The sequence below is a fragment of the Grampus griseus genome (genome assembly GCF_964374135.1).
Source record: "Grampus griseus genome assembly, chromosome: 2".
Lineage (NCBI taxonomy): Eukaryota > Metazoa > Chordata > Mammalia > Artiodactyla > Delphinidae > Grampus > Grampus griseus.
The window spans coordinates 102,984,262-103,043,942 of NC_139018.1; the positions used below are offsets into that span (position 1 = coordinate 102,984,262).

Sequence of the window (59,681 nt, forward strand, 5' to 3'; positions counted from 1 at the left end):
TTCAATGGGAAAATGTAAAGAAATTTCTGGCTCAAAGAAAGTTCTCATTAAATATTGCATATGCATAGCTTTGTGTGTCTCTGTGTGGATATATTTTAAATTTGGATAGACTGAGAGTTATCTGTATGATTACAATGTATTTTTGGAATTACATCCAATTTTTTGTACTTGTTTAAGAACATTTTCTTTAAAGCGTGGCTAGATGCCACAGCTAACCAATGAATTATATGTGGTGAAAGCATCCTAAAATATGAACTGCCAAATAAGAGCAAGAACTGTACTTTATCTTTTTTTTTTTTTTTTTTGTGGTACGCGGGCCTCTCACTGTTGTGGCCTCTCCCGTTGCGGAGCACAGGCTCCGGACGCGCAGGCTCAGCGGCCATGGCTCACGGGCCCAGCCGCTCCGCGGCATGTGGGATCTTCCCGGACCAGGGCACGAACCCGTGTCCCCTGCATCGGCAGGCGGACTCTCAACCACTGCGCCACCAGGGAAGCCCTACTTTATCTTTTAAAAGGACATTTCTAGAACTGAAGCTGAGAGTTTGAATTTCATGGATTTTCTCTCTAGACCGATCAGAAATTCTATCCCCCAGTTAAGAGCTATGTTAGAAACAGGGTGGTAAGGTTTGGGGGGAAGAAGGAAAAAGGGTGGGGAGTTCCTCTCATTAATTACAGCTCTACAGCAACAGGTACTTAGCTCTCTGCTTCCCTTACTCTCTCCTGAGGTGGAGGTGGACCCAGATCCTGATTCCAGTGCCAGCATGATCAGCTGGTTTGTAGTGTCAGGCTACAGACCTCCATCAGTGAGCTGGGTGCATGAAGTTCCTAGGCAGGACTTGACTGAGGGTATTTGTCTAGAGAAGAAACCTGTTTTTGCCATCACTTTGGAGTTGAACTTGATGTTCCTTGAGCATGTTCCAGGTTAGTTTGTAACTGAAGGCATTTTGTTCTGTCCAAGGATTTCATCCTCCTCCTTCCCTGTGCCCAAACTCTACCGATCTCCCATTCCATGAAGATGATTGGGTGGAAGAAGAAACTCTGCAGGGGGCATCACCTGTGGGCCCTGGGCTGCTATATGCTGCTGGCCGTTGTTGCTCTGAGACTTTCTCTCAGGTTAAAATGTGACATAGATTCCCTGGATCTGGAATCCAGGGACTTTCGAAGCCAGCGCTGTAGGGACATCTTGTACAAGTCCCTGAAGCTGCCAGCAAAGAGATCCATCAACTGTTCTGGGGTCACCCGAGGGGACCAGGAAGCAGTGGTCAAGGCTCTCCTGGACAATCTGGAGGTCAAGAAGAAGCGGGAGCCTTTCACAGACACCGATTACCTCAACATGACCAGAGATTGTGAGCAGTTTAAGTCCCAAAGGAAGTTCATACAGTTCCCACTGAGCAAAGAAGAGTTAGACTTCCCCATCGCATACTCTGTGGTGGTCCATGAGAAGATTGAAAACTTTGAACGGCTGCTGCGAGCTGTGTATGCCCCTCAGAACATATACTGCGTCCATGTGGATGAGAAGTCCCCAGAAACTTTCAAAGAGGCAGTCAGGGCCATTATTTCCTGCTTCCCAAATGTCTTCATGGCCAGTAAGTTGGTCCGAGTGGTTTACGCCTCCTGGTCCAGGGTGCAGGCTGACCTGAACTGTATGGAAGACTTGCTCCAGAGCTCGGTGCCTTGGAAATACTTACTGAATACATGTGGGACAGATTTTCCTATAAAGACCAATGCTGAGACGGTCCTGGCCCTCAAGATGTTGAATGGGAAGAACAGTATGGAGTCCGAGATACCTACTGAGTACAAAAAGTCTCGCTGGAAATACCACTATGAGGTGACAGACACGTTGCACCTAACCAGCAAGATGAAGGACCCTCCCCCTGATAACTTACCCGTGTTCACAGGGAATGCCTATTTTGTGGCTTCTCGAGCCTTTGTCCAACATGTCTTAGAGAACCCCAAATCCCAACGACTGATCGAATGGGCAAAAGACACCTATAGCCCCGATGAACACCTCTGGGCCACCCTTCAGCGTGCACCGTGGATGCCTGGCTCTGTCCCCTACCACCCGAAGTTTCACATCTCAGACATGACCGCCATTGCCAGGCTGGTCAAATGGCAGTTCCACGAGGGAGACATCAGTATGGGGGCACCTTATGCACCTTGCTCTGGAATCCACCAGCGGGCTATCTGCATTTATGGGGTTGGGGACCTGCACTGGATTCTTCAGAGTCATCACCTCTTGGCGAACAAGTTTGACCCAAAGGTGGATGATAATGTTCTGCAGTGTTTAGAAGAGTATTTACGTTATAAGGCCATCTATGGGACTGAACTCTGAGATACACCGTGAGAGGATTGCTACCCAGGGGGCAGGAACATGTACAAACGTGCCCAGAACATGCTGGGACAGTGTGGGGTGGGAGAGCAGGGCTCTGGAATCCGTGGCATCTCCCTGGGTCAGGGGGCTGCTCTTGGAGTGTGATGAGTAGATTTGTTGCCTCGCAAATTGCTGCCCTGGGTGAACACTGTTGTGTCCTCACCTCACTTCCAATAGCTTCTCCACTGACTTTCCCACCGAGTTGGGAATAAGAACCAGCTCTTTGGATGAATAAGGGAGGGAAGTGTGGCAGGAGACCCTGGATTTTAGTTCAATTCTTGGTATTGGCTTTTTCACTCTTTGGAGATGCCACTCCAATTCCACTCTTTGGAGATGCTTGGTAGTAGGGAGGGGACTTTGAGGGAAAAAAGGCCTTGTATTTTGTACTATTAGCTTCAAAATAAAGAGCTTCTGATTCAAATCCCTGACTCTACTCTTTGTCTAGTAAGCCAGAGATAAGATAAAACTCTGAGACGTTTTCTCATAACTATTGGTGACATTTAAAATCCCTGGTGGCTAGCAAGAGAATCCCCATTGTTCCGGAATGATCATGGCAAGCTGTATAAATGGCAGATGCAAAAGAATATAGAGGAACACAGCTGACTCTTTCATTATTGAAAGCCCTCCTCACTTTGTTAACATCGCCAGATTCATGACTTTTCTGTAAGGGAAAAGGCAGGGTGATTTAACCAATATGACCCTCCATACCCTTATGGGAAAATTACAGCACTAATTTTGCAAGCTTCACAACCAAAGCTTAACGTTCCATGAGAAAGATGGTAGTTGCCATTAAGTAAGGTCACCGTATAATTTATTGTCAAAACTGGAACACATTTTATTTGGGGGTGGGTGAGTGCTGTAATATTAATAATTATGTTAGATAACAAGAATAAACTAGGTCTGGTTATTCTATCTTTATGCGTCTTGAGTCAAAACTCTTATTTAAGTATGTGAATGGAATGGTCACTGTTCATAGTTCTGTGGCTTATACATTTCCGTGTGGGGAGACAGTTGTGTGTGTGTGTGTGTGTGTGTGTGTGTGTGTGTGTGTGTGTGTACATGTGTTCTCTGCCCCACACTTCCATCCGCCTGCCTAACAAATGTTACCTGGCGAAATAGTTTCCTTTCTAAAGCTAGAGATAATTGTCAGGTAATTGGAAGGCAATTAGCTGTTATATTCTTCTGTGATGGGAAAAGGATACCTCATAAACAGATAAGCATATCTTGTATATGGTAGAGCTGGTCTTCTGCATACAATCTGCTCTGCAAAAGTGATCTATATTCCAGTTAATTTGTGACATTTGAATGATGTTCCCATTAATATGTCGTGATGTCATTAGTGTGTTTCTTTCCTGATCTTGATTCAGTTAATCAAGTGTTCTCTCACAACCAACTTTCCCTGCAACCCATGTACTCTGACATAGCTCTCACTGTGTCTGGTACAGTGACTTTTCTAAGTTAGTGATTGCTTTTTGTAAGGTTGTACTCCTTTGGTAATGGGCATTGCCACCACCAACTTACCTGCACTGTCACATTGAGTCCTCTTCACTTTGCTCTCAGCCCCATCATGGGGATGACTAATGAACAGCTGGTGCTCCACAGATGAGCCCTGTAAGGTCTGTCCCTAGCAGTGGTGGTTGTGAACCTCTCCACCTGCTAGCCTTTGTGACTGTCCTTGGTCCTCCTCTGAGAGGGCTGCAAGGGGGCAGAAAAGTTTCCAAGTGCATGTGTTCTGAGAAAAGAACGTGGGTTTTTGGCTTCATAGTCAACTTCCTCTTTAAATTTTCACGTGAAATAAGGTTTTATATAAATACGTTAAAAAGATTAAAATGTGAACTTGTCATTTTGGGGGAACAGGTTCTCCAAGCATTGAAATTTCCTCTAGAAATACATTCAAAGGTGAATAGGAAGTGCTCTTTATTTAATAAAAAAAACTAAGGTCTTCTTATCAGAAGGGTCAATTTTCTCCCTCATTTGGTGAGTGTATTTTAGAAACAGTACAATTAAACCAACACATCTGTTGATTTTTCCTTCCCTCTGAGTCATATCTGTTTCTGTACCCTTTCTCTGGAAAGGAAAAATCTCATTAAAGAACTGAGCAACAGGGGGCTTCCCTGGTGGCGCAGTGGTTGAGAGTCTGCCTGCCGATGAAGGGGACATGGGTTCGTGCCCCGGTCCGGGAAGATCCCACATGCTGCGGAGCAGCTGGGCCCGTGAGCCATGGCCGCTGAGCCTGTGCATCCGGAGCCTGTGTTCCGCAACGGGAGAGGCCACAACAGTGACAGGCCCACGTACCGCAAAAAAAAAAAAAAAAAAAAAAAAGAAAAGAACTGAGCAACTATGTTTATATTCTCAAGGTTTGAGTTTCCTCTTTATTTTTGATTTGTGGCCTGTTGGTAAATGATTTTTTTTTATTTTTAATTTCGACTGTGTTGGGTCTTAGTTGCGGCACACAGGATCATTCATTGTGGTGTGCAGGCTCTTTGTTGAGGTGTGCGGGCTTTTTTCTAGTTGTGGCGTGCGGGTTTTCTCTTCTCTAGTTGTGGCACACAGGCTCCAGGGCGCATGGGCTCTGTAGTTGTGGCGTGCGGGTTCCAGAGTGCGTGGGCTCTGTAGTTTGCTGCACGCAGGCTCTCCAGTTGAGGTGCGCGAGCTCAGTAGCTGTGGCACGCCGGCCTAGCTGCCTCACGGCATGTGGGATCCTAGTTCCCGGACCAGGGATTGAACCCGCATCCCCTGCATTGCAAGGTGGATTCTTTACCACTGGACCACCAGGGAAGTCCCGATAAGTGTTGTTTTAATAACTATAGTTTTTGTTGCACACTCTGCCTATTGTAATCTTTGCTCTTTTCTTGACTGAGCGAAAAGTTAAGAAAGGAAGAACAGTTAACCCTGTCTGGCAACAGAAGATATAATTTATTTGAGGAGAAAAAGTATTTCAGTTAAAAAATGGAAAGAATAATTAAATCCATTGCCTGTCTTAAGTCCTTCAATTGAACTGAATACCTATTCTTACTTCTTCCCCTTAGTCGGTCCGTCATCACAAAGATTGTTCCCACCTCTGTGACGCTTGAGTGTATGATGAGCGATGAAATAACTTTCATTCACTCCACAGATATTAAGTAAGCTCTAACTATTTACTAGGTATTGCTTTTGACACTGGGGATAGTGCAGTCAACAAAACAGGAATCCCCATGCTCATGTTGGTATGTGCATACCAGTGGGAAAACAACTACAAACGGATAAGTAATGTATATGTACATTAGGAGGAGACGAGTGCTGGAGAGAAATTGAAGGAAGTGAATGAGACCTTAGGAGAGTGGAGTGGGGAGGAAAATCTTAAATAGTGTGGTCAGGGAGGCCCTTAATGAAAAGGTGACATTTGAGTCAACATTTGAAGGAGATGAAGGAATGATCCGTGAGGATAAATGCGGGAAGAGCATTCTAGGCCAAGAGGAAAGACTTGCTCAGCACTGAAGCACGACCACACCTGCCACGTTTGAGGAACAGCAAGGAAGCTGGTGTAAACGGAGCAGAGTAAAGGACGGGGAAAAGACCTAAGAATACAGGGGAGGAGGATATATTGTAAAGACCTTTGTGCCCCATTACATGGACTTTGTCTTCTCTGAGAGATATTATAGGCCCCTGGCAGGTTTTGAGCAGCGGGCTGACGTGATCTGACTAACATTTTAATGCTGCGTTGAGGACAGACTTGTTGGGAGGTAGGGGTGGGAGCAGGGAGGCTCGTTAGGAGGCTATGGTACTAATCTCAGCACGAGCAGTAGAAATGGTGAAAGTGGTCAGATTCTGGAAATGTTTTGAAGGTTCAGTCTGAGAGTTTGCTGACAGATTGAATTTGTTTATGAGAGCAATGGAGGAGTCAAGAATGACTCCAGGGCTTTTGTTCTGATGATAAGTTAGAAGGACAGAGTTACGGTTAACCAAGAGAGGAACACTGTGAAAGAGTGGTTTCTTAGGGGAAGATCAGGGGGTTGATTTTGAACATGTTAAATTGGAGATGCCTATTAGACATCTGAGTAGAGATGTTGAGGAGACGAATGTGACAGGAATCTGGGTTCAGGAGAGAGGTCTAGACTGGAGACACTTATATGGTATTCATCAGCTTATATGTAAACCCATGAAACTGGATGAGAGTCCCAAAGGAGTGGCAGAAATAGAAAAAAAAAGAGCCTCCCAAATGAGTTCTGAGGGCTCTCCAAAATGCAGAGGATGGTGGAGTCAAGATGGCGGACTAGGAGGATGCAGAATTCGCCTCTCTGTACAACTAGGGCACCTGCCAGGCACCAGTGGGGGACCACGGACACCTAAGGGGTCAGGAGGAATCCACAGTGACCAGGTAAGACAGGGGGCGTGGAGGGGAGTGAGGGGGGAGGAGAAGTGGAGGCGGTACGGGACTGGCGCCCCTGAGGGGCGGCTGGGGGACACGAAGGGATCCCATGCCCGAAGGGGGAAATTGGGGGACCACTGGGAGGGCAGAGGATCAAAAGGGAGTGTGGACAGGTTTCCCCTGCCCACTTGGGCCCCCAGGAGCCTGCTGAGATCCCGGGCCTGATCCTCTGCCCACCGAGGTCCCCTCCAGCCGTGGGTCCTGAGGGAGTGGGAGGGAGGGAAGGGGGAGCAAAAGTAAAAGCCGGACCTCCCGGACCGGCATCCCTGAGGGGCGGCTGGGGGAGGGGAGGAGTTCCTACACCCAGCGAGACCCACCCACGGTTAGGGGTCTAGCGGTGGCAATGGGGGAGACCCTTGGCTGGGGTGGTGGGGGGAGCAGAGAAATGGAAGGGAACGCAGCCAGCTCTTTCCCTGTCCACTTAGGCACCAGGGAGCCTACTGGGCTCCTGGGCCTAATCCTGCCCTCGGAGCCTCCCTCCTGACACACAGACCCCAAGCCCCGCCCCTACACCCCCACCCAGGGCCCCACCTCTACGCTCGGAGACCCCCTCCCTCCAGCGTGCTGGGCCTAAACTCCACCCACAAACCCTCACTCAAGGGCCCTACCGCCAAACCCTGGAAGTCCACACTCCAGAGGCCCCCCCTTTGGGCATACTGCCTCTCCCCTTCTGCGCAGGACCTAAGCAGAGGCCCCACCCCATGCTTGAACGTCGCCCCACCTAAGCACTGTCCCCAAGGCCTTTTCCAGCTGCACCGGCCCTGAGCCTAGGCCCTGCCACATGCTCAAACATCACCCTGCTGCCTGCCTAGGTCCTGCCCCACCCTAAACCCCGCCCCTAAGTTCCACCCCCGCCTAAACTCCACCCCTGTAGCCAAGGCCTTTTTTTTCTTCTTTTAGGTTGGGGTTTCTATTTGACCTTGTTGTTGTTGATTCATTTATATATATATTTTTCTAATCTTTTATTTTTCTAATTTTATTTTATTTTTTATACTTTGTTATTCTCCTTTTGGCTTGTCTTCCCCTTTTTTTTTCATTTTTTTGTTGTGGTTTTGTTTTACCTTGTTGCCATTGTTTCAATTATATTTATATTTTTCCTAATATATTTTTTATCTTTCTAATTTTATTTTATTTTTTATTCTTTGTTATTGTACTGCCCTTATTTTCCTTTGTTTTTTTGGGGTTTTTTTTGCTGTGCCATGCGGCTTGCAGGATCTTTGTTCCCAGGCTGGAGGTTGGGCCCGAGCTCCTGTTTTGGGAGCACTGAGTCCAAACTTATGGACTAACAGAGACCTCAAACCCCAAGGAATATTAATTGGAGTGAGGCCTCCCAGAGGTCTTCATCTTGGCACCAAGACCCAGCTCTACCCAACTGCCTGCAAACTCCAGTGCTGGATGCCTCAGGCCAAACAACCAGTAAGCCAGGAATACAGCCCCTCCTATCAAAAGAAAAGAAAAAAAAAGGCGCAGATGAAGAAGCAAGGTAAAAACCTACAAGACCAAATAAATGAAGATGAAATAGGCAACCTACCTGAAAAAGAATTCACAGTAATGATAGTAAAGATGATCCAAAATCTCAGAAACAGAATGGAGAAAATACAAGAAACGCTTAACAAGGGTCTAGAAGAATGAAAGAGAAAAGTGATGAACAACACAGTAACTGAAATTAAAAATACTCTAGAAGGAATCAATAGCAGAATAACTGAAGCAGAAGAACGGATAAGTGAGCTGGAAGATAAAATGGTGGAAATAACTGCCGGGGAGCAGAATAAAGAAAAAAGAATGAAAAGAATTGAGGACAGTCTCAGAGACCTCTGGGACAACATTAAACGCACCAACATTCGAATTATAGGGGTCCCAGAAGAAGAACAGAAAGAGAAAGGGTCTGAGAAAATATTTGAAGAGATTATAGTAGAAAACTTCCATAACATGGGAAAGGAAATAATCAAGGCCAGGAAGTGCAGAGAGTCCCATACAGGATAAACCCAAAGAGAAACACACCAAGACATATATTAATCAAATTATCAAAAATTAAATACAAAGAAAATATATTAAAAGCAGCAAAGGAAAAGCAACAAATAACATACAAGGGAATCCCCATAAGGTTAACAGCTGATCTTTCAGCAGAAACTCTGCAAGCCAGAAGTAAGTGGCAGGACATACTTAAAATGATGAAAGGGAAAAAGCTACCCAGCAAGGATCTCATTCAGGCTTGACGGAGAAATCAAAAGCTTTACAGACAAGCAAAGGCTACAAGAATTCAGCACCACCAAACCAGCTTTACAAGAAATGCTAAAGGAACTTCTCTAAGCGGGAAACACAAGAAGAAAAAGATGCACAAGAACAAACCCAAATCAATTAAGAACATGGTAATAGGAACATACATTCAAGATAGTCACCTTGAATGTAAATGGATTAAATGCTCCAGCCAAAAGACACAGACTGGCTGAATGGATACAAAAAGAAGACCCTTATATATGCTGTCTATAAGAAACCCACTTCAGACCTAGTGACACATACAGACTGGAAGTGAAGGGATGGAAGAAGATATTCCATCAAATGGAAATCAAAAGAAAGCTGGAGTAGCAATACTCGTATCAGATGAAATAGACTTTAAAATAATGAGTGTTACAAGAGATAAGGAAGGACACTACATAATGATTAAGGGATCAGTCCAAGAAGAAAATAACAATTATAAATATTTATGCACCCAACATAGGAGCACCTCAATACGTAAGGCAAATGCTAACAGCCATAAAAGGAGAAATCAACAGTAACACAATAGTAGTGGGGGACTTTAACACCCCACTTACACCAATAGACAGATCATCTAGACAGAAAATAAATAAGGAAACACAAGCTTTAAATGACACAATAGAGCAGATAGAGTTAATTGATATTTTTAGGATATTCTGCTGGAAAGAGGAAGAATACACTTTCTTCTCAAGTGCACATGGAACCTTCTCCAGAATAGATCACATCTTGGGTCACAAATCAAGCCTTGGAAAATTTAAGAAAACTGAAATCATATCAAGAATCTTTTCCAACCACAAATGCTATGAGATTTGAAATTAATTACAGGAAAAACCCCACAAATACATGGAGGCTAAACAGTGCGCTGATAAATAACCAAGAGATCACTGAAGAAATCAAAGAAGAAATTCAAAAAAACCTAGAAACAAATGACAACAAAAACACCATGATCTTGCTGATCCAAAACCTATGGGACACAGCAAAAGCAGTTCTAAGAGGGAAGTTCATAGCAATTGAAACTCACCTCAATTTTCTCACCTTTTATTTGAGAAAAATCTCAAATAAACAACCTAACCTTACATTTAGAGCAACAAGAAAAAGAAGAACAAAGAAAACCCAAAGTTAATAGAAGGAAAGAAAGCATAAGGATCAGAGGAGAGATAATGAAATAGAAACGAAGAAAACAGTAGCAAAGATCAATAAAACTAAAAGTTGGTTCTTTGAGAAGATAAACAAAATTGATAAACCTTTAGCCAGACTCATCAAGAAAAAAAGGGAGAGGGCTCAAATCAATAAAATTAGAAATGAAAAATGAGAAGTTACAATGGATACCACAGAAATATACAAAGGATCATAAGAGACTACTACAAGCCACTATATGCCAATAAAATGGACAACCTGTAAGAAATGGACAAATTCTTGGAAAAGTACAACCTTCCAAGATTGAACCAGGAAGAATTAGAAAATATAAGCAGACAAATCACAGGTAATGAAAATGAAACTGTAGTTAAAAATCTTCCAACAAACAAAAGTCCAGGACCAGATGGCTTCACAGGTTAATTCTATCAAACATTTAGAGAAGAGTTAACACCTATCCTCAAACTCTTCCAAAAAATTGCAGAGGGAGGAACACCCCCAAACTCATTCTACAAGGCCACCATTACCCTGGTAGCAAAACCAGAGAAAGGTAACACAAAAAGGAAAATTATAGTTCAATATCACTGATGAACATAAACACAAAAATCCTCAACAAAATACTAGCAAACAGAATCCAACAACACATTAAAAGGATCATACACCATGATCAAGTGGGATTTATCCCAGGGGTGCAAGGATTCTTCAATATATGCAAAACAATCAATGTGATACACCACATCGACAAACTGAATAAAAACCATATGATCATCTCAATAGATGCAGAAAAAGCTTTTGATAAAATTCAACACCCATTTATGATAAAAACTCTCCAGAAAGTGGGCATAGAAGGAACCTACCTCAACATAACAAAAGCCATATATGACAAATCCACAGCCAACATCATTCTCAATGGTGAAAAACTGAAAGCATTTCCTCTAAGATCAGGAACATGACAAGGATGTCCACTCTCACTACTATTATTCAACATATTATTGGAAGTCCTAGCCACAGCAATCAGGGAAGAAAAAGAAATAAAAGGAATACAAATTGGAAAAGAAGAAGTAAAACTGTCACTGTTTGCTGGTGACATGATACTATGCATAGAAAATCGTAAAGATGCCACCAGAAAACTACTAGAACTAATCAATGAATTTGGTAGTGTTGCAGAATACAAAATTAATGTACAGAAATCTTTTGCATTCCTATACACTAACAATGAAAGATCAGAAAGAGAAATTAAGGAAACACTTCCATTTACCATTGCAACAAAAAAAATAAAATACGTAGAATAAACCTAAGGAGGCAAAAGACCTGTACTCAGAAAACTATAAAACACTGGTAAAAGAAATCAAAGATAACATAAACAGATGGAGAGATATACCATACTCCTGGATTGGAAGAATCAATATTGTGAAAATGACTCTACTACCCAAAGCAATCTACAGGTTCAGTGCAATCCCTATCAAATTACCAGTGGCGTTTTTCACAGAATTAGAACAAGAAATTTTACAATTTGCATAGAAACAGAAAAGACCCCGAATAGCCAAAGCAATCTTAAGAAAGATAAATAGAGCTGGAGGAATCAGGCTCCCTGACTTCAGACTATACTACAAAGCTACAGTCATCAAGACAGTATGGTACTGGCACAAAAACAGAAATATAGATCAATGGAACAGGATAGAAAGCCCAGGGATAAACCCATGCACATACGATCACCTTATCTTTGACAAAGGAGGCAAAAACATACAATGGAGAAGATAGCCTCTTCAACAAGTCGTGCTGGAAAAAATGGATAGATACATGTAAAAGAATGAAATTAGAACACACCCTAATACCATACACAAAAATAAACTCAAAATGGATTAAAGGCCTAAATGTGAGGCCAGCCACTATAAAACACTTAGAGGAAAACATAGGCAGAACACTCTATGACATAAATCACCACAAGATCCTTTCTGACCCACCTCCTAGAGGAAGGGAAATAAAAGTAAACAAATGGGACCTAATTAAAGTTAAAAGCTTTTTCACAGCAAAGGAATCTATAAACAAGACAAAAAGACAATCCTCAGAATGGGAGAAAATGTTTTCAAGTGAAACAACAGACAAAGGATTAATCTGCAAAATATACAAGCAGCTCATGCAGCTCAATATCACACACAAAAAACAACCCAATCCAAAAATGGGCAGAAGACCTAAACAGACATTTCCCCAAAGAAGACATCCAGTTGGGCAACAAATACATGAAAAGATGCTCAACATTGCTAATCATCCGAGAAATGCAAGTCAAAACCACAATGAGGTATCACCTCACACCGATCAGAATGGCCATCATCAAAAAATCTAGAAACAATAAATGCTGGAGAGGGTGTGGAGAAAAGGGAACCCTCTTGCACTGTTGGTGGGAATGTAAATTGATACAGCCACTATGGAGAACAGTAAGGAGGTTCCTTAAAAAACTAAAAACAGAACTACCATGTGACCCAGCAACCCCATTACTGGGCATATACCCTGAGAAAACCATAATTCAAAAAGATACATGTGGGACTTCCCTGGTGTCACAGTGGTTAAGAATCCACCTGCCAATGCAGGGGACATGGGTTCGATCCCTGTCCGGGAAGATCGCACATGCTGCGGAGCAACTAAGCCCATATGCCACAACTACTGAGCTGGTGTGCTAGGTGAAGCCCATGCACCTAGAGCCCATGCTCTGCAACAAGAGAAGCCACCGCAATGAGAAGCCCACCCACCACAATGAAGAGTAGCCCCTGCTCGCCACAACTAGAGAAAACCCACGCACAGCAACGAAGACCCAATGCAGCCAAAAATTAATTAATTAATTAAAAATAAAAAGATACATGTACCACAATGTTCATTGTAACACTATTTACAATAGCCAGGACATGGAAGCAACTTAAATGTCCATTAATAGATGAATGGATAAAGAAGATGTGGCACATATATACAATGGAATATTACTCAGCCATAAAAAGGAACAAAATTGAGTTATTTGTAGTGAGATGGATGGACCTAGGATCTGTCATACATAGTGAAGTAAGTCAGAAAGAGAAAAATATTGTATGCTAATGCATATATATGGAATTTTAAAAAGTGGTACTGATGAACCTAGTGGCAAGGCAGGAATAAAGACGCAGACGTATAGAATGGATTTGAGGGCACGGCGGGAAGGGGGATGCTGGGGTGAAGTGAGAGAGTAGCACTGACATGTATACACTACCAAATGTAAAATGGATGGCTAGTGGGAAGCTGCTGCATAGCACAAGGAGATCAACTTGATGCTTTGTGATGACCTAAGAGGGGTGGGATAGGGAGAGTGGGAGGGAGGCTCAAGAGGGAGGGGTATGGGGGTATATGTATACATATGGCTGATTCACTTTGTGGTACAGCAGAAACTAACAGATTGTAAAGCACTTATGCTCCAATAAAGATGTGAAAAAAAAATGCAGAGGTTACAGAGGTAAAGAGGAACCAACAAGAGAGAGTTGGAAAGGAGCAGCTAGTGTAGTAAATAGAAGGAAAACCGGAATAATATTCTGGAAGCGTAAAGGGGAAGGTGATTCAGGAAAGAGGAAGTTGATGACTATGCCCAAAACTGGTTAATCAGGTAAGGTGAGAATGAAGAAGTGACTGTTGGATTTAACAATGTGGAGGTGACCTTGATAAGATCAGTTTTTGTGGAGTGTGGAGGTGAGAACATGATTGGAGGTGGTTCAAGGAGAATGTCAGAACAAATCTGGATTCAGCAAGCATAGATGAATTGTTTGAGTCTTGCTTTAAGGCAAGAGAAGGAGAATAAAAGTGATGGAAGGTTAAGAGCAGTTTGTCCTAAAAATTAGGAAAGTGATAGCATGTTTGTAGGTTGACGGGAAAGATCTAGTCAAGAAGATGTAGGAATGAGATGGGATACCTGCCAGGGTGACATCCTTGTGAAGAAGAGGGTAGTTATGTGGTGCACAGAAGAAAGGGCCTGTCTCTGATGGAAGCATGAACAACAGTTCACCCACAGTAACAGGAGTGCAGGCGGGGTGGTTGGGCTCAGATGTACATAGATGGGTCAATGTGGTGGTTTGTGGAATTTGTGGAGTTCTATTTTTCTATTCTTTAATAATTTATTTTAGGTATAATATCCATCTAGAAAAGTAAAAAAATTCCAAATATATAGCTTGTAATTTTTACAAAGTGAACAAACCTGTGTTAACTAGAACCCAGATAAAGAAACAGAACATTACCAGCAACCCAGAGGGCTCCTGTGTCCCTTTCCAGTTACTACCCAAGCTGCAGCAAGGATAACCACTGTCCTGACACTGAAACTGAGCAGGACCCTGCAGGGCACTCCTGGGTGCAAGCCCTTCTGTGTCTCCAGTTCTGGTTTGTAGAGAAAGCTTTCCTTTCCTAGGCCTTCCTGAAGTTTCGAATAGCAGACTCAAATTAATGATTAGAGAAGTAGAAAATGTGAAACAAAGGGCTTGAACAATAGAGTCAGAGGACTCCTAGTTCCTCCTGAAGGGATATAGATAACAGTCTGATGCGTATCTTTGAGTTGTTCTGCAGAAACTAAGATTCCCATCTGGTGGAGGGTGTTGACTACATGTGGATCACAAGATCATAGATCCCAGACTGGTAAGAACTAGATTAATGATTAATATTCCTGAAACTTCACCCTGTTACCTCACCACCAACAAATCAGAAGAATGTCCGCAAGCTGATCATGTATCCTGCAACCCTCACCCCTAAAGTTGCCTTTAAAAACCAAAAGCCATTGGGAAGTTTGGGTCTTTTGAGCATTAGCTGCTAATTCTCCTTGCTTGGTGCCTTGCAAATAAATGCAGTACTTTCCTTTATTACAGCCTGGTGTTCGATTGGCTTTGCTGCGTGTCAGGTGAGTGGACCCAAGTTGCGTTCAGTAACAACACCATAGGTTTTTTGGCCTGTTTTTGAATTTTTATATAAATACTATGTTCTCTTTTGTTTAGGGCTCCTTAAACTCAAAATTGAGGTTCACCTATGTGGTGTGTAGCCATAGCTCAATGATTTTTACTACCGTGTAATATTCCCTATATGAATATACCATACTTTATTCTATTGCTGATGAACATTTGGGTTGTTTTCAGCTTTTATCTATATATTATGAATTGTGCTCTATGAACCTCTTGAAATGTTTTGTACGGAACATATGCATACATTTCAATTGAGTAGGTATGTAGGAGTGAAATTGCTGGGCCATAAGGTATACATATGTTTACCTTTGGTAAATACTGTCATATAGTTTTTACAACATGATCTACCAATTTAACTCTCACCAGCAAGGTGTGAGAGGTGCATTTGCTTCACTTCCTTGCTAATATTATTAATCTGTCTTGGTCATTCTGGTGGGTGTTGGTATCAGATGGTGGTTTTAATTTGCATTTCCCTAATGACTGATGATGTTAAGTATCAGTTTGGCCAAAAAGTTCTTTCGGGCTTTTCCGTAAGATGGCACAGAAAAACCCAAACGAAATTTTTGGCCAACCCAGTAGCTTTTCATATGCTTATTGCTATTTGGTTATCCTGGAAATTCTCTTTTGATTACCTTTGTTTTGTTCAGTGAAATAAAGATGACTTTATGAGATGTGTATGGGGGAAGAGATATTGGAAGTTTAGAAAAGAGGAAAATGTATTAAATGATTATTTCAGGTTGGAAACTGGAAAAGCCGCCAGATTAAGGGGGAAAAAATGATGCCTGGCAGTATTAAGAACCCAATGACATTAGGGAAAGTGAGTTTGAAAAGAAATCAGCCACTCATTCACATTCAGCTGCAAGAGTACAGGCATACAGTAGGCAGAGGGTAGCATTTACTCAGGTTTGTGATGTATCCTAGCAAGTATGAGAGAGAGGCAAAGGAGTTGAGGTTACGTTAAAGGGAGTGATCATAATGATGGACCATAGAATTTTATCTGAGTAACGTGGGGAGGGGAGGGGATGATGATGGGATGATATAAGGGGTGTACTGGAGTGTCATGTCCATGATGTGTTGGGATTGCTTTGAAGTGAGGGATTAATCCTACTTCAAGGAGTCTATTGAAGTGAGGGAGTAGTCCTACTTCAAGGAGTCTATTAAAGATTTTTAGAAACAGTGACACTTGAACTAGGTCTTGGAGTTCACCAAATGATGAAAGTAATGAAGGGTTTTCCAGGTAAGCAAATGGGATTACCAAATGCACAAAAATACAGGGTATGTTCAGGGAAATAAATGTAGCTCTTTATAGGTAAAGAGGAGGTAGCTGGGAATGAGGCCAGGTGAAGATGAGCCTAGAAGGTGGCCAGATTACAGAAAACCTAGTGTTCTGCTTCTGTCAAGTAGTTTGGACTTTATCTGTAAGCAATGAGGATCTGTAGAAGATACTTTTAAAAGAAATCTTTAATATGGAAATCTTCAAGCATATACATAAATAGAGAGAATAGCATAATGAAACTCCCAAGTACCCATCATCCAGTTTCAAAAATTATCAACTCCTGACCAACCTTGTTTTATCTACCCTTGGCCTAAATTTCCAACCCCAACTGAGCTATTTTGAAGTAAAGCCCAAATACATTTTTCCATTCATTCTTTAGTATGTATATCACAATTGAGATAAGTAATAAACATTTAAAAAACTCAACCAACTATATCATACCTAAAGTAGTAATAGTAATTCCTTAATTTAATGAGATACCAAATGTTTTTAAATTTCCCCCACTGTGTCATAATTATGTTTTACAGTGGGTTATTTGAAGTAAGACACGTTGGGTTGATACATCTCTTAAATCTCTTTTAATTGTAGATTCCTCCCTCTACCTTTATTGTATTGGCAGTTTATTTGTTGAACAAACTCGGTCTTTTTCCTCAACAGTTCCCCATATTTTGGATTCTGCTGATAGGATCTCAGCAATAGTATTTAATATATTCCTGTCCCCAATATTTCTTGTTAACTGGTATTTAGAAGCTTGAAGGGATTCAGGTTTGAATTTTTGTCAAGAAAATTTCATTTTGGTATTTTGTATTGCCTATTCCATCACATCAGGAGGTACATATGTCTGTTTGGTCTGTTTTTTCTTCTTCTTCTTCTTTTTTAATGTTGGGATAGAACTGTGGGGTTTGGAAGTTGTCAGCCCGATTATACATTTCCCATAACCTTTTTACCTAATCGTTTTAGTAGCCATTGATGATCATTGTTTAGTTCTTTTATTTCATAACAAATTGCAAAATGGTGGTATCCTAATTCTACAAATCCTTTTTTTTTTTTTTTTTTCCGGTACGCGGGGCTCTCACTGTTGTGGCCTCTCCTGTTGCGGAGCACAGGCTCCTGACGCGCAGGCTCAGCAGCCATGGCTCACGGGCCCAGCCACTCCGCGGCACGTGGGATCTTCCCGGACCAGGGCACGAACCCGTGTCCCCTGCATCGGCAGGCGGACTCCCAACCACTGCGCCACCAGGGAAGCCCTAAAATTTTTTATAAAGCACAACTCTTCCTTATCAACAGTATTGCTACTCTGAAGACCAATTATTTCTCGTTACCAGTTTTCAGAACAATGAATTGGTTACCTAATGACAAACAAATTTATGTGTATTCATTTAGCACTCAAGAATTGTTAAAAAACAAAACAAAACACAAAACACCACATACTTCATATGCTGTGATTCACTGCAATTATTTGATGAAGCTCAAAATGCTCCATCTTTGGCTAGTGTATTTTCCAATGGCTACAGTACCAAGTTATCACAAACATAGTGGCTTAAAACCATAGAAACTTATTGTTTCACAGTTCTGGACGCCAAAAGTTCAAAATCGGTTTCACTGGGCCACGTCAAGGTGTTGGCGTGGCCACACTCCCTTTGGAGGCTTTAGGGGAGAATCTGTTCCTTGTCTCTTCCAGCTTCTGGTGGTTGCCAGCATTCCTTGGCTTGTAGCCACATCACTCTAATCTCTACCTCCATGGTCATATTGCTTTCTTTTCTCCTGTATGTCAAATCTCCTTCTGCATCTCTCTTGTAAAAATACATGTGATTACACTTAGGACCTATCCTGATTATCCTATACTTTCCCCACCTCAAGATCCTTAGTAACATTTGCAAACTTTTTACCATATAAGGAAACATTTACACATTCTAGGGATTAGGACCTGATATCTTTGGGGACCATTATTCAGCATATGAAAACTAGTGAGAACCCTTTAAAGATGGCTCCTGTTTCCTTGTGACATGACTCCAGTAATTTTGGTTAACTTCCTTATTTTCTCTTACAAGAAGACTTTCAAAGCTTATTATATTTCCTATCCCTTACCTTTCATCAGCCATTCTCATAGTTTTTTTTTTTTTTAAAGTGTGAATGGTATTTATAAACCACAATTCGTGCATTAGGGATGCTCTCTGCTAATGGGTTGTCATTGAATCAAAAGGTCCAGGAATCAAGGGGGTAAGTGAGAATGACACTTGGCAATGTTACATCTCATAACCCACTCAAAGAATTTTTGCTTCCTGTACCTGTAATTTTGGGCTCTGCTGGTTGGGTCCCAAAGGAAGAACACATCCGCTAGGAAACCAACAATGCTCCCAGTGAACTGGAAATTGAGACTCCCATTTGAGCATTTAGGGTTCTTGTGCCACTGGACCAATGGGAAAAGAAGGGGGTTATTATATTGACGGGGGTGCTTGATCCTAATTATCAAGGAACATATGGCTGCTGCTAAACAATGTGACTCTCTGGAGTGCCTCCTTAGTGTCCCCATATTCAGTTGTAAAAGTTAAGGCTATAACAATTCACTAAAGGAAAATTCACTAAGAACTTAAATACTTCAGGAATGAAGTTTAGGGTCTCCCCACCAGGTAAAGAACCCCAGTCAGCTAAGGTGCTGACTGAAGGCAACTGGAAAATGATATGGGCTATGAAAAGAAAGATCAGTCTGATGGCTATTTAATTTATAAAAATGAGGACTATGCTGCCTGTTCCGTGTGTGTGTGTGTGTGTGTGTGTGTGTGTATAAACATTACATGTTAATCATTTCCCTCTCTCTTCTGTTGTTACATATAAAAGTTTCAGTGGCGACTAATTTTTATAAATTAGTCTTAACAGTACAAAATATCTGGGGAGTGGGTATGTGTGTTGAATTAACTAGGAAAGGAATTAACATCTCTAGCAGATGTTCATAGTGGTAGGAATTTGTGTCTTTCTTGTGGGGGACAGATTAAGAATATTTTGTAGAAGAGATAGTTTGTTGTTGTATGTAAATCTCAAAACAGGCAAAAGGATGGGAATATATGCTGAATATATATATATATATCCAGCACCTCTCAAAGGAGGGTGCTGGATATTCTCTTTTCTTTCAGATGCATATCAACTCTTCTGTATTTCCCTTTGCACTGCTGTGGCAGGAGGAGATCCACAAGCTACATTTCCCAGACTCCCTGCAGCTGGATTTCTGTTTAGTTCTGCCTTTGAGAGGCACTACTGGGATACTGGAAGGTGAGAAGAAGGGAGAAACTACCTTTCTTAGACATTCTGGTAGTGTCACAAGCAACGGCAGTGATAGCAGAAGTGACAGTAGATGCAGTGGAAGCTGTGGCTGGTTAGCGTAGGACAATTAGTTTCTGATCAGGCACATGGTTCAACAGTAGCAGCCTCAGTGGCATAGTGACTGTGGGTCCGAGTCATACTGTTTTCCTCTTTGCTTCCTCAGTTCCTATTCTTTAGACACACTTACGTTTCATCTGTTGCTCAAGCTGTTTGAACACCTTTGTAACAAACTCCTTGTATTAAATTCCTTCCGTTTGAAATAATGTGGTTTCTTTTTCCGAGTGGACAATGACTGATACATTTCCTCTAAAGTAGGCACAGGCTTCCCTGGTGGCGCAGTGGTTGAGAATCTGCCTGCCAATGCAGGGGACACGGGTTCAAGCCCTGGTCCGGGAAGATCCCACATGCTGCAGAGCAGCTGAGCCTGTGCCTCACAACTACTGAGCCTGGGCTCTAGAGCCCATGAGCCACAACTACTGAAGCCCACGCATCTAGAGCCGCAACGAAGAGTAGCCCCCGCTCGCTGCAACTAGAGAAAACCTGCACACAGCAACGAAAGGCTCAACACAGCCAAAAATAATAAATAAATTTATTAAAAAAATAAAGTAGGCACTAGAGGGGCCCCCAAACAAGCTGAAGACTTGGTCTTTTTCAAGGCTCCTACAGGTTAAGTTTCAAGACAGGTAGATTACATAACACTATGTATGGTGGTCTGGGAGTTCAGGGGAGGTTAAGAAACGTGTGAAGCAGAATGGTGAGGAAATCTTAGAAGTGGTGAGGCTTGAGTAGAGCAAACAGATCTGTGATAGGCAGGGAGAAGACAGATTTTTCCCTCAGCATTTTTTATAAGTTTAATAACAGTTGTAAAATAGACACAAAATTTACCATCTTAATCATTTTTACGTGTACAGTTCATTCTTGTTGTTGAACAACCAATCTCCAGAACTTTTTCATTTTGCAAAACCAAAACTTTACACCCATTAAACAACTCAATCCTCCAGCCCTCAGAGCCTGACAACCACCATTCTTTCTTTCTCTAAAAATTTGACTGCTCTCTATATAAGTGGAATTATATAATGTTTATCTTTTTTTGATTGGCTTATTTCATTTAGCATAATGTCCTCAAGGTCCATCCATTTTAGCATGTGTCAGGATTTCTTTTTAAGGCCGAATGATATTTCATTGTATATGTATATACAATTTTGTTTACCCATTCAATTGTTGATAGACACTTGGGTTGCTTCCACCTTTTGGCTATTGTGAATAGTGCTGCTATGAACATGGGTGTACAGGTATTTCTGAGTCTTTGCTTTCAATTCTTTTCGGTATAAATGCAGAAGTAGAGTTGCTGGATTAGATCAAAATTCTATTTTTAACTTGTTTAGGAACTGCCATACTGTTTTCCATAGCAGCTGCAACATTTTACATTCACACCAACAGTGTACAAAAGTTCCAAGTTCTCTACATCCTCACCAACACATATTTTGTGTTTCTGTTTTTGATAGTGGCCATTTTAATGGATGTGAGGTGGCCCTTTTCAAGCACTTCTAAGATTTTGTTGTATTGTTTTCTAAGTACATAGTTTTTAACAAGAAACCCATGGGTTTGTTATCTTCGTCTCTGTGGTTACAAAGTGACTTTTACCTCTGATTACTTAAAAAAATTTTCTCTTTATCACTGGTTTTTAGCAATGATATTATGAGGTATGTGGTTATCCTGTTTAGAGTTTATTAAGGCTTCTTTTCTCTGTTGATTTATCGTTTTCATCAAATTTGGAAACATTTGACTATTTCCTAAAAATTGTTCCTTTCCTTCTTGGGGGGGGGGGCGTTGGCACACAATATGTAGAAATCTCCACTTGATGTGATCCCGCACGTCACTGAGGCTCTTCATTTTCTCCAGTCTTTTTGTCTCTGCTGTATTTTTTTTTTAATTGGAGTATAATTGCTTTACAATGTTGTGTTAGTTTCTGCTGTACAATGCAGTGAATCAGCTATATGTATACCTATATTCCCTCCCTCTTGGACCTCCCTCCTACCCGCCCCCCCCACCACATCCCACCCATCTAGGTCGTCACAGAGCACCGAGCTGAGCTTCCTGTGCTTTATAGCTTGTTCCCACTAGCTATCTATTTTACTCATGGTAGTGTATATATGTCCATCCTAATCTCCCAATTCATCCCACCCTGCTCTTCCCTCCCCCGCAACCCCGTGTCCACATGTCCATCCTCTACATCTATGTCTCTATTCCTGCCCTGTTCATTTGTACCATTTTTTTCTCGGTTCCACATATATGCATTAATATATGATATTTGCTTTTCTTTCTGGCCCACTTCACTCTGTATGACAGACTCTAGGTCCACCCACATCTCTACAAATGACCGTTTCATTCCTTTTTATGGCTGAGTAATATTCCATTGTATATACGTACCACACCTTTATCCATTCATCTGTCTTTGGACATTTAGGTTCTCCATAGCAGCTGTATCAATTTACATTCCCACCAACAGTACAAAAGGGTTCCCTTTTCTCCACACCCTCTCCAGCATTTATTGTTTGTAAATTTTTTGATGATGGCCATTCTGACTTGCGTGAGTTGATACCTCATTGTAGTTTTGACTTGCATTTCTCTAATAATTAGTGATGTTGAGCATCTTTTCACGTGCCTCTTGGCCACCTGTATGTCTTCTTTGGAGAAACGTCTGTTTAGGTCTTCTGTCCATTTTTGGCTTGGGTTGTTTGCTTTTCTGATATTGAGTTCCATGAGCTGTTTGCATATTTTGGAGATTAATCCTTTGTCGCTTCATTTGCAAATATTTTCTCCTATTCTGAGGGTTGTCTTTTCGTCTTGTTTATGGTTTCCTTTGCTGTGCAAAAGCTTTTAAGTTTAATTAGGTCCCATTTGTTTATTTTTGTTCTTATTTTCATTATTCTAGGAGGTGGGTCAAAAAAAAAGCTTGCTGTGGTTTATGTCAAAGAGTATTTTTCCTGTTTTCCTCTAAGAGTTTTAGAGTGTCTAGTCTTACATTTAGGCCTTTAATCCACCTGGAGTTTATTTTTGTGTATGGTGTTAGGTAATGTTCTAATTTCATTTCTACATGTAGCTGTCCAGTTTTCCCAGCACCACTTATCAAAGAGGCTGTCTTTTCTCCATTGTATGTTCTTGCCTCCTTTGTCATAGATTAGGTGACCATATGTGCGTGGGTTTATCTCTGGGCATTCTGTCCTGTAGCATTGATCTATATTTCTGTTTTTGTGCCAGTACCATACTGCCTTGGTTTACTGTAGTTCTGTAGTATGGTTTGAAGTTGGGGAGCCTGATTCCCCAAGCTCCATTTTTCTTTCTCAAGATAGCTTTGGCTATTCAGGGTCTTTTGTGTTCCCACACAAATTGTGAAATTTTTTGTCCTAATTCTGTGAAAAATGCTATATATATAAATGTTTTGACAATTATTTATTCATCAGTTTGATCCCCTCAAGTCCTGTTTTTCACCTTAGCTAGGGTGGTTCTAAGCTAGAGTAGCTTTTACTCCATTTTAGCCTACTATTGAGGCATGACCCTCTGGGGTCTCACTCTATTTGATGCCTTAGGTGACTACTGAGAACAGTTTACTCTGGTTCCCCACCCTATGTGAGCTTTGGGAATTGCTGTTTATAACTAACTCCCTAGCTACTCTTTGCTTGGGTTTGTAAGGCGTCATTCTACTTATGTGCAACCAAGTACACAGCAAACACTCTAGGGGACCACTGTTTTGATTCCTTTCTAGAATGCTGCATCTTTCAATCACCTCAGCTTTCCTAAACTCTGATCTCAGTGTCTTCTCAACTCAGCAAGGTTGTCAGGCTCTGTTTAGGTTACCCTCTCCCTGTGTCTATAGTCTGGGTATTTAAAAAAATATATATATATTTATTTATTTATTTGGCTGCATCAGGTCTTAGTTGTGGCAATGCAGGATCTTCGTTGCGGCATGTGGGATCTTTAGTTGTGGCATGCAGACTCTTAGTTGCGGCATGTGGGACCTAGTTCCCTGACTAGGGGTTGAACCTGGGCCCCTGTACTGGGACCCAGTCTTAGCCACTGAACCACCAGGGAAGTTCCTATAGTCTGGGTATTGCCTCTATGCAGTGAGATGGAAGGTTGTAGACCTCAACTATTTCTTTGCCCCCTTTCTCAGAGATTACAGCCTTGTGCTGCCTGTTTTCCAATGTCTGGAAAACACTTTCATATATTTTGTCTACTTTTCTAGTTGTTTTTGGAAGGAAGTTAAGTCCTGTCCTTGTTATTCTGGAATGACTAGAAGTCTCTGAAGATGGGAACTTAAAAAAAAAAAAAAGAGATTAAAATTGACATATAACGTTAGTTTTAGGTGTACAAAATGGTGATTTTATATACATGTATACTGCAAAATGATTACCATAATGTTAATATCCATCACCATACAGTTAGAAATCTTTTTTCTTATGATGAGAACTTCTAAGATCTACTCTCAGCAATTTTTTTTTTTTTTTTTTTTTTTTCTCAGCAATTTTTAAATATACACAGTTGACCCTTGAACAATGAGGGGGTTAGGGTTGCTGATCCTCTGCAGTTGAAAATGCATGTATAACTTATAGTTGGCCTTCTGTGTATGTGGTTCTTTTGCATCTGTGGTTCCACGTTTGTGGATTCAACCTACTGTGGATCGTGTAGCATTGTAGTATTTACTATTAAAAAAATTCCTGTATAAGTGGACTCACACAGTTCAAACTGGTGGTGTACAACACAGTATTGTTAACTATAGTCACTGTGCTGTACATTACATTCCCTGGATTCATTTATAACTGCAAGTTTGTATCTTATGAGCACTTTCACTCATTTTGCTCACCCTGTCACCATCTGCCTCTGGCAACAACCAATCTGTTCTCTGTATCCATGAGTGCAATTTATTTGAGATTCCACATATGAGGTCATACAGTATCTTTCTCTAACTTATTTCACTTGGCATAATGCCCTCAGGATCCATCTGTTTTGTTGCAAATGACAGGATTTCCTTTTTTTAATGGCTGAATGATCTGGTCCTTGTGGGCCATAGATGACACATTTTCTTTATGCATTCATCCATCAATGGACATGTATTTTCCTGTCTTGGCTATTGTAAATAATGCTGCTTTGAACATAGATGCAGATATCTTTTCAAGATAGTGATTTCATTCCCTTCACATAAATACCCAGAAGTGGAATTGCTGGATCATAAGGTAAATTTATTTTTAATTTTCTGAGGAATCTCCATACTTTTCCATACTGGTTGTACTAATTTACATTCTTCCCAGCAGTGCACGAGGGTTCCCTTTTCTCATCTTCACCAATGCTTGTTGTTTTTTGCCGGTAGCCATTCTAACAGGTGTGAGGTGATGTCTTACTGTGGTTTTGATTTGCATTTCCCTGGTTAATGATGAGCATAGTTTCATGTACCTGTTGGCTGTATTTATGTCTTCTTTGGGAAAATGTCTATTCAGAACTGTTTTTTAGCTATTGTCTGAATTCTTTATATTTTGGATATAAATCTATCAGGTATATAATTTGCAAATATTTTCTCCTCTTCTGTAGGCTGCCTGCTCATTTTATTGATGGTTTTTCCTTTGCTGTGCAGAGCTTTTTAGTTTGGTGTAGTTCCACTTAATTTTACTTTTGTTGCCTTCGCTTTTGGTATCAAATACAAAAAATTCACTGCCAAGACTGATGTCAGGGAGCTTTACACATGTTTTCTTCTAGTTTTATGGCTTCAGGTCTTAGGTTCAAGTCTAATTTAGTCCATTTTGGTTAATTTTTTGTGTGTAGTGTTAAGAGAGTGGTCCAGTTTTCCCAACAGCATTTATGGACAAGACTGTCCTTTCCCCATTGTACATTCTTGCCTCCTTTGTCATAAATTAATTGACCATATATGTGTGGCTTTATTTCTGGGCTCTCTATTCTGTTCCACTGATCTATGTGTCTGTTTTTATGCCAATATTATCATGCTGTTTTGATTACTATAGATTTGTAATATAGTCAGAAAGCAGGAAGTGTGATGTCTTCAGCTTTGTTCTTGCTTTAGCTATTCAAGGTGTTTTGTGGCTCACTTTGGTAAACAGAATGCGTAAAAGCAGAGGAAGAAAGTATCAGAGAATAAGAGTTGGGACATCCACGAGAGAATACTGTTGACAGTTTTCTAGCACAATGCTCTCTTGAACTAATGCTGCTAAATCTTTTGCTGTATGTTGCAAAGTTCTTATACCTCTTACAAGGTAGAATGCCTTGCCCCAAACCCCAAGCACATTCTATCTACCTATGTACTAGAAAAATAAGATTCTATTATTACTACAGCATATAAAAAAATAGCTGGATGAATTTTCACCAAATTAGGGGGCAGTTTTAGAATGGATTGACAGAACCAATGTTGCAGATTCTTATGGAGAATTTGCACTTTCCCTTACCATGCATTGTTTTATTGATTCCAAATTTTATAACTATGCTACAAATAATTGCTTCTCCAGTTGAGTGAAAACACACACATACATTCCAATATATGTATGTATTTTACATATTTTACTATTAGTGATTCAATTATGACCCACTCAAAACTGACGATAACATACCTTAAGACACTGGGATTGATGTCAACCAAGAGATAAAATACTTTCTTCCCCCTTAACATCAGCTGAAGACAGATCACTATAAACAAACCAAACAATGACCAGTCAGGCATCAAACCCAAAGAAGCTATTCTTTGTCCACTATTTGGGTGTTAAAGTAGTACTCAGTAATACATTGAGACAGGACCAACTGTACGTTACCACACAAAGTCCAGATTTTACAGTTAGTTCTACTAATAGATGAATTAATGGACTTTTTTTCTTCTTCCACATTAACAGGCAAGTAAGCTTATTATCACTGGAGTCTGCAGCCAGGTGGGAGAGCTTATACCAAAGTGGTGTAAGCTCTGGCCGTGTCTCTCCTGTAATTTCCAGTGAAGTCCAAGTACTGCTGTGGGAAGATTAGAACACCTATATCACTATGCAGATGTTAGCCATGGGTATGCAAGTAATTAGAACTGAGAGGAGGAAATGTCAGGCTATGACTTCTGTACTCCTGCCCAGGCGAAAAGAGAGGTGTGTATGTGGTGGCTGTCTAAGTACAAGAATTGGTTTCAACTGGTGGAATGTGGTATAATCCCTAGGGTTTACACCTAGGGACATTATAAACCCTAGGTATTCCACACCAGTTACCTGGATGAGTATGAGTGAGTACTGAGAGTGATGTAAGTTCTTCCTGTCCTTTGCTGTGTTTTCTCATGACTCCTTTGTTAAGAGCTCACAAGGGAAGAGCTCAATATGGGTTGTACTCAGATACAAGTGTGTTTAAGTTTTGAATGATGGATAGGATCTTGATTCTGAAAGGAAAGTCATGAGAAATGAAGGAAACAGCATAACCAAGACAAAAGAGAAATCTGACTTGTTTCTTTCTCAAATTTAATTGGAGCAGACTATGTGCTCATTGGTAGGGAAGGTCACAAAGAGAACACTGGAATAGACTGTGCAGAATGGGCTACAAGGATGAAAGTTAGTTTTAATTTAAGAATCAAGGACTACACTGACGTGCTGAGGTAATACTAGGAGCACGAAGGCATTAGTCCAATTAGTAGGTCGTGGCAGTCAACCATTTCCTGTAAGAAACTCATCATCTAGGTCATGTTACTTTTGTATGTTTGAAAGCATAATCTAGTGACATCATTTATAGGATCTAAAATCCCCCAAAGTATACACCTCCAGCCCTGTACTTTTCTTAAGATCGCAGTGACTGTTAATAACATGAAAAAAGTTTAAACCATAATTTACTCCTTAAGAAACAGAAATTTCTACAACCATTGTAAGTTTACTATCAATATAACCTGTCTCCTAACCATTATGTGGAACCTGCAAAATAAAAAGGTATTGATCTTGACCCACTGCAATTAAGAAAAATCCTAATTAGGTAACCTTTGGTAACTAAGCTTCTAAATCTGTAAAAAGGGTAACAAAGTTCTTCCAGGGCTGTTGTGAGGATTATCCAGAAGAATATATGTAACACAGCACTGATAATGAAGTTAGTGATGTTGGCCATTATCTTACATAGATCAGACCTGAGCACTGATTACTTAAAAATGATGAAACCTATTATATAACATGCTTCTACAACTAAAAAAATAGGGGGATGGTGTGCAATATAAAGGTCTTTTTTAGTACTTTAATAGGTTTATGAAAAGCTATTTTGCTGACGATTACTGCCAACTCCATTATCTCTCAGCAGAGTGAGAGTGAAAGGACGGCTTCACATTGAAAAGGGTTGAACTGGGAATGACCGCAGGATGGGGCTGTAAAAGCCTACTTCTACTAAATGATAAACATTCTCCCTCTGTGACATTTTAGAAATGCCACTTTCTTCATCATATATTCCTAGATTGACAAAGGAAACTTTTTCCTTCAAGTACACAAAGATATGGGATACATTTAATAGGACTTTTTTTTTTTTTTTTTGCAGTGCATGGGCCTCTCACTGTTGCGGCCTCTCCCATTGCGAAGCACAGGCTCCGGAAGCGCAGGCTCAGCGGCCATGGCTCACGGGCCCAGCCGCTCCGCAGCATGTGGGATCTTCCCGGACCGGGGCACGAACCCGTGTCCCCTGCATCGGCAGGTGGACTCTCAACCACTGTGCCACCAGGGAAGCCCTTAATAGGACTTTTTATTGAAAGTCTAATAACTGGTAAGAAAGATGTAGAATATTCTAAAAATGAAACCTGACTCATATGGACAATTTAAGAAATAATTTACATGTAAAGACTACATGTTGTTGTTTAATTTTTCCTAGTTGAGTTCTACTTAGATTTTTCACACCAATAATTACCCTTGGTTTTGTACTTAAAAAAAAATTTTTGTAAGGAAAGTTCTAGTCTGGAATTTTGGTCTTGCCCCTGCTAATGCTTTCATCAGTTAAACTAACAAACAATTGATAAAAACTAACTTTACTGAAATGAATGCATTTTCTAATTTCCTTTGCAAGAAACACGGTGCTCTGTCAAAATGCTTATCTAATATCTCCATATTGCTCAGTAGCTCTAGCAGTTATTACTCACATTGAGTTTTAAAATGAATTTATTAAAGAATGGTCTTAGGAAGGCCACAATGTTTGATTTGTCATTAAAAAAAAGTTCTGTTTCTTCATGCTGTATAATAAGGTAATGTAACAAGGTACAGAATTATAAGCTTCTTTCTACTGGAATTCTCTGATAGTACGGCACAGTGTAGTCATTTCTGCAATGCTAGAATAAATTAAAAAAAAAGTCTCTTCTATGCTTCTCTTCAAAAAGCGATGAACAATAACAGGATGGCATTAAAAAGCCATTTTTTTCCTATTCATTCTGTAGTATTGGAGCCAGTATCTAGGAAACAGAGGAGAGACACAGTAAATTCAAGCAGCAACTTAAATTTAAATATGTTGAGAAAAATCTTTCAAAAGTAAAACAGGAAGTAATGGTGGTGAAGAAGGGGAGACAAGGGTGGAAAAGAAAAGCTGACCACAGTAATATCTTGTGCACGTAAATGTCTTTTTACCTCTGCCTTAAAAGGCAAGTTAACGCTTAGTCTCCACATTTATGTTAAGAGAAATCAAGTTATACTACATTTGGTTCATACAGCTGCTATACTTTTTTTCCAGTCCTCTACTGTCCACAAATTTAAGACCACAAAGGACTATAACATAGAACAGAATTGTTTTAATTCCTGGCGAGAAAAACACCAAAATTCTAGCCACTATCAATCACTTTCTCTGCTTCTCTATTTGGAATTGAACTTTATTTCAGAAAGCTGACTTTTAGAAGAAATGGGCTTATTTCGCAGTAGTACTGCATTTATCTGGTTACTAAGGAATGGTATTAATTATTACTTAAGCTTCTACCTCTAAATGCCACAACTATTTATACTTTAATGATTGATTGTATTTTCTGCTGACACGAGTGCATGGAACACAAGCTAAGCTTTTCTTGAATACTCAACAATCGTTTCTTTGAAGAACAATGACTGTACTGTGCTGTAAGTGGGGCAAGTTCCTCAGAAGCCACTGCAGTAGGTAAGGCTGATTTGTACTTTATATACACTGAAGTGTGAAAAAACAGACAATCTTATATCTTTAAGAAGCAAGAGAAATACACTCTAAAGACTACCTCTAAGTAAAATACATATGTTTACATGGACTCTTTGATATTATTAAGCTTGCTGAGGGGCCTTCACTGACTTTTTGGTTCTTAGCTGTTTCAAATGATTGATCGATTGACACTCTACTAGTCTACATCTGTGCTGTCCAATGTGGTAGCTACTGGCTAACCACATGTGGCTATTTAAAGTTAAGAAAATTAAATAAAAATTAAAACATTAAATTTCTCACTTGCCCTAACCCATTTCAAGTGCTTAACAGTCAGATGTGGCTATTGGAGAGTACAGACAGGAAACATTTCCATCAGCATGCAAGTTTTATGAACAGTACTGATCCATATCATTATTAACTCATTTTGATAGTGGTCTAGAAATTATACATTAATGCTTAAATTCTATAGTCTAGTAAAAATCTGAAAACCTAAGGGTTATAAGGGTACTATTAGCCTAAATTATAAGAAAGACATGAAAAAAAGTATACATTATCTGACATACAGAAATGTTATCTGTGATCCAGGAACTATAAAATTATAAACATAGATTTTTTGTTGTTGTTACAGCAAAGAACAAGCTATTTGGTAATTATATAAAAAAGTCATCTTAAAGTTCTTAGAATGATTATCCCTAGTTAACCTTCCGAAATGAAATGTATGAGCCACTGTAACATTGCTAGTTTCAGAGACTCTGACATCTGGAAGATATAATTTCTTTAAAAAGGGATAAAGGTATATAATTCTAGGCAGCTATCAAAAATCAGGTTTAAGAGAACAGTTAATGACTTATGTGTAAAAAATGATATATTTGCAAATGAGTATGTGCATACATATATTACTGTAAAGATATGTATAAATAAAGACTAGAAGGTTACACATTAAAATATTAAGTGATATGTTATCTCCAGATGATGTTACAAATGATGTTTTTCTTCTGTGTGGTTTTCTGTCTTTATAGCTTTTCAGTGATAGGGCATTTCTTTGAAACCCAAAACATAAAAACAAAAAAACCTAACCTACAACCTGAGAAACGGAGGGTCCTGCTTTCTACATTTCTCTTTCTCTTGCTTTTCAAAATTCCCCTTCTTGGAAAGTGACAGTATTCTCTATTTAATTTCAGGAATAGCTGCTTTAAACACAAATTGTTCAGATTACAAAGTAAAAGTAAGTATAATTTATATATTTAAAATTCAATTAGTAAAAAGAAAATAATCATGGAACAGAAAGCAGAGATGTATAGTTTTTGAAACATTTAAGGACCTGAAGAAGTTCTTAGGTCTGCTGTAAAAATATCTGCATGTAACAGATCAGAGGACTAGATATTTACCATTATGACTGATAAGGCTCTTATGGTTATTTAAAGTCTTTTAAATAATCATTTTTAAAATGTATAGGTCTCCAACAAAACAGAAACCATAGGATAAAACTTGAAATTAAACAACACTTCCTTAAAGAAAAAGAAAAGCTTTAGAAACACTTCAACTCTGCAACTGAAATAGGGAAGAAAAGCTTATTAATATGTTTCCCCCCGCCCCCGACCCTGCACACAAAGTCAAGCTGTGGAAGTAGTCTATGTGTCATATGAAATGTTTATACCTAAAGTTAGTAAGAGGACTATGTGAGATCTGGAATCCAGAATCTAGCTGAGAAAGAAGCCTGGTCTCTCTATCTGGGAGTGGATCACTGGCCATTTTCTCCCTAAATGTCAGATGAAAGTTTTCTAAAGACTCATGAAAACAAGATTTCAAGTAGCTTTGCTTTCACAGTAATTAGGGCAAACACTTACTTTTACCATCACAGGCTACAATTTTCACTTTATCCACTTTAATAAGTTCTGTCACCTCTCTGAATTCAACATCATTCAATACAAAAGTCCACACATTATCGCAGAATCTGTATGTATTTAGAGAGCCCTTTAAAACAAAACATTTAGACAAACCATGAAAAGTCATTTTTTCCCCCTCACATTTTTCTCCAGACAATTTAAGAAAACCTAGCTACAAGTATATAATTCTCAAAATAGGATGAAAATTAAGGAAAATCTTAAGCAAGCAATCTTAAGTGTTAATCACTTAAAGAAAAAAATTGTAGATAAATTTGCTAAGGGAAGAGTTAAAAAATATTTTAGTTAGCAGACTACTTTCAGCACTGGAAAAGCCTGCAAATTACTTACCTGAAATCTTAAGAAAAATTGAATGGAAATCTGAATCTGTATTTCTACTGCCCTCATGTGGCTAAATTATGAAAATGCATTTGAATTTTTTTATATAAATACTTAAAAAAAATACTTTTTAAAAGCAACCGATTTTACTGTGTATGTTGATTCTCTGAATTTGTACAAAAGCAGGGAATTCCTAGAAACATTCATTTTCATCCTGTGACTTATAGCTCAGATGAATTACTGTATTAGCCACTAAAATTACATTATTGTCCTCTGCAACTCACATTCTTATAATTAATATCTATTCCTCCTAAAAAAATTTTATCTGAACATTAAAAGGAACTTTTTGCAAGGGTGGACACCAACAGAATATAATCAAAACCTGAGAGAGATATACATGCACAAGTATTTACATATGAAATTTAGTATTCAATGAGACATTTATATGCCTTCAGAAAAAAAAATTCAGCACAAAACTGTTCCCTGCAGTGTTACTTGTAATATCAAAAACTGAGTTCTCATTAATGGCTTAAGTTAGAATGATTATGGGAATTTGAATAATTACTATTTGTTAGACTATACTAGGCACTGAGAATACAACGGTAAGCAATACACATATGATCCCTGTCACCCAAGAAGGTTAGCAGGGGAGATCACTAAAACAAGTAAATACATAGTGTAACAGTGCTATGAAAGATTGTCACTGGGTACAATGGGAGTACGGTAGAGGCAGCCAAGTAGGACAGAGAAAGCTTGAGTCCCAAAGAATGAAAAAGAGTCAACGGAAAGGTGGGACAGCAGAAAGGAAGACAAACACTTGGAATGGGATAGTAAGTTCCTGAAAGGAGAATATGACAGGAGGTCCTAAGGTGAAAGAGATCATGGAGAACCTTGGGAAAGCTTTTCCCTATTGTGAGGGCATTAGGACGTCAATGAAGGATTTCAAGCAGAGGAGTAACATGATGAGATTTGCATTTTGCATTTTTGGTGATAACATGAACAGACTAGAGGGGAGTCTGACTGAAGGAAGGAGAGACGCTAAGAAGCCGATAGCTTTTAGCTGGCTGAATCAGACAGGTGAAAGTGGCTGGGCGATAACAGAGGCAAGGGGGGTCCCGGGAAGTGGAGAGATTTTAAAAGGTAGATCTGTCAACGCTTGCTAACCAACTGGATACGGTAGGGTGGGGAACAGAGAAATCTTTGATATTCCCAAGTTTCTGGCTTGTGTAACAACGCATTCATAGAAAAAACTGGTTTGGGAGGAAAGTTAAATTTGAGTTTCAGCTACATCTTACCATATCCAATAAGCAGCTGGAGTGTAGAAGCAAGTATGGGAGCATATCAATTTTAAAGCCAAGGACTGGATGAGATCATTCAAGGAGAATATGTGGAGCCCTAGATAACCCTTAAGGAAAACCAGCAATTAAGTGATACAAAGTAGCCTGAGAAGAGGGGCCAGAGAATAGAAGAAAAAAGCCAAAATAGTAAGATTTCAAGGGAAGTATGCGTTTCAAAAGAGACTAATCAATAGTATCACTAATTATGCATTAGATTTAGCAATAAATAACTTGGCAAGAGAAGTTTCAGTGGAGAGGTGGGAGTAATGCATAGAAAATCACTCAGGACATATTAAAAAGATGCAGTTGTAAATGTAAAAAAAAAATTTTTTTTTAATTAGATCTCTTCCTTGAGTATAGTTTGAGCCGTTGGAAGGCTGAACAACCAAATGCCAACCTCAATGTTCATTTCTGGCTTGTGTATAATCAGAGATCTTATAAGTGTGTGGGTTACTGTCATATCCAGTTAGTGGCAGATATGTCAATGACTTGAACCAGGCAAGTCACTGCTATTTATGATTAGCATGTGAACATTCAACTATGCTGAAATTCTGTTCTTTATATTAAAAATTTCCTTCTATATGATAGATAACATGTGGCTAAACTGTATCTTTAATGCACCACTAATAAATACATATATTTTTTACAGTTAATTTACCTTTAGCTCAGGAGATCCAAACTAGAAACCTACAATAATACAACTAGAAGACCACTCAGGCCTTGTGAACCCTACGACTCTGATAAGTAGTCAAACAAATTTTCTACATGGGCAAGTACGTATCAACATGGATCAATTTAGAATTAAAGGATCAGGTTCTGAATGACAAAGTAGGCACATTTGTATGTATGGTTGTACAAAAAGGAAGCTTTGCCAGCATTATTACTGTTAAAAATTCAAGAATCCACTGATAAAATTTTATAAAGCCACGTTTTACTCCAGATAATTGTTAGGCATGTGAAAATCATGTGACTTATTTATATGAACATAAAATACATGCAGATTTTACCCCGTCACTAAAATAAGTCAAACGGGGCCTGTCTTCTTTTGCCCTGTATACCCAATATCCAGAACAATGCCTCGTATTTAATAGGCATTGAAATGTTCGTTGAATAAATGATAAATTTTTCTTTTGTGCTTTTCATCACAAACTAAAACCAAAAACCCCAAACACTGATGTTCTCTTAAATGCAAATTAACATCTATATTCTTTTCATTTGTTGATTTTCATATCTTGTAATCTGAATTTACCATCGAATTGAGAAAGACAGTTTTGTTCAGTTTGGGATTACTGTTCAAAGTACAAATGATTCAAATGAGACCAAGCTACCAGAAGAGACCATTATCTGCCAACAGGTCAGGTCTTTATAAGCCATGTTATCTAAGAGTAGGTGGGTGGCAACGTGAAGTTTCTAGAAATAACTCTGAACTTCCCTGGTCAGAGTTTAAAAAACATAACTGATCCTTAGAGATTACTCTCACTTACCTTCAATCCTGCAGATAATGTTTCAGACATTTGAAATCTCAGTAACTCTTCAGGGAAGGTAGCCAAACATACATAGGCTGATTTGTGAAAAACAATGGAATAAGAATCTAAAAACAACTCTGTATCTAACATTAAGTGGATGAACTTAATATACAGATTTAAACATCAAGCAGGATTTAGTTGTTATCAAACAAGGTCCAAAGTTTGATTAAGCCATCTCTTTTTATGATTAATAAATATATAGGTGTCCTAAAAAGCACTATTGTAACAACCATGGTGCAGCTTCTAGATTTAAGAAAATATCCTTACCCTGAAATTGACTCGGTTCCTGACCCTCTGTGCCAACGCTGAATTTATAGCCTTATCAAACTGAAGTAGAACTTGAAGGGCAAGCTGGGGGGTAATCTGTTGAGACTGAGAAAAAATAAAGGTCATGAATCTTCTTAGAGAAGAATATTAAAGAAAAAATAAAACAAAAATACATGAATTATAGGGCTTCCCTGGTGGCACAGTGGTTGAGAATCTGCCTGCCAATGCAGGGGACACGGGTTCGAGCCCTGGTCTGGGAAGATTCCGAGCCCTGTCTGGGAAGATCCCACATGCCGCAGAGCAACTAAGCCCGTGAGCCACAACTACTGAGCCTGCGCGTCTGGAGCTTCTGCTCCACAACAAGAGAGGCCCCGACAGTGAGAGGCCCGCACACCGCGATGAAGAGCGGCCCCTGCTCGCCACAACTAGAGAAAGCCCTCGCATAGAAACGAAGACCCAACACACCCAAAAATAAAATAAAAATTTTTAAAAAGCTAAAAAAACAAAAAATCATGAATTATCATCTAAAATTTAACTGAGGTTAACCAGAGCCTCTAAACTAGAATCCCTTAAACTAGAATCCCTTATTCTTTTTGCCATAACTGACAACTAAGAAGCAAAGGCTGACAATATTTTCTTGCATTATCTTGACACAAACATAATTTTGAAAAGAAAACATGCAGTGATGTTACAACACCAGGACAAAACTTTGTCTACCACTCCTTCACAGTATCTGGAAAGAAGTGTTCGATAAATTGAAGGAACCAAGTTTCTTTTAAATAAAAAACTTGGGACCAATAATACGTTAAAAAAAAAAAAGTCTAATCTTATCAAAGCTCAAAATATATGAAAATAAATGGAAATATGTAATATGTTCTTGGATGAGAGGTTTACATAAAAAGGTTAATTTTCCTAAAATTAAAATATAAATTCAAAATTCTAATTTAAATCTCAAGACTTGTATTAACTTATCCAAAGTTATCTTAAAGCTATGTAGACTATGCCATTCTCATAAGTATGAGAACAAGAATTATTATAGATCCATCTAAATAAAAATGTTGATTTTTTTACTCCCTCACCTGTATAAGCTCATCGAGGCTCTCCTGAAGACTGTTTCCCAAAGTGGTATTTCTGTACAACTGATATGCCATGGCTTAGGAGGGAGAAATTCTTTTTCTTATTCAGGCTTGCATTGATATCCTAAAAATTTAATATGAAAGTATTAAAAAAATTATAAATTATATATGTAACATAGTCTACTTCATATTTTCTAATATATACTATTAGCATACTATATAATAACAGGAATTGCAAGGAATAAAAATAGTTTTTCTATATACTTTTTCTATTATTTCGACGTAGGCATTTATACTCCTTTGTACAAAGTATAGATATATATATTAAAATGTACATCTTTACCATTTCTTTCAAATATCTACCTTTTGACCTAGTCTAGAATTTACCATGTACCATTGTTTTCTACTTACTGTCAAGTCACTGATCCAGACAATCTTCAGCTCACATTTGAATGCCTTCCCCTTCATTTTCCTGTTCTCTTAAAATTCAGTATTTAGAGTGCCTACCCAGAAGATAGCACTGTGACAGGTACCATGGAGAGGAAGATAAAGATACACTTCTGACCCTAAAAAATTTATACTTTAGAAAACGTAACAGACACATAAAAAAGTTAGAGAATAAGAACTGTGATAGAGATTATATACAGTTATTATGGAGGCTGCCTGTGGACTGAATGAGTTGGCTCACAAAAGCTTCCTGATTCTTCAAGCTAGACTTTAGCCAAGCAAAGGAGGAAAGTCATCTTAGGCTGAAAAAATAAATAGAATGAGTAAAGCCATAGAAGGATGAAATAATACAGTCTGTAGACAGAACTATAAATTGTTCCATATTAGGGTATAGGTATGAATAGGAAGTGGTAGGAGATGAGGCTGAAAAAGATGACATGGATGGATTTGTCAGGAGAGGTGCCAGGATTTTATAATGCAGGTAATGGGGAGCCCCTGAAGCTTTCTAGACAGGAAAGGTCAGACAGATGGGCAGCAATGTAAACAATGTACTCAAGTGCAAGATTAGAAAGAGATGAGGGCTCGAAGAAGGTGCCAGTAGCACATATTCAGCAAATACTGAGCTTTACTACATGTCACGTATTAGATACCTGACCTCATGGCACTTTCAGTTTCAAGATGGACAGAAGGAGACAGGTGTATTCAGGAGTAAACATCAGGGAAAACTCAGCAAAAATAATAGTTATCAGTCTTCACATTACACACCTAGTGAGCATTTGATACACTTGATCATGTCTGCCTTCTTGAAGTCTTTTCCTTGGTTTCTGGGACCCCACACTCAGTGTTCTCCTCCCACCTCACTGGATAGTACTGTTTCTTGTTTCCTTCTGTTGGTTGCTCCTCAGCAATCTAACTTCTAACTAACTACTTGAGTGCCCCAAAGCTTCTCATGTCTTCTCTATATGCTTTACTCCCTTAGTTACCTCATCTAGGCTTATGGCTTTTTAAATATGTTCTATTTATCTGCTGATGATGTGCAAACTTACATTGCCACTCCTGACCTTTTATATGCCCGTGTTGCCATGTATAAAACTGCCTGCTTGACACACTGGATGGAAACATAAAGTGGTAGATCAAATTAAATTTGTTACAAACCAAATTCTGGATACTCCTCCAAACCTTTTCTGCCCTCGGTTTGTCCACCTCAATTAACAGTAAATCTAGTCTTCCAGTAAGACAGCCCCAAAACCTTATAAGTCAAATTCTCTCTCACCCTGCGTGCAATCTGTCAGCCAATCCTTTCAGTTCTTCCTTCTGAATATAACCAGAATCCAACAACTTTGACCATCACCACTGCTAGCACTAAGTCACCATCAACCTGTCACTAAGATTTATGGTGATAGCCAAGTAAGGCGTATCCTTCTTTCTACCCTTGTCTATCCCACCCCTGCCCCCAGAGAAGCCACGCTGAGCCTTTTAAAACACAAATAAAATCACATCACTCATCTGTTCAAAACCTCCCAAGGCAGCATCCTATCTCAGAGTAAAAACCAAGGTCCTCCTAATGGTTTATAAGGCCTGCATGATCTGGGCCCCCCTCCCACCACTACCTCTCTGAACTTGACTTCTTCCACCTACTCCCTCATTCACTCTGCTTCAGCCATACTAGTCCCTTGCTCCAATATGGCAAGATGTTCTTGCTTTAGGGCCTTTGCACTGGCTGTTCTTGCTGTTTCAAATGTACTGCGCAGACACCTGCAGGGTTTACCTCTCATCCGATTCAGATCTCTGCTCAGATGTTACTTCATCAGAAGTGACTTTTGTGACCAACCTATAAGAAAGAACTACCTCCCTTCCCCTTTACACTGCTTTATTTTCATTTATATCACTAATCGAAGCTGACATATATATGCTTATTCTATTTCCATCCACTAAAACAGACGTTCCCTCAAGATAGGACTTTTGCTCAGTTATATATTTACCATCTAGAACAATGCCTAGTATGAATTCAATAAGTATTTGTTAGTGAATAAATAACCTGGTGATATGTCAAAATGCGAATATCAAACTGTATTGCACTTAGATACATTTAGAATAGGTTTTCTACTTTACTGAGGAAAGTGAAGCAATGAAAACTTCAACTCTCAAAACTACATCTAACCACCTACCAATATCTACACCCACATACTCTGCCTGCCACTATAGTCAGACTATCCATGCTGTTACCTAAATACAATCCTTCTAACTGTGGATTTGGTCCTATCCCCCCTGTTACAAACAGGGTATTTTTCCAACAATTCAATTATTCCTTCTATCCCTATCAAATTTCCCATCTCTACAGATCCTTCCCATCAGCAAACAAACAGGCAGCACTTCTCCCATCTTAAAAAAAATAGTCTCAACTCGCTTCTCTGGCCAGCTACACTCTATTTCTCTATTCCTCTTTGCAGCAAAAACTCCTGAGTTGTCTGTACTCACTGTCTCTCTTTCCTTTTCTCACATTTTCTCTTAAACTCACTCCTTATACATTTGCCTCAAGCACTCAAATGAAACATGGTGAAAGTCACCGGTGGCAATGCTAAAACTAATAATCCTCAATTCTTAGTTCTCACCAGACTTAATCATATGACATGGCTGATTACTCCCTCCTCTTTGATAAAGGATCTTGGCTTAGCTTCTGGGACAGTACACTTTTTGGGTTGTTCTCTTAAACGCACTGGTTCATCCTTCTCAATATTGTTTGTTGGTTGAGGCTCTTCTCCCTTAACTCTTAATGTCACAAGACACCGCTTTGGTTCTCTGCTTTCCGTCTACACTTGTTCCTTGGTGATACTGCTTTGTGTCATGGTTTTACATACCATTGCTGATGATTCCCAAATTCATATACTAGAACCGACCTTGCCCTGAACTCTCACTCCTGGATCCAACTGCCTACTCAACATCTCTATGTGCTGTCCTTCCCAACTCTGCTGATGTAACTCCATACCTCTATGGGCTTAGGCAAAAACCTTCGAAGTTATTCCCGACCACCCCTCCCTACCCCCAGTCTGGCCATCTTACCTCCACATCCAATCCCTAGCATAATCTGTAAACTCTACCTTCAATATGGATTCAGAATCCAACCATTCCTCACCATGTCCATTGTTATCACCCTGGTATGTGCCACCATCACCTGTCATTGGGATTCCTGAAATGCTTCCTAACTGCTTTCCCTGCTTCCATGCTTGCCCCCGAGATTCTAATCCCAATTCAGCAGTCAGGTGATCTTTTAAAACACAGGTTAGAACGTATCTCTTCTCTGTGCAAACCTCCCATGGTTTCCATTTCATTCAGTCCTTATAATAATCTGGCTACCCATTATCTCACTGACCTCATTTGCCATCTCCCCCTTGTTCTTGCCCTTCTCCAGACACACTGGCTTCTCCTTGTTTTTCTTAGAACATGACAGACATGTTCCTGCCTATGTAAGCCTTTGTAAAGACTGTCCTTTTCACCCGGAATGCTCTTCTCCCAGATATCCTCTTGTTTTTCTTAATTCCTTCAAGTATAGCACATACTTAATGAGGCCTAAACAGACCACCACATTTAAAACCCCAACTCCCACCTCCACTCTGGAACTGCCCAATCCCCCTCACCCTGCTATGTTTCTTTGATGGCACCATCACCTTCTAACATGTTATACAGTTTCCTTAGTTTATGTTTATTTTCTGCATCCTTCAACAGACTGTACGACCTTACCAGGACAGGGACTTTTGTCTGTTTTTGTTCACTGAAGTAAACCAGGCGTCTAGAACAAACACTACCTGAGACGTTAATAGGAGACAATGAAATATTTGTTCAATAAATAAATGAACACAAAAAAATCAGTTAGTAAAATGTATGTGGGTAGCTGAGGGGGGATAAAAAGGGCAAGAAGGGGTCCCAGTAAGAAGATATAAACTTGACAAAGTGAGAGTACAGAATCTTGTGTCCTGCCCATTTAACAAAAGTCTTAGAGTTACCAGAAAATAACTATAAGTTAATAATGAATTATCAGAAAGAGAAATAAGCCCATTTACGATTGCATCAAAAAGAACAAGATACTTAGAAATAAATTTAGCCAAAGAGAAATAAATTTAGCCAAAGAGATGAAAGACCTGGACATTGAAAACTATATGACAATGATGAAAGAAACTGAATATTACACAAATGAACAGAAAGAAATTCCATGCACGTGGACTTGAAGAATCAGTATTATTAAAATATCCATACTACCTAGAGCAATCTACAGTTTCAACACAATTCCTATCAAAATTCCAATGGCATTTTTCAAACAAATAGAACAAACAGTCCTAAAATATATATGAAACCACAAAGACGCCAAAATGCCAAAGCAATCTTGAGAAAGAAGGACAAAGCTCGAGGCATCATGTTTGCTGATATCTAATTCTATCACAAAGCTATAGTAATTAAAACAGTACATTACTGCCATAAAAACAGATGTTAGATGAATGGAATAGAATAAAGAGCCCAGAAATAAACTTACACATGTACGGTCAAGTAATTAACAACAAAGGAGGCGAGAATGTACAATTGGGAGGGCTTCCCTGATGGTGCAGTGGTTAAGAATCTGCCTGCCAATGCAGGGGAACGGGTTCGAGTCCTGGTCTGGGAAGATCCCACATGCCACGGAGCACTAAGCCCATGCGCCACAGCTACTGAGCCTGCGCTCTAGATAGAGCCCCCCGCGCCACAACTACTGAGCCTGCGTGCCGCAACTACTGAAGCCTGTGCGCCTAGAGCCTGTACTCTGCAACAAGAGAACCCACTGCAATGAGACGCCCGTGCACCGCAATGAAAAAGTAGCCCCTGCTCGCTGCAACTAGAGAAAGACTGCGTGCAGCAACAAAGACCCAACACAGGGAGGGAGGGAGGGAGGGAGGGAGGGAGGGAAGGAAGGAAGGAAGGAAGGAAGGCAGGAAGGAAGGAAGGAAGGACAATGGGGAAAGGACAGTCTCTTCAATAAAGGGTGCTAGGAAAACTGGGCATCCACATCCAAGAAAAAAGACACTGGACCATTATCATACACCATACACAAAACTGAACTCAAAATGGATTAAAGGCTTGAAATGTAAGACCTAATACCATAAAACCCCTAAAACTCCTAGAAGAAAACATAGGTGGTAAGCTCCTTGACACAGGTCTTGGTGATGATTTTTTGAATCTGACACCAAAAGCAATAAAAGCAAAAATAAATAAATGGGACAGGATAATACTAAAAAGCTTATGCACAGCAAAGGAAACCATAAAAAAAATAAGCTACCTACTGAATGGGGAAAAATATTTGCAAATCATGTATCTCATATAGGCCTGATATCCAAAATATATAAAGAATACATAAAACTCAATAGTAAAAAAACAAACAATCCAATTAAAAATTGGACAGAACATTTGCAGCAACATGGATGGACCTAGAAATGATCATATTAAGTGAAGTCAGAGTAAGACAAAATATCATATGATATCACTTACATGCGGAATCTAAAAAATGATATAAATAAACTTATTTACAAAACAGAAATCAACTCACAGACAGAAAACAAACTTATGGTTACCAAAGGAATTGGGGAGGGGAGGGAGCAGGGGATGAATTAGGAGTTTGGGATTAACATATACACAATACTACATATAAAATAGGTAAGCAACAAGGACCTACTGTATAGCAAAGGAAATTATACTCAACATCTTGTAATAACCTATAAGGGAAAAGAACTTGAAAATACATATATATTTATAATATATGTATAACTGAATCACTTTGCTGTACACTTGAAACTAACACAATGTTGTAAATTAACTATACTTCTATAAAAAAAAATTGGGCAAAGGATGTGAACACTTTTCCAAAGAACATATACAGATGGCCAACAGGTACATGAAAAGCTGCTCAACATCACTAATTACCAGGGAAATGCAAATCAAAACCACAGTGAAATATCACCTCACACCTGTTAAAATAACTATTATCAAAATGACAATTAATAGCAAGTGTTGGTGAAGATGTGGATTAAAGGGAACCCTTGTGCATTGTTGGTAGGCATGCAAAATGTGGTGCAGCCACTATGGAAAAGTATGGACGTTTCTCAAAAAAGTAAAAGAGAACTCCCATATGATCCAACAATTCCACTTTGGAGTACTTATCCGAAGAAAAAGAAAACACTAACTGGAAAAGATATATGCACCCACATGTTCACTGTAGCACTATTCACAATAGCCAAGATATGAAAACAACTTAAGTGTCCATCAAAGGATGAATGGATAAAGAAACTGTGGGATGGGAGACAAGATGGCAGAGTAGAAGGACATGGGTTCACCTCCTCTCACAAAAACACTGAAATCACAACTAACTGCTGAACAACTATTGACAAAAAAAGACTGGAACCTACCGAAAAAGATATCCTATATCCAAAGACAAAGAAGAAGCCACACTGAGATGGCAGGATGGGCACAATCGCAATAAAATCAAATCCCATACCCAATGGGTGGGCGATCCACAAACTGGAAAATAATGATTACCACAGAGGTTATCTCATAGGAGTCAAAGTTCTGAGCCCCACATCAGGCTCCCCACCCTGGGGGTCTGGCAATGGGAGGAGGAGCCCCCAGAGCATCTGGCTTTGAGCGTCTGTGGCGTTTGACTGCAGGAATTCCACAGGACTGGGGGAGACAGGAACTCCACTCTTAGCACACACAAGGTCTTGTGCACACCAGGACCCAGGAGAAAAAGCAGTGAACTCACGGGATCCTGGGCCAGACCTACCTGCTGGTATTGGAGGGTCTCCTGTAGAGGCAGGGAGCAGCTGTGGCTCACTGCAGGTACAAAAACACAGGTGGAGGTAGTTCTGGGGAGTACTCATTGGTATGGGCCCTCCTACAGGCCGCCATTTTCTCACCAACAGTTGGCCCCACCCAACACCCTCTAGGCTCTAGTGCGGGGACACCTCCGGCCAAAGAACTGACAGGGTGGGAACACATTCCACCCATCAGCAGACAGGCTGCCAAAAGTCATCCTGAGCCCACAGCTGCCTGCTAAACACACCTCTTTTTTTTTTTTTTTTTTTTTTTGTGGTATGCAGGCCTCTCACTGTTGTGGCCTCTTCCGTTGCGGAGCACAGGCTCCGGACGCGCAGGCTCAGCAGCCATGGCTCAAGGGCCTAGCCGCTTAGTGGCATGTGGGATCTTCCCTGACTGGGGCACGAACCCGTGTCCCCTGCATCGGCAGGCGGACTCTCAACCACTGCGCCACGAGGGAAGCCCTAAACACACCTCTTGACACAGCCCTGCCCACCAGAGGGACAAGACCCAGCTGCACCCATCACTGGGCAGGAACCAGTACCTCCCACCAGGAAACGTGCAAAAGCCTCTTAGATCAGCCTCATCCACAAGGGGGCAGAAGCAGAAGCAAGAAGAACTACAACTCTGCAGCCTGTGGAACAGGCCCACAATACAGAAAGTTAGACAAAATGCAATATTGGAGAAATATGTCCCAGACGAAAAAACAAAATAAAGCCCCAGAAGAACAACTAAATGAAGTGGAGATAGGCAATCTACCCAAAAAAGAATTCAGAGTAACTATGGTGAAGACGATCCAAGATCTCGGAAAAAGAATGGAAGCACAGACCTAAAAGATGCAAGAAATGTTTAAGAGCAAGCTAGAAGATCTAAAGAAGAAACAAACAGAAATGAACAATAAAATAACTGAAATGAAACTACACTGGAAGGAATAAATAGCAGAATAAATGAGGCAGAAGAACTGATAAGGGAGCTGGAAGAAGGAATGGCGGAAATGACTGCCACAGAACAGAGAAAAAAGAATGAAAAAAAAAATAGGACAGTTTAAGAGACCTCTGAGACTTTGTTAGATGCACCAACATTCACATTATATGAGTGCCAGAAGGATAAGAGACAGAAGACACCTGAGAAAATATTTGAAGAGATTAATAGCTGAAAAATTCCCTAACATGGGAAAGGAAAAAGTCACCCAAGTCCAGGAAGCACAGAGTCCCATAAAGGATTAAACCCAAGGAGGAACACGCCAAGACACATAGTAATGAAACTGACAAAAATTAAACACACAAAAAATATTAAAAGCAACAAGGGAAAAGCAACAAATAACATACAAGAGAATTCCCATAAGGTTATCAGTTAATTTTTCAGCAAAAACTGCAGACTAGAAGGGAGTGGCAAAATATATTTAAAGTGATGAAAGGTAAGAACCTATAACCAAGAATACTCTACCCAGCAAGGCTCTCATTCAGATTCGACAACAAAATCAAAAGCTTCACACAGGCAACAGCTAAGAGAATTCAGCACCACCAGACCAGCTTTGCAAAAAATGCTAAAGAAAGTTCTCTAGGTAGACAAGAAAAGGCCTCAATGAGAAACAGGAAAATTACAAATGGAAAAGCTCACTGTTAAAGGCAAACATACAGTAAAGGTAGGAAATCATCCACACACAAATATGATATCGAAATCAGCAATTCGATATATCAAAAATATGATATCGAAATCAGCACAAATACAGGATATGGGAAATACATTTGAAATTAAGACCAGCAACAGAAAACAATCTTGTTTATATATAGACTGCTATATCAAAGCCTCATGGTAATCACAAACTGAAAATCTACAATAGATACACACACAAAATAGAAAAAAGGATCCAAACACAACACTAAAGTTAGTCATCAAAAGAGAAGAGAACAAAAGAGGAATGGGAGAAAAAAGACCTAAAAAAAAAAAATCCAAAACAATTAAGAAAATGCCAATAAGAACATACATAAAGATAATTACTTTAAATGTAAATGGATTAAATGCTCCAACCAAAACACAAAGACTGGATGAATGAATACAAAAACAAGACCCCATATACACACAGTCTACAAGAGATCCACTTCAGACCTAGGGACACATACAGACAGAAAGTGAAGGGATGGAAAAAGATACTCCATGCAAATGGAAATTAAAAGAAATCTGGAGTAGCAATACTCATATCAGATAAAACAGACTTTAAAATAAAGAATGTTACAAGAGACAAGGAAGGACACTACATAATGATCAAGGGATCAATCCAAGATATGACAATTGTAAATACATATGCACCCAACACAGGAGCTCCTCAATATATGAGGCAAATGCTAACAGGCATAAAAGGGGAAATCAATAGTAACACAATAATAGTGGGGGACTTTAACACTCCAGATTCATCAATGAACAGATCATCCAGACAGAAACTCAATGAGGAAACACAGGCCTTAAATAACACATTAGACTTAATTGATATTTATAGAGCATTCCATCCAAAAGCAGCAGCATACGCATTCTTTTCAAGTGCACATGGTACACTGTCCAGGACTGATCACATCTTGGGCCACAAAGTGAACCTCAGTAAATTTAGGAAAACTGAAATCATATCAAGCATCTTTTCTGACAACGCTATGAGATTAGAAATCAACTATAAGAAAAAAACTATAAAAAACACAAACACATGGAGGCTAAACAATATGCTACTAAACAACCAATGGATCACTGAAGAAATCAAAGAGGAAATCAAAAAATACCTAGAGACAACTGAAAGTGAAAGCACGACGATCCAAAACCTATGGCACGTAGCAAAAGCAGTTCTAAGAGGGGAGTTTATAGCACTACAATTTTACCTCAGGAAATAAGAAACATCTCAAACACCTAAAGCAACTAGAGAAAGAAGAACAAACAAAACTGCAAGTCAGTATAAGGAAAGATATCATAAAGATGAGAGCATAAGTAAGTGAAATACAGATGAAGAAAATGACAGAAAAGATCAATGAAACTAAAAGCTGGTTCTCTGAAAAGATGAACCTGATAAACCTTTAGCCAGACTCATCAAGAAAAAAAGGGAGAGGGCTCAAATCAATAAAATTAGAAATGGACAAAGTGAGAGAATGGCATGGACATATATACACTATCAAACGTAAAATAGATAGCTAGTGGGAAGCAGCCGCATAGCACAGGGAGATTATCTCGATGCTTTGTGACCACCTAGAGGGGTAGGATAGGGAGGGTGGGAGGGACGGAGACGCAAGAGGGAAGAGATATGGGAACATATGTATATGTGTAACTGATTCACTTTGTTATAAAGCAGAAACTAACACACCATTGTAAAGCAATTACACTCCAATAAAGATGTTAAAAAAAAATGAAAACTGAGAAGTTACAATGGACACCACAGAAATACAAAGGATTGTAAGAGACTACTACAAGCAACTATATGCCAATAAACTGGACAAATTCTTGGTAAGGTACAACTTTCCAAGACTGAACCAGGAAGAATTAGAAAATATAAACAGACCAATCACAAGTAGTGAAATTGAAACTGTAATTAAAAACTTCTAACAAACAAAAGTCCAAGACCAGATGGCTTCAGAGGCAAATTCTATCAACCACTTAGAGAAGAGTTAACACCTATCCTTCTGAAACTATTCCCCAAAATTGCAGAGGAACACTCCCAAACACATTCTATGAGGCCACCATCACCCTGATACCCAAACCAGATAAAGATACCACAAAAAAAGAAAATTACAGGCCGATATGACAGATGAACATAGATACAAAATTCCTCAAGAAAACACTAGCAAACCAAATCCAACAACACATTAAAAGGATCATACATCATGATCAAGTGGGATTTATGCCAGGGATGCAAGGATTCTTCAATATCCACAAATCAATCAGTGTGATACACCACACCAATAAATTGAAGCATAAAAACCATATGATCATCTCAACAGATGCAGAAAACACTTAACAAAATTCAACACCCATTTATGATAAGAACTCTCCAGAAAGTGGGCATAGAGGGAACCTACCTCAACATAATAAAGGCCATCTATAACAAACCTACAGTTAACATCATACTGAATGGTGAAAAGCTGAAAGCATTTCCTCTAAGATAGGAACAAGACAAGGCTGTCCACTCTCACCACTTTTTTTTTTTTTTTTTTTGCAGTACGCAGGCCTCTCACTGTCACGGCCTCTCCCGTTGCGGAGCACAGGCTCTGGACGTGCAGGCTCAGTGGCCATGGCTCACGGGCCCAGCCGCTCCGTGGCATGTGAGATCCTCCCGGGCCGGGGCACGAACCCGTGTCCCCTGCATCGGCAGGCAGACTCTCAACCACTGCGCCACCAGGGAAGCCCTCTCACCACTTTTATTCAACATAGTTTTGGAAGTCCTAGCCATGGCAATCAGAGAAGAAAAAGAAATAAAAGGAATCCAAATTGGAAAAGAAAAAAAAATAAAACTATCACTGTTTGCAGATGACATGATACTATACATAGAAAATCCTAAAGATGCTACCAGAAAACTGCTAGAGCTAAACAATGAATCTGGTAAAATTGTAGCACACAAAATTAATACACAGAAATCTGATGCGTTTCTATACACTAACAACAAAAGAGCAGAAGGAGAAATTAAAGAAACAATCCCATTTACCATCGCATCAAAAAGAATAAAATATCTAGGAATAAATCTGCCTGAGGCAAAAGACTTGTACTCTGAAAACTATAAAACGCTGATGAAAGAACTTGAAGATGACACAAACATATGGAGAGATATAACATGTTCTTGGATTGGAAGAATCAACATTGTCCAAATGACTATACTAACTGGGACAATCTACAGATTCAATGCAATCCCTATCAAATTATCAATGACATTTTTCACAGAATTAGAACAAAAAATTTCACAATTTGTATGGAAACACAAAAGACCCCGAATAGCCAAAGCAATCTTGAGAAAGAAAAATGGAGCTGTGGGAATCGGGCTCCCTGACTTCAAAGTGTGCTGCAAAGCTGTAGTAATCAGAACAGTATAGTACTGGAAAAAAACCAGAAATATACATCAATGGAACAGGATGGAAAGTCCAGAAATAAACCCATGCACCCATGGTCAACTAGTCTATGACAAAGGAGGCAAGAATATACAATGGAGAAAAGACTGTCTCTTCAGTAAGTGGTGTTGGGAAAACTGGACAGCTACATGTAAAAGAATGAAATTACAACACTCTCTAACACCAGACACAAAAATAAACTTGACATGGATTAAAGACCTGCATGTAAGACCGGATATTATAAAACTCTTAGAGGAAAACATAGGCAGAACACTCTCTGACATAAATCACAGCAGTATCTTTTTTGACCCACCTTTTAGAGTAATGAAAATAAAGACAAAAATGAACAGGTGGGACCTAATTAAACTTAAAAGCTTTTGCACAGCAAAGGAAACCATAAACAAAACGAAAATAACCCAGAGAATAGGAGAAAATATTTGCAAACGAGGCGATCTACAAAGGATTAATCTCCAAAATATCCAAACAGCTCATGCAGCTCAATATACAAAACAAAGAAAACAATCAAACAATGGGCAGAAGATCAAAATGGATGTTTCTTCAAAGAGGACATACAGATTGCCAAGAAGCACATGAAAAGATGCTCAAGATCACTGGTTATTGGAGAAATGCAGATCAAAGCTGCAATAAGGTATCACCTCACACCGGTCAGAATGGGCATCATCAAAAAAATCTACAAACAATAAATGCTGGAGAGGGTGTGGAGAAAAGGGAACCCTCCTACACTGATGGTGCACCCATTATGGAGAACAGTGTGGAGGTTCCTTAAAAAACTGAATATATTGGGCTTCCCTGGTGGCACAGTGGTTGCGAATCTGCTTGCCGATGCAGGGGACACGGGTTCGTGCCCCGGTCCGGGAAGATCCCACATGCTGCGAAGCGGCTGGGCCCATGAGCCATGGCCACTGAGCCTGCGCGTCCAGAGCCTGTGCTCTGCAACGGAAGACGCCACAACAGTGAGAGGCCCGTGTACTGCAAAACAAAACAAAAGTGAATATAGAGTTGCCACATGATCCAGCAATCCCACTCCTGGTCATATAATTGGAGAAAACTGTAATTCAAAAAGATACATGCACCCCAGTGTTCATTACAGAATTATTTACAATAGCCAGGACACAGAAGCAACCTAAACGTCCACTGACAGAGGAGTGGATAAAAAAGATATGGCATATATACAATGGAATATTACTCAGCCACAAAAATAGAATGAAATAGGGAGAGAGGGGGAAGATGGCGAAAGAGTAAGACACGGAGATCACCTTCCTCCCCACAGACACATGAGAAACACATCTACACGTGGAACAACTCCTACAGAACACCTACTGAACGATGGCAGAAGACCTCAGACCTCCCAAAAAGCTAGAAACTCCCCCACGTACCTGAGTAGGGCAAAAGAAAAAAGAATAAACAGAGACAAAACAATAGGGACAGGACCTGCACCAGTGGGAGGGAGCCATGAAGGAGGAAAGGTTTCCACACACTAGAAGCCCCTTCACGGGCGGAGACTGCGGGTGGCGGATGGGGGGAGCTTTGGGGTCACGGAAGAGAGCGCAGCAACAGGGGTGCAGAGGGCAAAGCGGAGAGATTTCCGCACAGAGAATCGGTGCCGACCAGCACTCATCAGCCCGAGAGGCTTGTCTGCTCACCCGCCAGGATGGGCGGGGCTGGGAGCTGAGGCTCGGGCTTTGGTCGGAGCACAGGGAGAGGACTGGGGTTGGCGGCGTGAACGCAGCCTGCATGGGGTTAGTGCGCCACGGCTAGCCGGGAGGGAGTCCGGGAAAAAGTCTGGACCTGCCGAAGAGGCAAGAGCCTTTTTCTTCCCTCTTTGTTTCCTGGTGCTCGAGGAGAGGGGATTAAGAGCACTGCTTAAAGGAGCTCCAGAGACGGGCGCCAGCCGCGGCTAAAAGCGCGGACCCCAGAGACGGGCAGGAGACGCTAAGGCTGCTGCTGCCACCACCAAGAAGCCTGTGTGCGAGCACAGGTCACTATCCACACCCCCCTTCCGGGGAGCCTGTGCAGCCCGCCACTGCCAGGGTCCCGGGATCCAGGGACAACTTCCCTGGTAAAACGCACGGCGCGCTTCAGGCTGCTGCTGCGTCACGCCGGCCTCTGACGCTGCAGGCTCACCCCCCGCTCCGTACCCCTCCCTCCCCCCAGCCTGAGTGAGCCAGAGCCCCCGAATCAGCGTCTCCTTTAACCCCATCCTGTCTGAGCGAAGAAGAGACGCCCTCCAGCGACCTAACGCAGAGACGGGGCCAAATCCAAAGCTGAACCCTGGGAGCTGTGCGAACAAAGAAGAGAAAGGGAAATTTCTCCCAGCAGCCTCAGGAGCAGTGGATTAAATCTCCACAATCAACTTGATGAACCCTGCATCTGTGGAATACCTGAAGAGACAAGGAATCATCCCAAATTGAGGAGGTGGAATTTGAGAGCAAGATTTATTATTTTTTCCCCTTTTCCTCTTTTTGTGAGTGTGTATGTGTATGCTTCTGTGTGAGAGTTTGTCTGTATAGCTTTGCTTTCACCATTTGTCCTAGGGTTCTATCCATCCATTTTTTTTTACTTAAAAAACTTTTTTTCTTAATATTTTTTATTTTAATAACTTTATTTTACCTTATTTTATTTTCTTTTATCCTTTCTTTCTTTCTCTCTCTCTCTCTCTCTCTCTCCCTCCCTCCCTCTCTCTCTTTCTTTCTTTCTACTCTTTCTCCCTTTTATTCTGAGCCGTGTGGATGAAAGGCTCTTGGTGCTGCAACCAGGAGTCAGTGCTGTGCCTCTGAGGTGGGAGAACCAATTTCAAGACACTGGTCCACAAGAGACCTCCCAGCTCCACGTAATATCAAACGGCGAAAATCTCCCAGAGATCTCCATCTCAACACCGGCACCCAGCTTCACTCAATGACCAGCAAGCTACAGTGCTGGACACCCTATGCCAAACAACTAGCAAGACAGGAACACAACCGCACCCATTAGCAGAGAGGCTGCCTAAAATCATAATAAGTCCACAGACACCCCAAAACACACCGCCAGACGTGGACCTGCTCACCAGAAAGGCAAGATCCAGCCTCATCCACCAGAACACAGGCACGAGTCCCCTCCACAAGGAAGCCTACACAACCCACTGAACCAACTTTAGCCACTGGGGACAGACACCAAAAACAATGGGAACTACGAACCTGCAGCCTGCAAAAAGGAGACCCCAAACACAGTAAGATAAGCAAAATGAGAAGACAGAAAAACACACAGCAGATGAAGGAGCAAGATAAAAACCCACCAGACCTAACAAATGAAGAGGAAATAGGCAGTCTACCTGAAAAAGAATTCAGAATAATGATAGTAAAGATGTTCCAAAATCTTGGAACTAGAATAGACAAAATGCAAGAACATTTAACAAGGACCTAGAAGAACTAAACATGAAACAACCAATGATGAACAACACAATAAATGAAATTAAAAATACTCTAGATGGGATCAATAGCAGAATAACTGAGGAAGAAGAACGGATAAGTGACCTGGAAGATAAAATAGTGGAAATAACTACAGCAGAGCAGAATAAAGAAAAAAGAATGAAAAGAACTGAGGACAGTCTCAGAGACCTCTGGGACAACATTAAACGCACCAACATTCGAATTATAGGGGTTCCAGAAGAAGAAGAGAAAAAGAAAGGGACTGAGAAAATATTTGAAGAGATTATAGTTGAAAACTTCCCTAATATGGGAAAAGAAATAGTTAATCAAGTCCAGGAAGCACAGAGAGTCCCATACAGGATAAATCCAAGGAGAAACACGCCAAGACACATATTAATCAAACTGTCAAAAATTAAATACAAAGAAAACATATTAAAAGCAGCAAGGGAAAAACAACAAATAACACACAAGGGAATCCCCATAAGGTTAACAGCTGATCTTTCAGCAGAAACTCTGCAAGCCAGAAGAGAGTGGCAGGACATATTTAAAGTGATGAAGGAGAAAAACCTACAACCAAGATTATTCTACCCAGTAAGGATCTCATTCAGATTCGACAGAGAAATTAAAACCTTTACAGACAAGCAAAAACTGAGAGAGTTCAGCACCACCAAACCAGCTTTACAACAAATGCTAAAGGATCTTCTCTAGGAAAGAAACACAGAGAAGGAAAATACCTATAATAACAAACCAAAAACAATTAAGAAAATGGGAATAGGAACATACATATCAATAATTATGTTAATTGTAAATGGATTAAATGCTCCCACCAAAAGACACAAACTGGCTGAATGGATACAAAAACAAGACCCATATATATGCTGTCTACAAAAGACCCACTTCAGACCTAGAGACACATACAGACTGAAAGTGAGGGGCTGGAAAAAGATATTCCATGCAAATGGAAACCAAAAGAAAGCTGGAGTAGCAAATGTCATATCAGACAAAATAGACTTTAAAATAAAGACTATTAGAAGAGACAAAGAAGGACACTACATAATGATCAAGGGATCGATCCAAGAAGAAGATGTAACAATTGTAAATGTTTATGCACCCAACGTAGGAGCACCTCAATACATAAGGCAAATACTAACAGCCATAAAAGGGGAAATCGACAGTAACACATTCATAGTAGGGGACTTCAACACCCCACTTTCACCAATGGACAGATCATCCAAAATGAAAATAAATAAGGAAACACAAGCTTTAAACGATACATTAAACAAGATGGACTTAATATTTATAGGACATTCCATCCAAAAACAACAGAATACACATTTTTCTCAAGTACTCATGGAACATTCTCCAGGACAGATCATATCTTGGGTCACAAATCAAGCCTTGGTAAATTTAAGAAATTTGAAATTGCATCAAGTATCTTTCCCGACCACAACGCTATGAGACTAGATATCAATTACAGGAAAAGATCTGTAAAAAATACAAACACATGGAGGCTAAACAATACACTACTTAATAACAAAGTGATCACTGAAGAAATCAAAGAGGAAATAAAAAAATACCTAGAAACAAATGACAATGGAGACACGACAACCCAAAACCTATGGGATGCAGCAAAAGCAGTTCTAACAGGGAAGTTTACAGCAATACAATCCTACCTTAATAAACAGGAAACATCTCGAATAAACAACCTAAGCTTGCACCTAAAGCAATTAGAGAAAGAAGAACAAAAAACCCCCAAAGTTAGCAGAAGGAAAGAAATCATAAAGATCAGATCAGAAATAAATGAAAAAGAAATGAAGGAAATGATACCAAAGATCAATAAAAAAGCTGGTTCTTTGAGAAGATAAACAAAATTGATAAACCATTAGCCAAACTCATCAAGAAAAAAAGGGAGAAGACTCAAATCAATAGAATTAGAAATGAAAAAGGAGAAGTAACAACTGACACTGCTGAAATACAAAAGATCATGAGAGATTACTACAAGCAACTCTATGCCAATAAAATGGACAACCTGGAAGAAATGGACAAATTCTTAGAAATGCACAACCGGCCAAGACTGAATCAGGAAGAAATAGAAAATATGAACAGACCAATCACAAGCACTGAAATTGAGACTGTGATTAAAAATCTTCCAACAAACAAAAGCCCAGAACCAGATTGCTTCAGAGGCGAATTCTATCAAACACTTAGAGAAGAGCGAACACCTAGCCTTCTCAAACTCTTCCAAAATATAGCAGAGGGAGGAACACTCCCCAACTCATTCTACGAGGCCACCATCACCCTGATACCAAAACCTGACAAGGATGTCACAAAGAAAGAAAACTACAGGCCAATATCACTGATAAACATAGATGCAAAAATCCTCAACAAAATACTAGCAACCAGAATCCAACAGCACATTAAAAGGATCATACACCATGATCAAGTGGCGTTTATTCCAGGAATGCAAGGATTCTTCAATATACGCAAATCAATCAATGTGATACACCATATTAACAAACTGAAGGAGAAAAACCATATGGTCATCTCAATAGATGTAGAGAAAACTTTTGACAAAATTCAACACCCATTTATGATAAAAACCCTCCAGAAAGGAGGCATAGAGGGAACTTTCCTCAACATAATAAAGGCCATATATGACAAATCCACAGCCAACATCATCCTCAATGGTGATAAACTGAAACAATTTCCACTAAGATCAGGAAGAAGACAAGGTTGCCCACTCTCACCACTCTTATTCAACATAGTTTTGGAAGTTTTCCCCACAGCAATCAGAGAAAAAAAGGAAATAAAAGGATTCCAAATTGGAAAAGAAGAAGTAAAGCTGTCACTGTTTGCAGATGACATGATACTATACACAGAGAATCCTAAAGATGCTACCAGAAAACTACTAGAGCTAATCAATGAATTTGATAAAGTAGCAGGATACAAAATTAATGCACAGAAATCTCTGGCATTCCTATACACTAATGATGAAAAATCTGAAAGTGAAATCAATAAAACACTCCCTTTTATCACTGCAACCAAAAGAATAAAACATCTAGGAATAAACCTACTTAAGGAGACAAAAGACCTGTATGCAGAAAATTATAAGACAGTGATGAAAGAAATTAAAGATGATACAAATAGATGGAGATATATACCATGTGCTTGGATTGGAAGAATCAACATTGTGAAAATGACTCTACTACCCAGAGCAATCTACTGATTCAATGCAATCCCTATCAAACTACCACTGACATTTTTCACAGAACTAGAACAAAAAATTTCACAATTTGTATGGAAACACAAAAGACCACGAATAGCCAAAGCAATCTTGAGAACGAAAAACGGAGGTGGAGGAATCAGGCTCCCTGACTTCAGACTATACTACAAAGCTACAGTAATCAAGACAGTATGGTACTGGCACAAAAACAGAAAGATCAATGGAACAGGATAGAAAGCCCAGAGATAAACCCATGCACATATGGTCACCTTATCTTTGATAAAGGAGGCAGGAATGTACAGTGGAGAAAGGACAGCCTCTTCAATACGTGGTGCTGGGAAAACTGGACAAGTACATGTACAAGTTTGAGATTAGATCACTCCCTAACACCATAGACAAAAATAAGCTCAAAATGGATTAAAGACCTAAATGTAAGGCCAGACACTATCAAACTCTTAGAGAAAAACATAGGCAGAACACTCTATGACATAAATCACGGCAAGATCCTTTTTGACCCACCTCCTAGAGAAATGGAAATAAAAACAAAAATAAACAAATTGGACCTAATGCAACTTCAAAGCTTTTGCACAGCGAAGGAAACCATAAACAAAACCAAAAGACAACCCTCAGAATGGAAGAAAATATTTGCAAATGAAGCAACTGACAAAGGATTAATCTCCAAAATTTACAAGTAGCTCATGCAGCTCAATAACAGAAAAACAAACAACTCAATCCAAAAACAGGCAGAAGACCTAAATAGACATTTCTCCAAAGAAGATATACAGACTGCCAACAAACACAAGAAAGAATGTTCAGCATCATTAATCATTAGAGAAATACAAATCAAAACTACAATGAGATATTATCTCACACCGGGCAGAATGGCCATCATCAAAAAATCTACACCAAAAAAAAAAAAAAAAAAAAAAATCTACAAACAGGGCTTCCCTGGTGGCGCAGTGGCTGAGAGTCCGCCTGCCGATGCGGGGGACACGGGTTCGTGCCCCGGTCCGGGAAGATCCCACATGCCGTGCAGCGGCTGGGCCCGTGAGCCATGGCCGCTGGGCCTGCGCGTCCGGAGCCTGTGCTCTGCAACGGGAGAGGCCACAACAGTGAGAGGCCCGCGTACCGCAAAAAAAAAAAAAAAAATCTAGAAACAATAAATGCTGGAGAGGGTGTGGAGAAAAGGGAACACTCTTGCACTGCTGGTGGGAATGTGAATTGGTACAGCCACTATGGAGAACAGTATGGAGGTTCCTTAAAAAACTAAAAATAGAACTACCATACAACCCAGCAATCCCACTACTAGGCATATACCCTGAGAAAACCATAATTCAAAAAGAGTCATGTACCAAAATGTTCACTGCAGCTCTATTTACAATAACCCGGAGATGGAAACAGCCTAAGTGTCCATCATCGGATGAATGGATAAAGAAGATGTGGCACATATATACAATGGAATATTACTCAGCCATAAAAAGAAACGAAATTGAGCTATTTGTAATGAGGTGGATGGACCTAGAGTGTGTCATAGAGAGTGAAGTAAGTCAGAAAGAGAAAGACAAATACCGTATGCTAACACGTGTGTATGGAATTTAAGAAAAAAAAAGGTCATGAAGAACCTAGGGGTAAGACAGGAATAAAGACACAGACCTACCAGAGAGGATATGGGGAGGGGGAAGGGTAAGCTTGGACAAAGTGAGAGAGTGGCATGGACATATATACACTACCAAACGTAAAACAGATAGCTAGTGGGAAGCAGCCGCATAGCACAGGGAGATCAGCTAGGTGCTTTGTGACCGCCTGGAGGGGTGGGATAGGGAGGGTGGGAGACGCAAGAGGGAAGAGACGTGGGAACATATGTATATGTATAACTGATTCACTTTGTTATAAAGCAGAAACTAACACACCATTGTAAAGTATGGATGGACCCAGAGATTGTCATACTGAGTGAAGCAAGTCAGACAACGACAAACATCATATGGTATCACTTATATGTGGAATCTCCAAAAATGGTACAAATGAACTTATTTACAAAACAGAAACAGTCACAGATGTAGAAAACAAATTTATGGTTACCAGGGGGAAAAGCGGGAGGATAAATTGGGACATTGGGATTGACATATACATATTACTATATATAAAACAGATAACTAATAAGGACCTACTGTAAAGTACAGGGAACTCTACTCAATACTCTGTAATGACCTATATGGGAAAAGAATCTTAAAAAAAAAAGAAGTGGATATATGTATAACTGATTCACTTTGCTGTACACCTAAAACTAACATAACATTGTAAATCAACTATATCCCCCCCCCAAAAAAAACCCCCAAGAAGATACATGCACTTTTCTTTCACTGCAGCATTATTTACAATAGCCAAGATACACAAACAATCAAAGTGTCCATCCAGGGATGAATGGATAAAAACAATGCGGTATATAGAATGGAATATTATTCAGATATTTAGAAAAATGAAATCCTGCCATTTGGGACAATGTGAATGGGCTTTGAGGTCATTACACCAAGTGAAGTCAGTCAGAGAAAAAAACACCACATGATCTCACTTACATGTGGAAACTAAAAAAAGAGAAGAAAATTAAGCTCATAGATAGAAAATTGAGGGTTGGGGAAAAGCATGGGTGAAACTACAAACTTGCAATTATAAAATAAGTAAGTCATGGGGATATAATGTACAGGATGGTGACCAGAGTTACTAATACTGCATTGCATATTTGAAAGTTGCTAAGAGAGTAGATCTTAAAAGTCCTCATCACATGAAAAAAAAATTTTTTGCAACTATGTTTGGTGACGGATGTTAACTAGACTTATTGTGGTGATCTTTTCACAATGTATACAAACATTGAATCATTATGCTGTACACCTGAAAGTAATGTAGTTAAGTTATATGTCAATTATACCTCAATAAAAAATAATTTTAGAAATAGCTATGTTATTTAAATGTTTGTTTAAATTACTTGCTTTAATTAATCTCAGATTTCTAAAAATTCCTTGTGAAATGTTTAATTCTTTCAGATGTGGTATGAGCCACGTAAATTTAGTACTACTCCATTTTGCAGTTTAGAAAATTAAAGTAGAAGGCTCCACATTCGGAAGTAACCTCACAGTCCTAGTCTTTCTTGAGCAAACCATCCAGTTTAAATTCATTCCGGTACGAGTTCACATGAGGTTGGAAAGCGGACTTCAAGCACCGAAGACACACAAGAATGAGACACTTAAGAAACGGGCCGCCCCCCCCCCCTGCAAGCCCGCCCCGATACTGTGGGGAAAAATCACCATGTAAGCTTTAAGACTTTCACCTGGCTAAAAATACGGTGCTGGGCTGAGGACCCCTGCCCCCCAACCCCCCACCCTCCGGACTGTTCACATGGCGCCCCGAGTACAACAAGCCTCTCGGCCGCCTCCTTTTCCTTCCCTTCCCACCCCGGGAAGCGCCGCGAGGCCATCCCGGCAGCGAAGTCGGTAACGGGCCGAACCCAGGCCGAAAAGGCCCTCGCAGAAGACCCAACGGACGCAATGCCTGCTCTGAATGGTGGCAGGGAGCGCGGGCAGGCTCACCAAGTACCTGTGGAAAAGGCGCTTCCCGCGTCGGAGGCAACAGAAGTGGTTCAGCCAGGAATCCAGCAAGAGATACCTACTTCGCCAGAGTACCTCTCGTTCCGCCGCAGATAAAGCGGCCCTGGGTCGGCGTCCCGGAAGCACTCGCAGAAGCTGGAAATGACGTAGGCCCGTGAGCCCCGCCCATTCCTGCTCCCGCCAGCCACTCAAGTCTTGCGAGAGGGGAGGGATGTGGAGAGAGGAGCGTGGGGCCGCAGCTTTGAAGCCTCAGAACGCTAAACAGGTGTAGCTCCCAAGTAATTCACCAGGTTCAGTAAATCGTTAATGAGAGAATTACAATTTTACAGACTCTTCTCCACTGTTAGACGCACAATTAGAAAACGTAAGGCAGTCACATTTTATGCCGCTAGTGTGTACAGCGTAATACTGTTGAAGACCCAGTAATACGAATTGAAGCCAAATTCTGAAAAGTTTATAGCCAAGTATTTAACGAAACAGTGCGGCAATTCATTTAACTCTGCAAGCGTTTAGTTTGTGAATCACAGAATTTCAATTCGGGAGAATCTGTATTTAAAATTTATGCTTAATGCAAGACAAATACTTCAGTTTGTATTTGCGTTTACGTAATCCCAAACGGTATTCTAACTGGATTAAAGGCAGCAGTAATGTGCGCAGCTGTTTGCCGTTAAGCAGTTGAACAGTGATTAAGGAGTAAATGCAAAACAACTGCAACCAACTTGAACCTCTGCGCAGGTCCATAGAGTAAACAGGTTATTTTTTATGCCATGTTTTCAGCCACTTATTGAACTGATTTCATTGGTG

General features: G+C 40.0%; 2 protein-coding genes across 2 annotated transcripts; one reads left to right on the forward strand and one right to left on the reverse strand.

The window, feature by feature from the left end:
- Nucleotides 1–1,009: 1,009 nt before the first annotated feature.
- On the forward strand, nt 1,010–2,332 carry GCNT3 (glucosaminyl (N-acetyl) transferase 3, mucin type; the record flags this gene model as incomplete). The annotated part of the gene is made up of 1 exon (XM_082649549.1): nt 1,010–2,332. The coding sequence occupies one exon, from the start codon at nt 1,010–1,012 to the stop codon at nt 2,330–2,332; it is 1,323 nt and encodes a 440-aa protein (XP_082505675.1).
- A 26,286-nt stretch (nt 2,333–28,618) lies between these two features.
- GTF2A2 (general transcription factor IIA subunit 2) lies at nt 28,619–58,985 on the reverse strand. Its single transcript, XM_082647598.1, has 5 exons — nt 58,867–58,985; nt 36,284–36,404; nt 35,205–35,309; nt 31,700–31,826; nt 28,619–29,151 (listed from the first exon to the last, which is right to left on the reverse strand). The coding sequence occupies exons 2-5, from the start codon at nt 36,353–36,355 to the stop codon at nt 29,126–29,128; spliced, it is 330 nt and encodes a 109-aa protein (XP_082503724.1). The 5' UTR covers nt 36,356–36,404; nt 58,867–58,985; the 3' UTR covers nt 28,619–29,125.
- Nucleotides 58,986–59,681: the final 696 nt, after the last annotated feature.

Bases quoted from the DNA above. Each gene is read 5' to 3' on its own strand.
- GTF2A2 (XM_082647598.1), bottom strand. From the start codon at position 36,355: ATGGCATATCAGTTGTACAGAAATACCACTTTGGGAAACAGTCTTCAG. The intron at 35,310-36,283 runs GTGAGGGAGTAA...ATTTTTTCTCAG, and splicing joins GCCTCGATGAGCTTATACAG to TCTCAACAGATTACCCCCCA. The intron at 31,827-35,204 runs GTAAGGATATTT...TTTGTTTTAAAG, and splicing joins GGAACCGAGTCAATTTCAGG to GGCTCTCTAAATACATACAG.